This window comes from Cyprinodon tularosa, unplaced genomic scaffold (genome assembly GCF_016077235.1).
Source record: "Cyprinodon tularosa strain WSP-4 unplaced genomic scaffold, ASM1607723v1 ctg612, whole genome shotgun sequence".
NCBI classification, from domain to species: domain Eukaryota; kingdom Metazoa; phylum Chordata; class Actinopteri; order Cyprinodontiformes; family Cyprinodontidae; genus Cyprinodon; species Cyprinodon tularosa.
The window spans coordinates 292266-364354 of record NW_024039355.1 but is presented as its reverse complement, the minus strand read 5'-3'; the positions used below and the strand labels follow the sequence as shown (position 1 = coordinate 364354).

Below are 72089 nucleotides of genomic sequence, written 5' to 3'. Positions count from 1 at the left end.
GTACAGGGGTTGCATTTCTGTAACTGCTCTGCTGCTTATGTTCATAAGCTAGCTCCTTTGAGCCATTTTGAACTACTTTTAAGGTAAGACTTCATTTTTGCTCAACTTTGTTGTTATATATATATATATATTTTTTTATGTAGCTTATGCTATTTTACAAAAGTGCAATTAATTTGATGCTGCTGAGCCATTAATGCTTTTTGAAAATGAAAGATATAAAAGAAGCAAAAGTTTACTTAAGAGGGCTCCCGTCCCTTTTGTAATTTTTATGTAGCCTACGTTATTTTACAAAAGTGCAATTATTTTGATGCTGATGAGCCATTGATGCTTGATATTTTTTGTTAATGAATGTAAAAGTAGCAAAAGTTTACAAAGGAGGGTTCTCATTTTATTTGACTTTTTTGGATAATATAATTTGTTTCTTAGGTGCTTGAATAAACAGTCTTGCATTTGAAATATGTTGCCACCAGTTTTCATTCTTGCATTATCTTAATTTAATTCATTGGTTATATAATTAAATACAAATTAATTTATACTGAAATTTGATTAAAAAAAAATAAATCGTGGTTGAAATCGAAACCGCAATCTTTGCCAGAAAAATCGTAATTTCAAATTTTTCTTAAAATCGTTCAGCCCTAGTTGGAACCTTAAACTAATGATACCTCAGTTTAACACTTTAACTTTAACTTTCAAAGACAGCTCTAAACTAATGGGTTTTTAACTTTGACTTAAAAAAAAAAAAAAACTTGTTCCAGATCAGTGCAGCATAGATGCTGTTTCTCCATGTTTGTTTCTACACTATATTGCCAAAAGTATTTGCTCACCTGCCTTGACTCACATATGAGCTTAAGTGACATCCCATTCCTAATCCATAGGGTTCAATATGACGTCGGTCCACCCTTTGCAGCTAGAACAGCTTCAACTCTTCTGGGAAGGCTGTCCACAAGGTTTAGGAGTGTGTTTATGGGAATTTTTGACCATTCTTCCAGAAGCGCATTTGTGAGGTCGCACACTGATGTTGGACGAGAAGGCCTGGCTCTCAGTCTCCGCTCTAATTCATCCCAAAGGTGTTCTATCGGGTTGAGGTCAGGACTCTGTGCAGGCCAGTCAAGTTCATCCACACCAGACTCTATCATCCATGTCTTTATGGACATTGCTTTGTGCACTGGTGCACAGTCATGTTGGAAGAGGAAGGGGCCAGCTCCAAACTGTTCCCACAAAGTTGGGAGCATGGAATTGTCCAAAATGTCTTGGTATGCTGAAGCATTCAGAGTTCCTTTCACTGGAACTAAGGGGCCAAGCCCAGCTCCTGAAAAACAACCCCACACCATAATCCCCCCTCCACCAAACTTTACACTTGGCACAATGCAGTCAGACAAGTACCGTTCTCCTGGCAACCGCCAAACCCAGACCCGTCCATCAGATTGCCAGATGGAGAAGCGCGATTCGTCACTCCAGAGAACGCGTCTCCACTGCTCTAGAGTCCAGTGGCGGCGTGCTTTACACCACCGCATCCGACGCTTTGCATTGCACTTGGTGATGTATGGCTTGGATGCAGCTGCTCGACCATGGAAACCCATTCCATGAAGCTCTCTGCGCACTGTTCTTGAGCTAATCTGAAGGCCACATGAAGTTTGGAGGTCTGTAGTGATTGACTCTGCAGAAAGTTGGCGACCTCTTCGCACTATGCGCGTCAGCATCCGCTGACCCCGCTCCGTCAGTTTACGTGGCCTACCACTTCGTGGCTGAGTTGCTGTCGTTCCCAAACACTTCCATTTTCTTATAATACAGCTGACAGTTGACTGTGGAATATTTAGGAGCGAGGAAATTTCACGACTGGATTTGTTGCACAGGTGGCATCCTATCACAGTTCCACGCTGGAATTCACTGAGCTCCTGAGAGCGACCCATTCTTTCACAAATGTTTGTAAAAACAGTCTGCATGCCTAGGTGCTTGAATTTATACACCTGTGGCCATGGAAGTGATTGGAACACCTGATTCCAATAATTTGGATGGGTGAGCAAATACTTTTGGCAATATAGTGTAGTTCTGGGTGAACAGACTAGGCAGGAACTGTCATGATGGGTCTTATATTTTTTGCTCATATGCAGAAACACTCACAGAAAGAGGATCAGAGTTAAACAGTTTATTTTTCAGATACAAAAAACAAGGTGAAGGAAAACAGGTATCTCAGCTTGGGTGGTTCCAGCGACCATGAGACCTGGAGCGGCTGCACAAAGGAGAGGGTGATTTGGTGAGTTCGAGGTCAGTGGGAAAAAAGGCTGATGACTGAAACTCAAATGTTGCTAGGACTTACAGTTTGATGGACACCTCAAAGATTGACCTGCATAGTCAGCTTGTTAGGAAAGACATTTATGTAGCACTTTTAATGTTAGAAAGAGACCACAATCTCTAGGTTCAGAAAGTCGGACTCCTAATGGTTGAGCAATAATTATTTATAATAATTATAATAATCACACAACAAGAGTTATTATTTTTTTGTACAAATAGTAGAAAACACCCCAACAAAATAGAGCTTGATAAATAAAAAAAATCTTATCTGTATCAGGAGATACAGCTTAGTTCTGTGTGGTGTGTGTTTGTATGTCTGTTTATTTATTCTTGTACTACCTGGGTAGGTTTTTTGCTTGTATTGAGTGCGCTTATCTGTATCAGAGAAGTAGGTAGATGTCTGTAGTTCCTGTGGAGTGGATCCTGGACACAGTAGCTAAGTAGGCTAACTAGGCTAGAATAGCAAGCTGAGCGTGATTAGCGTTAGCACAGTAATTAGCGGTCTTTTTAGTTACCCTTTAATATAGCACAATGATACACAGCACCACAGTGGGTCAAAACATTGGATAATATCTCCGACTGGCTTTATGAAACTGTCTTAGCAAACAACATCTGCACATGAGCAAACTCCAACAAGCTAATAGGGCTCGGGGATCCACGTTTAATTGTGGGACGTGGCGGCCATATTGAGGGCTACGCAAACGTAAACATAGCTCTGATACAACGCTGTTGTTGAAAGAAGAGACGTAGAAGTAGAAAGAAAAAAGATGTTAAAATCCCAAAAAGGATCTGGAATTTACCAGGACACATTAAATAGAGAAGCCACGGACTGGTATGTTGACAAAATCAGCATTATTAATAATTTGGATCCATATGAAGTTCCAAACAATGAGTGGAGCACCGATGAGTGAGCGCCTATACTTCAAAACAGTTCCCAAGCTACAAGTCCTTGGAGTCTCATGTGCAGTTCATGAATGGATGGGTTCAGGAGCTGCAGATCATAAAGCCAGCAAACAGTGGGAACACAGTAATCCGTGCGAAGGTAAGCTGTGATCAGACGGGCTCTGGAACCTGCTAGTTTAGCAACTGCTAACCGCTACTGCTAACAACCACTCACGCATGTAATGTACTTTTAACTAGCTGCTATGTGTTTCAAAGGTGTAGTTAGTAACGTTAGCTGCCAACCCTCCGGGTTTCTCAGGTATTTAAGCCTTTTCCCGCTGCCGATTTTATTATTTTCCCGTAAGAGATCCCAACTTTGAAGGAAAGAAACAACGTAGGCCATAAAATAAAACCGTGCATCTTTAACTTACCAGAATGAAAATGCAGGGAACACACTCTCAATGACATTGGAATACTGTGGAAAGTTATGTTCGGTCGTCTTACAGCCGCGATCCAATCTAGCCGACGACTCTTTATCTCTGACGCATGGTCTCCATGGTTACGCCTCCAGGCAGGAAAGCGGTGGAAAGTTAACCCATTTTCTATGTTTTTCCCATGGCGATCATGTGTTGCGCTGTTACAGCCCACAAAACAGCAACGGTTTACCATGGTTGAAATCAAGTTAAGGTGAAATTAATCAAATTAAAACACGGCTGAGAGGGAGTACAGTACGCGGTAGTCATAGGCAGTAGTCTGAGCCGCGGTAAAAGAGGCCATCAAGATGGCGGCGACGCAAAGTGCTTACGTTATGACGACCAAGCCCTATAACCAAAGCCTAGCATCTTAACAGATTAGCATGCAGCCCTACTCAGAGTTCTGAAGGATTTTGCTACGTTCAGACCGCACGCTACTGAAGCAGCAGATGCAGCTGGTTTACTTTCAAAGTCTATAGTTGGCACACTTTAAAAAGTCCTGCAGTGTGTCTAGAGCAGCAGGAGCAGGGCATCTTGATGTATCGAAGCAGCTGAAGCTGCGCCTCATGAGCTTCTGAGCCGTATGACGCATTTAACACATCGCTAAGATCACTTCCATTAAACAGTTTTTTACCTCCTAAATTAACTTAAAATGTTGGAACCTGCCGGCAAAATATGTTCGATTAAAATATTCTGGTTTGTGCAGTTTGGATCACATACATGAAAACCGCTAAAATCTCCTTCCAGCCGCCACAAATAGTAGGGGAAAACCGCAAGGAGACAACCAGGCCTGAAGAAGCTGCTGGTGGGGATTCCAGTGACAGAGCCATGCTGGTGACTGTATGATCTGGTTGAACTGTAAAGTGCCTTGAGATGACATGTGTTGTGAATTTGGCGCTATATAAATAAACAGAATTGAAATTGAAATTGGTGTCCGGGGCTTTTGTGCTGGTCCGACAGCAAAATAACATTTGAGTCAGGATTGTAATCTTGATGAACTGAATGCACAGATTTTGAGGTAGACTTTATAACTTAGTTAGAAGTTAGAAAGTTATTGTGGAGGATTTTATAAAATACTGTCCCTCTCCAATATAAAAATGCTCGTGCAAGAGCATGCACAAGCCCATTTCTCCTCGTGCACTCCATTGGTCACTTAACTCCTCCTCCACTGCGCAGTACCTGCGCCATCTTTGTTATTAGTTGCCGCTGTCAGGTGGCTATAGCCTATGGCGACAGCGGGCCGCTGTGACAGCAAATCCCATAATGCTTTGTGAGGAAAGCTCTCAGCACAAATACACTTTGTAGACACTTTACTTTTACGACCCTCTGCCATTTTCAAAGAACTGCGGTGAGAAATGTGAGCTTCAATGACTGGCTGAAACCGTAGCTCACCACCATTAAACGCCTAATAGTGCACATGCACAGAAAAGGTTAGCTAACAGGACCAGTATGTAGGATGGCCTTACGTCAACATATTACCAGAATGATTGACAATAAGGAGGACCACTTATTTAGATGATCCCCGAATTAAAATATCGTCCTCTATACCTTTTAAAATAGATTCAAACTACTTTTTACCAACTAATCACAGCAAATATAGCAAAGCTGCTCTCTGCCATTGAACACACGAGCAGCAGAAGCATCAGATGCATCTGGAAACACTTTACTGGACATGCTATAAGGGCGTCAAAGATGCTCTTGATGTACGTCGGACTTTAATATGTACAAGCATCAAAAATGAAACAGCAGGCACTTTTTTGCTGCTCAAATGGCATTAGGTGTGAATATAGCATTATATGTAGTCTGATTAGCTCCTATCCCTTCCTCTCAAGGCTCATAAGATTATCTGTCTTAATAAAAAAAAAAACGTTTATGAACACTTTAGACCAAGATGGATTTAAATTTGTGATCTGAACCACTTCCCGAAGCCACAATATACGCTTCGCCACACACCTCGACATGCTTTTAGCTAGGTATATTAGGGTGTACACCTTGACGTACCACAACTTTAGGCTTTGTGCGGCGGCTCCAGCTTCCAAGACCAGCTTCCTTGCTGGTTTTGGAATTTTTAAGTGCCATAGCTGGAATTTAATTACTTCAAACACACAAAAAAAATGTATTTAGTACACATTGAAAGAACAATAAAAAAGTTTAGTTTGTTTAGAGTTCTAAACTGATACCTTACTTTATATTAATATAGCTGGAGATTCCAAGTAATTCCAGGTTAAAAACCAGTTATTACTAATTCAATGTTGTACATCATTAACACAAAATCATATGCAAGTCACATTTCCTACCTGATTGCTCTTGAAGAAGCTGGAGATTGCTCTCTCTGTTGTTCTCTTTTTTTCCTCTCTTTATTTTCCCCAAATTCACAAACTCCTTATCAATTATGTTGATAAGGAGCCTCGAAGCCTCGGCTCATCTCAAAACATCACCACTTGTATCATCTTATTACCGCTACCCACTGGACTGAAGGTATAGTGTCTTTCCTGTTGATTGTCATGGGACTCCCACATTAATGGGAAAGCATGCTGATTATTTACCTGGGATTTCTATCACCTAGGTACAGTAGCTGCTGGCAGGTCCCCTAAGATTCATTCTTTAAACATCAATCTTTGTTCTAAAATATTCTTTCTGTTATGATCTGTGGACATTACGATCTAAAGAGAAGCGCCATCTTCTGGTCAGACCCTGTAATTCAGTGAATCGGTGGCGTCAGAGTAAAAACATATGCACGCCCAGGATAAGGAGGAGGGTATCTCCTGTGGCTGGAAGTTGGCTGCCATTCGGCGGGCGTTTGACTGGGAGGGGCTATTTTGAATGGCTGCTACTGTAATGGAAATCATGGAGCTTTATGTAGAAAAGGGGCTAAAAACTTTGAAGAATCAACTCATGGTTGACTGGAGGCTCTATAAAAAAGAAGTTGGTAAATAAAAGTAAGACAGAAGAACAGATTCATGAATACTTTCCATGTTAGGGAAGGTAACAGTAGCGTCATAGGGGGCTCTGTCTAGGAAAGAAACATTAAAGCAGATGAGAAAGTTTGAACTTGAAAAAATATGAAAGAGGGCGTATACAATTAGCTACAGTGAATGCTAAACTATTAGCTATTACCCCATTTACACTACCCTTGAAAAACCGTGCTGAGACCGGTCCGAGCTCAGTAACGGAGATAACTTATCGTGTGTAAATGGAAAGCAAACTGAACTGAACTGAGATAACTGCAGACCAGTTCCAGAGGTGGGCTCGGCTCGGTTTTTCCCTGGCTCGGTTCTCTGATAACAAGAGCGCATGATCAGAACGCATCATCTCCGTCTGGCTGCACATCCTGATTCACACTCAATTCCAGTAGTTGGTGGTAATGCCCCTCTGGAAACAGAAGAAGAAGAACAACAACTTCTTCAACTATAAACAACAATCAAAATCTTCTTCACGCAACATTTTAAATAAAGGCATTTTAAATAATAACACCAAAGTACAGCAATAATAATCAAGCATAACTTTCTGAATGTGACGGGCGCCGCCATTTTGATTTGCCTGATTCCCTCCTTCTTCGTCTTCTTCTTCTTGTGTTTTATGGCGGTTGGCAAACAACTTTTGGTGCATTACCGCCACCAACTGCTTGATTTCCTCCTTCAATACTGGCAGTAATACAGCAGATCGTCACTAGGAGGCGAGGAGTCGAGGAACAGAGATAGCGTGATGTGTAAACGGTCGTCAGGACCGAGCTCGGCCTGGTTAACTGATCCGAGCTCGGACCGGTCTCGGCATGGATCGGTTTTTCAAGGGTAGTGTAAATGGGGTATATGTCTGGGAGAGAAAAGAGATGAGACACTAAAGATCAGGTCCAACTCTATCATCTAAAATGGAAGTTGCTGCAAAGCTAAAGTTTCAACCTGGTTGATGTTTTAACTTAACAGACCGGCCAGCAGTAGTTACTATGACAATAAAAGACAGAAAAATAAAGTTATTCTACAAATAAGATGAGCTTGAGCTTCGTGAAGCAGAAGCAACGTTCAAGAACCCAGCAAATAGACTTATTGATTGGTGTTTCCTTAGTGCATAATTTTTGTTTAATTGAGTAAGTTTATTATGAGCTACACAACAAACAATATACATTTAAATAAGATCATTATCCCCAGTGTGCATAATACATATTAATGCTTCTACTGTATTTGCACGAATATAAGACAAGGTTTTTTACACTAAAAACGATGTGAAAATGTGGGGTCGTCTTATAATTAGGGTCTAACCGATTATACAGGCTGACAGTGTTCTGGTTTGCTACACGAACCCAACAGCAGAGGAATTTTTATTTTGTAAAGCCAGTGACCTCACTGGGGCTGGGGTCATCTTTCCATCACAACAGAGAAAAAGTGACAAGGATGCTACAAAGGAGAAACACTGCCCAGAACAGAGCAAGACAGAAGACGTCTGTGGGTAAATGCCTCATGAAGATTATTGAGATGTTCATTGTAACCTAAAGTTCAGTTTGCATTCCTGTTGAAGTGTTGCCAGATTTTAATAAAATGTGCACAAATGTAAATGCACAAATCTTTCATTGCAATATTATTTCAATAAAATTCTTAGAACCAACAGAGCAAAGCACTTATTTTATTTTTAGTTTTTTGTCTTTTTTTGTTCCTAAAAATTAGACATGGCAAGAGTGGGTCGTCTTATAATCACGGTTGTCCAATATTTAGGTCAGTACGGTAATTTTTGGTCTTAATGACATGAGGCAAACAAGCTTGAATTAAAGTAGGACAAAGTTGAACTTATTTAATCCCATTCCATATTCATGTAAATTATTTATAGTTGCTATAGTACAGTTTGTTTTTTTGTTGCCTTTTTGGTTATATTTATTTTGCATACATTTTACCTACGTCCATACAAACATACATGTTCAGCTATTTCTGGGAACAGTTTGAATCCGGCCCCTTCCTCTTCCAACATGGCTGTGCACCAGAGGACAAAACAAGGTCCATAAAGACATGGATGCCAGAATTTAGTGTGAAAGATCTGACCGTCCCTCATAGGGTCCTTACCTTAATCTCATAGGGCTCCATTGGGATGAAATAGGGCAGAGACTGAGAGCCAAGCCTTCTCCTCTAACATCATTGTGTGGGGCATTTTTACCAAAGGTTATAGCTTACTGATTTATTATTTCAACCAAGAGTTATCAATAACGTAATTCTTGGTTAAATATTTAATTGACAATTTGCTAAATTACAAGGTGTTATCAACTTGCTTACATGTGCAGCTGGGCCAGCTTTTAACATACAACGTGTCTTCACTGGCAGTAAATAGCACTAACTTAGATTTTAGCTTCAAGCAGTTATTAATCAATAAGCACAGGGACAATGTTGTCTCTTTGAAAGGTATTCGATTAGGCTGTTAGAGAAAATCTGTCAGTCACAATTTAACCACAGGCAAGCACAATTAAACTGGCAGTAGTGGCAAAGATCTCTCTTACAAATAGTCTTAAGGATACAGACCCTTGCTACTCCAGCTACTTAGAAAACACCAGTCTGCTACAGAGCCACACATACCTTGTAGAATCTTAATTTTTACATCATTAACAGAGCTTGCAGGAAAGCAGAACAGCGGTTCGGAATCAGCTCCATCTCAACAGCAAAAGGACGCACCTTGGATGCAACGGTTTGGCTAGAATGGAACCAGGTGTTATTTCAGTACCAATCAACACCAGTCTCCTCATCCTTTATAACTAATGGTACCAGCATTTGCTGGACTTTAAGCCCGAGGGTTCTTATCAAAAGCAGAAAACAGCCAGTTAACCAGCAAAGTTGGCTGCAGGTCTAGGGCGTGGTGGTCCAATAAATGAGGACATATACTTTCCAAAGTCGGGTTTTAAGACTGGTTTATGCTCAGAAACCAGGTCGTCTGCATGTGTGTCGCAAAATTGTGGGTGACCGCAGACAGTGCTGCAGACAGAAGGGCTCTGATTGTTCAATTCCACATCCGTCCTGTTTGGGACCTTACTGGTTTGTTCTGTTTATATGACCGCCATTGTGGAAAATGACTTGTGAAGATGACATCATTTGATCTCACAACAATTTTGTGACCTCACAAATGCACTTCAGGAAGAATGGTAAAAAAAAAAAAATAATAAAAAAATAACATAAACACACTACTAAACCTTGTAAACTACCTTCCCAGAAGAGCTGAAGCTGCAAACTATGAACTTACATCACATTGAACCGCTGTGGATTCCATGGATTATGTTGTGCCACTTAGCTTACCAGAATATTATGAATATATAAAATAACCAGAACTGGAAGTTAGTTAATTGATATGTCATTCAAATCAAGGGTAAAGATAGTTATTTATTATCAGTTAAATGATTATAACTGTAACTTGCTTACTGTCCAGGGTTTTAGCCCCTTTAATAAAAGGATTATACTCCTGAATGTGATCCAGTTGTCTTTCACCAATTTAGTAACTTAGGCTATGGCTCTCAGCAACGTTATTAATCACCAACCAAATAAATCTGTCTTTATTCATTCGGATGCTACTGAAAGAAGAGTGAATCCAACCTGAGTGATAAATCGTTTACTGTGTAAAATGAACACAAAAGACCACAGGTTAAAATACAACGGTGCCTTTATTAGCTACAATCACCAAGTATTATATCTAATAACTAAGAAAACACTAAACTCTAATGAAAATAAGCAAAATTAAAGAAATAACAGCTGAAGAGGGGTTTAAGAGTCTATTCAAAGACTGAGGGATGTTCGAAGTTTAAGGCGTAATGCATTCGAAAGTGTCCTTTATAATAGCAGCAGATAAAATGTAAATAAACCCTGACACAAAGATGTTACCTGCAGTCAAAACAATGAAGTTTCATTCAGTTTATGGTGAAAAATGAATAATGACTCAGGAATGCATTAAGCAATGATGAGGTTGAAAGACCCGTTAGCTTAGCTGACCCCCAGGGGTTCTGTTTCCGGTCGGGTCCAACTGAAACAAAGAGAGGGTTAGCAATGTTACGTTCTTTTTAAATACAAATTCAGTTTTAGGAATAGTTTTAATGCTCTGTATTTTTTATTTTTTAAATGCACTATAGAGACAAACATTTACAGCATATATGCTCGACGCCAGCTAAATCACTGTATTATTTTCCAGCCAGCTCAATTTTTCCTTTGGAGGTCAAGTAAATATGAAGTTAACATTCTACTGTATGATAGGGTACTCTACTGTTATGATATACCACTGTACATTGTTTATTTGATCTTTTCAGAAGGTCAAATGTGGATTATCTATTAGTGCCGTAAGTTTAGGTTGAAAATATTTGTTTGCTTGAATCTTTTTTATACTTATGTTGGTTTTTGTATGTACATTCTTAATCATCCGGGTGTGGTTACTTTACAATTTAAGCCTTTTTGTAGCTTTTTTTTTTTTTTTTTTGCTCTTTTCCAAAGCAGAATTCAAGAGTTTGTACTTAACTTCATATGTTTGGCTTTATTGTCTATAATAATTCTTTGGAATTCATAATCGTTTAGTAAATATTTAAGCAGGCATTTTACTAAATACTTTTTTGAAACCTCTCTTGGAAAGTTTCTTTTTTGCAAAGTTTAAAACTCTCTTTTATTGTATGTGTAGTATTATGCTATTCTAAATGTGAATATGGAAGGAGGTTTTACTATGAGCGTCTTTTCATTGAGGATGAAGGCAGGTTTGACACATTGTGTTTGGGTTTGAAACTACCAGGTCTAGCAGGTGTGGTCATTGGTGGGAAAGCTACCTCATACAGTGAGCAGTAGCATCTGTGTGCTTCATTCAGTGTAGAGAAAAAAAAGCTTCCACTGACAGGCTTACAGCAAGGGAAAAAATCATAGCATTCCCTGGATGACAGACAAATTTGATGCAGTAGATGAGATGTTTGTTCTTTTTTCCCCCTGCATGTTAATTATAAAAAAATCCTATAGCATGATTTATTACAAGAGAGTTAGCTCAAAATTATAAAAATCCCAAATCCCTGCTTCCGCCATGCTTTACCACCCCTATGGAGCCATTTGAACTGGAAATGTGTGAGCAAATTGCAGGTTCCAAAAGGCACAATGCTTTGGCTTTTGGCAGATTTAATTTAAGGGGTGTGGTGAGTAAAAGCTATTAAACTATTTAGTCAAGTTGAATAAACAAAATCAATGGATTTCACTCAGTCAGCATTTTATTTTTTTTGCAAAAAAGAGAACGAGATGGCATAATGTAAAGCCCTGCTTTGGCTAGACAAAGTTTTTCTCTTACTAATTTACACCCTGCAGAAAGGGTGTGAAGGTGTTCACAGACCATTACTCAACACAACTACAGACATTTGGAGAAAACAGTAAAATTTTATGAATGATCCCTGAGAAAAAGCCATTATGAGAACCATGATTTTTATCCCAAACACTCCCTAATAGGATGAACAAGCTCTCTCCCTTAGACACCTTGTTGCCTTGTGGCTGTGATGCGTGAATGACTGAAACTCAGCACAAAGGGGCTCCACCACAGGGGATCGTTTGATTGATTGGCTGTTGGTCTTCTCGTCCCTTCATGTAGGTGGCCTCAAAATAGCATGAATGCATTGATTATCCATAGATGCACCTGCTTTGTACCAATGTCTGAGTCCGGCGGTGGTATCATTGTCTGATCTATATCTACATTTTACCTCTTTCCACCTTTTTAAATTCTCTTGTAAAAATGTGTTCTTTTTTCTGCTTTTCAACACCAGAGGGCGCCATCATCCAGTAGGCGGAGCTCTCCTTGTGCTCTGTGTTCCAGCATTGTGTCAATAATAAGTGTTGCTGTGAAGAGAACAATAGTCAGACTGAATGTTGAACATCAGCTAGTTTCTCCTGCTGATTTAAACCTTGTTGGACAGATGGAACATTGGCTGTGGATTATTCTAGCTGCTCTTTTCTTTGGTAAGATAGAAAGCTCAACATGTTTCCTCTTCAAACACTTGAACACATTACTGAGCTCTACATGAAGAGCTTTAATGTTCATTCTACAGAAAATCAGAGCAGATCATTTCTGCTGCCATTTGTTACCTTGTAGAAACACCTGATATGGTTCAAAGTGACAATGATCAGAGAAAATGACATCTATTCTACATGGAATAGAAGTCTTTAAAGCTGCTGATTGTTCTCCTTTAATCAATCATCTTTATTGATTCATCTCTTCCTCTGCATGTTCTGTTCTTCCTCAGAGTGTAAAGGAGACTCAGTGACGCAGACAGAAGGACATGTTGCTGCTGCTCAAGGAGAATCTGTGACTCTGGGATGTGAATACCAGACTACTTATTCATCCCCCACCTTGTTCTGGTACAAAAAGGAAGAAGATAGTTTCCCACAGTACATGCTGAAGCGTCGGTCAACTATAGAAGATAATGCTCCGGATTTTAAGGACAGATTTGATGCCGACCTCAATAGTAACAAGAAATCCTTTAATCTGACGATCCAGGATCTCCATCTGTCAGACTCTGCTGTGTACTACTGTGCTCTGCAGCCCACAGAGACAGGAAACACCAGAACTCTGTACAAGAACCTGCAGCGCAAAGACTTCACTATATTCAGCAACATCCACTAGAGGGCCTCACCGCCACTCTACTTGGCGTGTCACGATTTAGTCAACTTTTGTTGGGATAAAACTTTTACCACAGAGATGGAGGGTAATGATTTCAAAAACAGAAAGCTGATAAAAATGAGTTTAGCTTGGATTGAATCTAGAAAAATCTTAAACCAAGACCAGCACTTGTTATGATTATAGGTAAATTTTAACAGGTAAAGAATACACAGTTTAAGTTTTTCCCCCTTCCAGCCAATGTATGTGATGTATGTGATGAACGGTTTCTACTGAAACTGAAATCTCGATGTAAATCGTAGTTAACTATAAAGAAATTGATTGATTGATTGTTTTGATTTATATATTCTGAAACTGTTTCAAAACATTTGTGGGACGTTTTTAAGCCTTTAAAATATGAGGATTACTCTTAAAAAAAGAGAAATGTTTCAATATTTTTCATCTTCATTTAAAAAAATTTAAGTTTAAAAATGATCTAATACAGAAATTGATCCATCCATCTATTTTAAATCACGCTTATCCCTGCTGGGGTTGCGAGGGGTGCTGGTGCCTGTCTCCAGCTGTCAATGGGTAAGAGGCAGGATTCACCCTGGACAGGTCGCCAGTCTATCGCAGGGCTCCATAAACTGAAAAATGACGATAATTAGATTAGAAAATAAATTATTAGAAGAACAACAGCAACATGGATCATCATAGACCGAAGAATATTATTACTTAAACTTAAACTCAATATAAGAGTTTAAATGAATTTAGAACCTAAAGACTTTATTTAAGGATCCCCATTAGTCTCCATGAAAGTAGAGCCTACTCTTCCCGGGTCCATTTTCAACAAAAATCATCACAATTAGTTTATACAACAAACTTAAATTAGAAAAAACATTATTAAGAAATCAAAGCAAACAAAACAGAAGCAAAAACATACAACCTGTTGTCCAAAAAGAATTTCCATATTAACTATAGATTTCTTAAGATTTAAAAGAGACATGATTTTGTATCAATCTCATATTCTGTGACAATATATTCCACAGAGAGATGACGCGATGTATGAATGTGTTTTTTAATGCATTATTTCTTGGAAGAGGCAAAGTAAAAGATTAACAGCTTGTCTTGTATTAATCCTGTGTCTGCTCTCAGTAGGCTCTAGTTAAGAGAACAGGCTCAGGAGTTTGTGTAAAGTCCAGATTTTATGCCAAGATACCAAACAACAGCAAAACAATCTATCTTTGACTTTCAGCCACGACAGTCTCTGATGCAAGACGACAGCATCTATTCAAAATGTGCATCCCAGAGCCAGTCTCACTGCCCGATTCTGAGCTATCTGGAGTCTGCTGAGCTGTTTTTCAGCAGCGTTTGCCCAGATAATAGAGCAATAGTCCAAGTGACATAAAGCTAAAAACTCTATTACCATTTTCCTTGTTTCAATTGACATATAATTGGCATTGTCCCTAATTAATGAGATATTTCTGCTCATTATTGTCAAAATGAGTCAAAACTTCCTGCAGCTTAATGCCTCAAAAACAGAGGCCATCCAAACTGGTACTTCTCATCCACTTTGTTCCTTTCCTCTCACCTCTGTTTCATTCTGTGGTACTACCATTCCCTTGTCTCCCTCTGTTACAAGCCTTGGGGTCAAGCTTGACCCCCACCTTTCCTTTGACAATCATGTCACCTCCATCTGCAAAATGTCCTTCTTTCACCTCCGTAATATTTCCAAACTCCGCCCCTCCCTATCCCTCCCTGCTGCAGAGAAGCTCGTCCACGCCTTCGACTCCTCCAGGCTGGATTACTGCAACGCTCTCCTCATGGGGATCTCTGGCAGGAGCCTTCAGAAGCTCCAGTACGTACAGAACAGCGCTGCCAGGGTCCTGATGAGGGTGAGGAAACACCAGCACATCACTCCCATCCTTCACACTTTACACTGGCTCCTTCACGCCCGTATAGAGTACAAGATTCTTCTGCACACCCATCACTGTGTGCACGGTGCGGCCCCCACGTATCTCACTGAGCTGCTCACACCACACACCTCTTCCCGGACCCGGTCAGGCCAACAGCACCGTCTGGCCCCACCCAGGACACGGCTAAAAACAATGGGCGACAGGGCCTTCGAAGCCGCAGCTCCCCGTCTGTGGTTCGCCCTCCCAGACCACCTTAGGGCCCCACAGACGGTGGATTGTTTTAAGAAAGGACTAAAAACTTTCCTTTTTAGAAATGCCTACAATTGTTGATTTTAGATTTTTTTTAATAGGCTACATATGCCTTTTACTGTATTGATTTTAATGATTGACTTTTTACTCTGTTTTTAATGTTATGGTCTTTTAAACTTGTTTTAATTTCCCTTTTTTAAATGTAGCACTTTGAGATTTGAAGTCAAATGTAAAGTGCGTTATAAATAAAATTCATTATTATTATTATTAAAATGTTATTAATATGTGAAGACCAGGACATTGTTTGATCTAAAGTAACACCCAATAGTATAATAGCCTGCTCCACAGGTTGGCTGTTTATAGTTAGAACGAATATTGGTGCATCTCTCATGGCATGTTTAGAGGCTAACATCATACACTGTTTTTTCAACACATTCAGTTTTAACATGTTTGACAGTACCTGCTCATGCACCAATTCTAGTTTTTGTTGTAAGATATTATTAACTTCATGCTGATCTGAGGATGAGACATATACAGTTATGTCATCTGCATAGACAGTCATACAGACCTTATGCAACACATATGACATCTCATTCACATAAATACTGGAAAGCAAGGGACCAAGACAGCTGCTTTTTTTCTGTTAACTAAATAAGTCCTCATACAACATAATGCATGACCTTTGAATCCATACGAAGATTCAATTCAATTCAGTTTATTTCTATAGCTCCAATTCACAACACAAGTCATCTCAAGGCACTTTCCAGTTCAACCAGATCATCCAGTCAGATTGATTCAAAGTTTTCTATCTGAGGAAAACCAGCTGATTGCATCGACTCATTGACTCTTCAGCAATCCCTCACACTAAGCATGCTTGTAGCGACAGTGGAGAGTAAAAACTCCCTTTGAACAGGAAGAAACCTCCAGCAGAACCAGGCTCAGTGTGACAGAGAGAGAAGCAGAGATACAAAAGGCAACTGTCAACCAGCTCCACAGGCGGCCCCGTCCAGGAAACACACAGCCAGGCAGACGAGCTCCGAGCCAGCTCCCATGTCAGAGGATGAAGAGAGCACATCCAGTCATACAGTCATAGAGAAACAGGACTACACTGAAAAACAGGCCAAGCTCCAACATCTAGAAACAAAGGTGTTGATGGCAGCAGCACAGCTGATATTTCTCTCCAGGATGGCGTCAAACAGGAACAGATGAGGTGAACCTACTTTGAGAAAAACCAAAGAGAGCATCATTTTAGAAATTAACAGAGTCTGCAGAGTGGGAGAATAGAGATAGAATGAAGCAGAATGATGAAATAGGGGTCCCTACATGTATGTCCTCCAGAAGTCTAAGCCCATAGCGGTATAACTACAGAGATAGCTCAGGATAACTTCTCAAGTAAGAATGAATGATCAACAAGATTAAATGCTGCATTAAAGTCCAGAAATGCGATACCTACAAAATGTTTACTATCTATTCTGCGCAATCAGTCATCAGTAAAAGCTGTGAGAGCTGTACTGGTACAATGTTTATTTTAATAGGCCTGCTGAATGTCAGAATAAAGATGATTAATTTCAAAGTAATTCTTAATGTGTTTTTCAAAAGACTAAAAACTTGTATAATGTTTTTTTTTATGAATCTTGTTCACAAGTTAACAATATTGCTTAGAGGCTGGGTTATTAAATGTGCTGCGGTCTTTAAAAGCTTTCCATCCATATTATGAATTCCAGAAGGTTTATTACAATTGATATTTTTCAATGTCTTTAAAATGTAATTCTGCTCAACTGGTTTGAAAGAAAATGAACACTTCTTATCATACATTATTTATGATGGTATTTGATTTGTTACTACTAAGTGGGGGCATCTTATTTCGGATAGTGTTCACTTTGTCCACACAGTAAGTTTTGACGTAGTTTGCAATATCCAAAGGTTTGGTAATAAATGATCTCTCCACCTCAATAAAGGAAGGTATTTTATTCAATTTCCTTAGGCCTATAATTTCATTTATTAGCCTCCATGTCTGTTAACTGTTATTACCATATTCTTTAAGTTTCATTTAATCATATCCTTTGCTCTTTCGACTTTTCATTTTGCTTACTTTATTCTGAGTGATTTGTATTCTTGGCAATCTGCAGAATTGTTTGTTCCCCCCCCCATACTATCCCTTTGTTGTGAATAATTGTAATATTCAATGCCCAGCCAGCTGGGATGCCATATTATGTTGTAATACTTTAAGATATGTATTTCCCTCCCCGGCAGGGGTGGCAAATATGTTTATGTAATCAGATATTATTCAGACTGTCATAAAGTATATTGTTTATGAGCACATGCCCTATTGGCTGTGTGTTAGAACAATAAATGAAAGAGTGATTCGAGCTCTAATCATGGTCAAACAGTTAATTCTGCACGTACATGGAATAAATTCACCACAACTTCTGTTCAAAATATGAGTTTATTAACAAAAAAACTCTTAACTAAGACTTGTAAAACTCAACTAAACTAAACTACTATTTACAAAGAGCAAGGGGTAACATGGTTGAAAAGATGTTTAAGATCTTAAAGAATTTGGGATGTGATCAAATTAGCTTTTCACTAATTTAGAGAAATTGGAATGTTTTCAACCAAATCAATTAAACTCTATTCAATTCAATTCAGTTTATTTCTATAGCGCACAAATTTACAACACATGTCATCTCAAGGCACTTTACAGTTCAACCAGATCATCCAGTCAAATTGATACAAAGTTTTCTATCTAAGGAAAACCAGTTGATTGCATCGACTCATTGACTCTTCAGCAATCCCTCACACTAAGCATGCTTGTAGCGACAGTGGAGAGGAAAAACTCCCTTTGAACAGGAAGAAACCTCCAGCAGAACCAGGCTCAGTGTGAGCGGCCATCTGCTGAGGCGACTGGGGTTCAAGGAGACAGAAGCAGAGATACAAAAAGCAGCTGTAAAAGGCGGCCCCGTCCAGGAAACACACAGCCAGGCAGACGAGCTCCGAGCCAGCTCCCATGTCAGAGGATGAAGAGAGCACATCCAGTCATACAGTCATAGAGAAACAGGACTACACTGAAAAACAGGCCAAGCTCCAACATCTAGAAACAAAGGTGTTGATGGCAGCAGCACAGCTGATATTTCTCTCCAGGATGGCGTCAAACAGGAACAGATGAGGTGAACCTACTTTGAGAAAAACCAAAGAGAGCATCATTTTAGAAATTAACAGAGTCTGCAGAGTGGGAGAATAGAGATAGAATGAAGCAGAATGATGAAATAGGGGTCCCTACATGTATGTCCTCCAGAAGTCTAAGCCCATAGCGGTATAACTACAGAGATAGCTCAGGATAACTTCTCAAGTAAGAATGAATGATCAACAAGATTAAATGCTGCATTAAAGTCCAGAAATGCGATACCTACAAAATGTTTACTATCTATTCTGCGCAATCAGTCATCAGTAAAAGCTGTGAGAGCTGTACTGGTACAATGTTTATTTTAATAGGCCTGCTGAATGTCAGAATAAAGATGATTAATTTCAAAGTAATTCTTAATGTGTTTTTCAAAAGACTAAAAACTTGTATAATGTTTTTTTTTATGAATCTTGTTCACAAGTTAACAATATTGCTTAGAGGCTGGGTTATTAAATGTGCTGCGGTCTTTAAAAGCTTTCCATCCATATTATGAATTCCAGAAGGTTTATTACAATTGATATTTTTCAATGTCTTTAAAATGTAATTCTGCTCAACTGGTTTGAAAGAAAATGAACACTTCTTATCATACATTATTTATGATGGTATTTGATTTGTTACTACTAAGTGGGGGCATCTTATTTCGGATAGTGTTCACTTTGTCCACACAGTAAGTTTTGACGTAGTTTGCAATATCCAAAGGTTTGGTAATAAATGATCTCTCCACCTCAATAAAGGAAGGTATTTTATTCAATTTCCTTAGGCCTATAATTTCATTTATTAGCCTCCATGTCTGTTAACTGTTATTACCATATTCTTTAAGTTTCATTTAATCGTATCCTTTGCTCTTTCGACTTTTCATTTTGCTTACTTTATTCTGAGTGATTTGTATTCTTGGCAATCTGCAGAATTGTTTGTTCCCCCCCCCATACTATCCCTTTGTTGTGAATAATTGTAATATTCAATGCCCAGCCAGCTGGGATGCCATATTATGTTGTAATACTTTAAGATATGTATTTCCCTCCCCGGCAGGGGTGGCAAATATGTTTATGTAATCAGATATTATTCAGACTGTCATAAAGTATATTGTTTATGAGCACATGCCCTATTGGCTGTGTGTTAGAACAATAAATGAAAGAGTGATTCGAGCTCTAATCATGGTCAAACAGTTAATTCTGCACGTACATGGAATAAATTCACCACAACTTCTGTTCAAAATATGAGTTTATTAACAAAAAAACTCTTAACTAAGACTTGTAAAACTCAACTAAACTAAACTACTATTTACAAAGAGCAAGGGGTAACATGGTTGAAAAGATGTTTAAGATCTTAAAGAATTTGGGATGTGATCAAATTAGCTTTTCACTAATTTAGAGAAATTGGAATGTTTTCAACCAAATCAATTAAACTCTATTCAATTCAATTCAGTTTATTTCTATAGCGCACAAATTCACAACACATGTCATCTCAAGGCACTTTACAGTTCAACCAGATCATCCAGTCAAATTGATACAAAGTTTTCTATCTAAGGAAAACCAGTTGATTGCATCGACTCATTGACTCTTCAGCAATCCCTCACACTAAGCATGCTTGTAGCGACAGTGGAGAGGAAAAACTCCCTTTGAACAGGAAGAAACCTCCAGCAGAACCAGGCTCAGTGTGAGCGGCCATCTGCTGAGGCGACTGGGGTTCAAGGAGACAGAAGCAGAGATACAAAAAGCAGCTGTAAAAGGCGGCCCCGTCCAGGAAACACACAGCCAGGCAGACGAACTCTGAGCCAGCTCCCATGCCAGAGGATGAAGAGAGCACATCCACTCAGTCACAGTCAGAGAAACAGGACCACATTGGAAAACAGGCCCATCTCCAGCATCTAGAAACAAAGGTGTTGATGGCAGCAGCACAGCTGATATTTCTCTCCAGGATGGAGTCACAGCCAAACAGGAACAGACCAGATGAAGCTACTATGAGAAAAAGCAGAGAGAGCAGAACGTTAGAGATTGAACTAACAGATTCTGCAGAATAGGAGAACAGAGAGAGAATGGAGCAGAATGATGAAAAAGGGGTCCTTATGTCCTCCAGCAGTCTAAGCCTATAGCAGCAGAACTATAGAGATAGCTCAGGATAACCTGAGCCACTCTAACTAGAAGCTTTATCAAAAAGGAAAGTTTTAAGCCTAGCCTTAAAAGTAGACAGGGTGTCTGCCTCACGGACTAAAACTGGTAGTTGGTTCCACAGGAGAGGAGCCTGATAACTAAAAGATCTGCCTCCCATTCTACTTTTAGAAATTCTAGGAACCACTAGTAAACCTGTAGATTGAGAGCGAAGTGCTCTGTTAGGAACATAAGGAACAATCAGATCTCTGATATCAGATGGAGCTTGGCCATTTAAGGCTTTATATGTGAGAAGGAGGATTTTAAATTCTATTCTGGATTTAACAGGAAGCCAATGAAGAGAAGCCAGGATAGGAGAGATATGATCTCTCTTTTTCATTTTCATTAGAACTCTGGCTGCAGCATTTTGGATCAGCTGAAGGCTTTTAACTACAGTTTGTGGACTTCCTGATAGTAAAGAATTACAATAGTCCAGCCTTGAAGTAACAAATGCATGGACTAGTTTCTCAGCATCACCCCTGGACAGGATATTTCTAATTTTTGCAATGTTCCTCAGATGAAAGAAGGAAATTCTAGAAACCTCTTTGATATGGGATTTAAATGACAGGTCCTGATCAAAAATAACACCAAGATTTTTTACTTTATTATCTGAAATCAGTTTAATCCCATCCAAATGAAGTGACTGGCTAATCAGCTTCTTTTTCAGAGACTCTGGTCCAAAGACTATAACTTCTGTTTTGTCTGCATTCAGAAGGAGAAAGTTAAGAGTCATCCAGGTTTTTATGTCTTTAGACATGCCTGTAATCTATGTAAGGGGTTAGCTTCATCTGGATCACAATGCAAATCCATGACATGAATAAAACATTTTTTGGCCGAGCAATCATGTTGTGTTCACTAAAGCCAACTGGTTCTGAAATAACATATTTCTCTACAATTTGTAATATCTATATAATATGCAACTTATAATATATTGTAATATCTGTAATCTATACATATAGATGTTGTCACCCCGTGTCTGTTGGTCTTGAACTTACGTAGTTAGTAAATTCACTATTTGAGCAAGATTGCATACAGTGATTGTGTTGCTTCATGTGGCCTTCGTCGTACAGTAATCTTCACATCAGCAAGAATAAACATTTCATGATTTGAATCAGCAGCTCTCTGTACAATAATACCATACATGTATCATTGCAAATGTATGGTAAATGGCCTGTACTAATACAGCGCTTTACACTACATTCAGTCATTCACATATTCTCTAAAACAAGCCCAGCCTGATGGCAAGCTACACTGTAGCATCAGCTGCCCTGTGGGTCACAGAAGCTAGGCTGCTATATACTGAAAGCTAGAGCTGAGGCTTGAACTGTCAATCCTTCCATTTCTGGGCAAACTCCTACACCCGACGCCACCGTATGATTCAGCTTTCCGATGAAGTGTGACTACTGTGGCGGCGGAGCCTCTCCTGAACCAGAGACAACATCAGAAGTTTGTTACCTGGGTTCAGTAGAAGAAAAAACAGGATTATTCTGTAGCCACTGCTCCAAAATCGCAATTTTCAATAAAATCAAAGTCTACATTTGACTTGGGAATCAGAATCCAAGAGACTGAAGAGACAGATAAAACACAGACATGTTTCTTCTTTTGACAGGGCTCTGCTTAAAATACTAATCAAATCTATTTTCAGAGTATATATGTATCCTGACTTCTATATTTTTCAAATATAGTAGCCCCTCCCTCCTGCCATCTTCCAGCAGTGACGTCGCGGTGCGGTAAGCCTAGCACCATTCTCCCCGCTTTACAAGCTAAATCAATGGGAACTACTAGACACATCTGCAATCAACAACAATTATTGAAGTTATTAAGAGTTATTCCACCTTTCTGATTCCTGATCCTCCACGGACGGGTTGGTCGTTTGATCGCCAACTTGAAGAGGGAGGATTTGCCATCGAACTTCTGGCCAGAGAAAAAACCCGTAATATGTAGCCAACATTTGGAAGAAGAATGTTTTCAAGATGACTTGGATAATAGCGCTTTGTGACAAACACCAGATACAGCACTGGGACTTGATCAACAGCCGATACCGCACCGTGACAATGTCACTAACCAGTAGGTGGCAGTAGTGTTCTTTGACAAACATGGATGCCTCCAGTAAAGCACATTCAGATGAAAAATACTCTGAATTAAAAACACTGATCATTTATTGAATAGCATGTAAAAATTTCATATCTAAAGAACTTTCAGAAATTTAAATTCTGAATATGACCGGATTTTTCCTTTAACAGCAAATGACCCACTTCCTTAGCTGTTGAAGTTCTCCACAACCAGCTCACTTTTGCTTTTCCTCCAGCTACCATAATAATAGACAACACCCAATTATTTTTTCTCCCTAGTTGAAAAATAAAAATTCCCATTTGGATGTGGTTCTGCTCAGAAAATCATAAAGAATAAATGAAAACACCAGCATTAAAAAGTTGAAACATATGTCACACAAAGCTGCATAAAAATTGTACTTTTAGGAAAAGTTTACCTGCACTTTAATTTTTACTTGAATGTCAGAAATATTATTAGATTCATTAATGTTGAAGAAAAAAAAAAAACAAAGAAAATGAACTTCTTCTTTTCAAAAATGCACCAGTGACACAAATCTACAGCCTGCATTCGACACCAGAAACATTTGATTGTTTTTTTGTCATCAGGAGGTCAAACACACATGGAGTAAACATTATACCTAAATATTGGACTGGAAATAGGCGACTCTGCAATGACATTGTTTTTACAAGTTGCTACGTAGAATAGTACATTGTATATTTGACCTCAAACACGCTTGATTTATAAGTATTACTTCAAGTTTGAAAAATCTGATAAAGGATCATATTTAATCTGCTTAATTTTTCATAATTATGTCAGCTTGTTTTTTATTTACTCTTTAAATTCCAGAGTTTGTACCTAATTCGCTTCATCATGTTTAACTTTGTACAGAGGAGGAAGAGCAGCTGAGAGCTTCAGGGAGGAGCTGAGCTGTTACTGAACTATAGAAGAGACACAAACTTCCACATTCAACACAGTTCAAACATTAACTCTGATCATCATGGACTATTATGGACTTTCTCTGCTCATTGCTTCACTGCTAACAGGTCAGATTAAATCTTAATTACAAATCCTTTTCTAAAGATGTATTACTATGAATGACAACATAGTTTTAGATTGAAGTCAGTAACTAAGTTTTCCTCCTTTAGGTGTCAGTTCTCAAGATCTCACTCCACTGGCGGATGAAACCTTCACCAAAGAGGGCAGCTCTGTTACTCTGTCTTACAGATTCTCTAAAGAACCAAGTGGAAGTGATCAGTTTTACTGGTATCGACAATATCCAGGAAAACCTCCAGAGTTTCTGATCTATCATTTAGGATCAGGAAATAAACAAAATGAGCGAATCCCTGGACTGAACATTCAGGTGAAGGGAACTGATGTAAGCCTGCTGATCTCCTCTGCTGCAGCGACAGACTCTGCTGTTTACTACTGTGCTGTGAGGCCCACAGTGACAGGAAACACCAGAACTCTGTACAAGAACCTGCAATACTCCACAACATCCACTAGAGGGCCTCACACACTCTTCCTCCTCTATGGTTTGTTAGGATTCAGTCTGATTGTTTGTGCAGCTGAGAATAAAGCAGACACCAGAGTGTTTGCTGCAACACTGAACTCTTTATAAGAAGGTTTGGGTCATACAGGAGGGATGATGGAGGCTCAAGGTTGGAAGTGCAGCCTCTGCAGGATATCAGCACCATGGACAGAGTGCTGTTACACCAACATGATGTGTATCAATCGTGGTCAATATTTCATTAAACTAATATAAGGGATTAAGGCAGATATCTGGGCCATATTAAGCTGCAACTCAGTATCCCAAAAGCAATAAAACATTAACCCACCAGCCTAACAGCCAGGCTCACTCAAACCTGGGCACTGATTCTACTCAGTCAGCAGTTCCACTGGTCAGAAAACAATGACTACTTCTTGGGATCCATGGTGAGTGTTGGCAAAAATTAGGATACATTACCACCATATATTGTGGCTGGACCGTGAGCCAGATGATCCTACCGACTGAATTTAGATTGTAAATCACTCTGTGCTGTTTTTGATTTTAGAGATTTACATCAGATAGGAAGGGTGCTAATGAATTTAGTTGCAACTTATTGACAAAATCTATACTTAGAATTCAGTTTACTGCTATAAATTACACATGATCCCTAGTAAATGTCGCCTTTATCTAATTCAACATTAACATTAGCTTTTTTTGTTCATTGGCCACGGTGGCTAATGGTTTTACAAGGTTACTGGCCACTTAACATTTTCACTAGCCACAATTTTGTTGTTTAAAATTAAGTTTTTAATTTTAATGATGATAAAATCTGATTAAAACGTGTACACACTCAAACTACACTAGACATTTAACGCTGCAGGTCATTCATCAAGTATTCAGCTTAGTTTAAATAAATTAAATGCAGTTTGGCCCTATATTAAAACAACAGATTAAAAAAAATAAATGATCATTTTTTACATCTTGATTATAATTTAAGTAGGATTAGGGTAAGCGTTGCTCTTGTCCAGCTCATCTCCCCTGAAACAGAGGAGAACAGTTTATCTCTATGCTTGCTAGCATTGGCTGCAGGGTTGCATCAGACTCCCTGTTAGTGCTTCAATTGAAGGGAGGCGCTCGCTCCCTCACTCCACTGCATGAAAAGTGGGATTTTCGTCAATATGCGGCACTGTAGATTGTCGTGGAACTTCAGGTTAGCGGCAGTATACGGCAATTTGCAGGCTTCGACGAAAACTCCCGTAAATTGTCAGAAATTGACGTGGAATTTCTTAGGCAGTGTTCCCCCCATGCCTCCCCCCCATGGAATTCTAGGGGAGGCTTTAACATGTAAATGAACATGCTGTGAGCTATACAAATGCAAACCAGGGTTGCAGGGGGGGTTTTACCCCCCCCTGCAACCCTGGGTAAGAAAATCTCTGATACAAAGAGATCAGGTATAGCCTCTTACATTTTAGCTTGAATTGATTTATTTAATTAAAGTATAGAGACCAAAACAGATCTTTAGCTGACAGAGCAATACATTTAGAGCAGTAATTATTTTTTTTTAAATTTGCATTTAAGATAAAAAATAAAATGTTGTCTGTCAATATGCTCAATTCACAATTACTTAAGTGGAAAAGTTTCAAGAAATGATTCTGAGATGATTCACTTTATAACATGGCGCATTATCCTGTTGGAAGTAGCCATCAGAAGATTGGTACACTGTGGTCATAAGGACATAGGTCAGCATGCTAAATTGGTTTTAAGTGGCCCAAAGTGTGGCAATAAATATCCCCCAAATAGATGGTAGAAATAGATCAGGCTCAGTATAGCCTAATTATAGACTCTTACATTTTAGCTTGAATTGATTTATTTAATTAAAGTACGCTAGATTACTGTGTATGCAAATGTTATGTAAAAAAAATACACAAAATAATTTACTTCAAAAATTTGTTTTAATCAGAATCAGTTGGCTGTAATGGTTAATTTTTTTTTTTAGATTTCCACTTTTTTTTATTTTTTTTTTATTGAATATATAAGAAAACAATAACAATCTCAAATAACAAGTCAATAACAAATATTTCAATACAAGAAGAAATATCACAACTCCTGCTTTTGAAAAATAAAATTAAATGCACAGGCTGGAACAAAGTATAAAATAAAATAAAATAAATAAAAATAAATAAAATAATAATAGTAGTTAAAGTAAATTAATCAGTGGGGACTACCAACTGAAATTCTTCAATTAACTCAAACAATTTAATTGCATTTAAATTCTGCATCTTTCTCAGACATCTTTTGAAAAGGGAAAGTTCATTTTTGAGAGCAGAGATTGGGAGGGAGCATTTTGCATAGCGACATTTATGGATATAATACTTTGTTACAATTATTAGAATATTGATTAAAAATTCCAAATTTTTTTTTCTTTAATGGATAAACCGAATTGAATGTTTTGCCAGGAAATAAAATCTAAATTTATTGTTTTAGTTTTTGGGAATATATACAAACTATGCTCTAATTTCTAGATACCAATCTGTTTTTACTATAATTTAATTTGACAAACCGGGTCTTCTCTACATTCTTTTTTCTGTTTGGTGCGATTGCAATAGCGGGTCTTGATCTGGACGGACCGGAGGGGAGCAAAAAATAGCTCAGCTCCGTATTTTGACGGTGAAGGACGGAGAAGACGTACGTGGGCGGTGACGAGCGGAGGATGTGGAACAGCTCTCATTGATTTACATGACAGACAAGTAATACAGATAGTAGGATGGACATTTTATTAGAAATAAATCATACACTGTTCAGAATACGAAACATGGGGCTGATAGTTACATTTGTGTGGGTTCCAGCACATATTGGGGTGGAAGGAAACGAGAGGGCAGATAAAATGGCAAAAAGGGCAATTAAACATTCTATTAGTTTTATAGTTAAAATAAGTAAATCAGAAGGAAAGAGTATTATTAAAGAGAAACTTATGGAAATTTGGCAAAAAAGGTGGGATGAAGATAAAACAGGAAGATGGTTTTATAAAATTCAGAAGATGGTAGGAGAAAGAAGAAATGGAAGAAGAAATAGAAAGGATGAAAGAGTGATAACAAGGTTAAGATTTGGTCATACAGGACTTAATCATACACTTTTTAAAATACAAAAACATAAAACGGGCAAATGTGATTTCTGTGATAAATATGAAACCATAGAACATGTTATATTAGAATGTCATAAATATGAAAAAGAGAGAAGATATATGAGAAGAGAGTTTGAAGACATTAAGGAGAAGGTTAATTTATTAGATATACTGAGGAAAAATTTAGGGAGTAAACACATACAAATAATTATTCGATTTCTAAAGAAAACGAAATTATTCCATAGAATTTAATTATAGTAAGTGTGTTTGTGAGTGAAGGAATGATATACAAAGCTGTGCACAAATATGTTTATATTTTTAAGTGTGAATGTGTGAATGTATGTTTAGAAGAAGTTAGGGTAGAATGTATCAGGATCAATATTTAAACCATCACGAACCACACTCCATACCAGTAAGTGGCGGTAATGCTACTAACAGTTTGTTGCCAACCGCCATAAAACTCGACAAGAAGAAGAAGAAGACAGACAAGTACTCCGTACGTGAGCGGGGCGGAGCGCTGACGGAGTATGTGGAATCTGGGGGTAAAGGAGGACAAATACACGTCCGGCTGGGTGCAGCGCCGGACGCCGGACAGTGCAATGAAAATCCGGACTGTCCGCCCTAAAGCCGGACATCTGGCCACCCTATCTGCAGTCGAGCAACTTTGCGGGATATATACGAACTCGAGGAAGAGAAGACGGGTGCACAACGCCACGCTAGCGGTAAATATATGTTCGATTACTGGTAGCTATGCTAAAAGCAGCCTAGCTTAGCTAGGCAAGCTAAAGAGGGCCTAGCCTAGCTAGGTAAGCTAAAAGCAGCCTAGCCTAAAGCTTTACTAAAGTGTATTTTTTGTGATTCACAGGAAGCATTATGCCGTCTTAACAACTCGGAGACTAATTGCAGGCGCTATGAACCGGCAGGGGTAAGGTTTAAAGAATATGCTTTCATTTTGCGGTAAAAGGACATGGATACGGATGGATACCGACCATAGCTGTATTTTTTTTTTTCACAGACTACAGTCGCCTCACAATGAGGCGGTGACCTCCTATTTGCTCGGATTTGCACGATGTTGATAAAGACGACATTGTGTGTAAGTGACTTGTTTTAATGTTTTCTCCTTCCTTGTTACTGTGACTTGCGTTTGATTTTTTTAATTCATACCACTCTCATTTAATTGTTTTCCAGCTGCCTGTAAGACGTATTATGAAACGGTATGCAGGAGCTTCAGATACACGCTGCTGGCCAGCACGCTGCGTGCGGAGGCCGCCAGGCTATCTGCTCGGAGTAGGGCCAGACGAAAGAGGGTAAGACTTTATTTGGTGACTATTTTTCGGGTGCATTGATAGATGTGTTGTGTCCATATGCAGTGCGCTGATTCATGTTTTTTTTTTTCAGCTGCTGAAGGCGAGGCAGAGTGTGCTGGCAGATGAGGAAGTGGAACTCTGTAAGTCCGCCACCGTCGACCTCATGTCCGACGAAGAAGATGGCGTCGTCGGCGGTGTCTCTGGATGGATTGTACGGTCGCCGCCATTTCGTAGGCCGGATCTCACTGAACTCTGTGTTAAGCTGCAGTCCCGGTTAGAAGCGATGTCGAAGAACAGGGCCACGCACAGTAGGCGTCTGCACATCGGACCTGCCTCGGAGGGAATGCTGCCTGTTACCTCCAACCCCGAGGAAGCAAACGGACCGTTCACGGAGTTGTAATTTTTAGATAGGCATGTGTTTGGATACGCGTTGTATATAGTTGTGTGTGTTTTAATAAAGCTCTTTCTTTGCATAAACAGCTTCCTGGCAAATCTTCATTTCCTGTATAAATTCATTCATGTCCTTGATGGTAGCATAATAATTGTGTAGTAGTGTAGGATAACATAAATACACAGCATATGAATGAATAAATATATGAATGAATAAATATATGAATGAATAAATATATGAATATATATATATATATGAATGAATAAATATATATATATATATATATGAATAAATATATATATGTAAATATATATATATGCCAACCAATCACGAGCGACTTCACTTGTTTAAAAAGAAGTGGTTCCGTCCAATACTCAGTAAGAAAATTAAAGCCTGGCGTGGCCACGTGTGGTTTTGCTGCCAATCACGAGCGATTTTACTTGTTTGAGAATAGTGGTTTCAGCCAATACTGAGTAGGTTATTCAAGCCAGACCTGGCCAGCCGCGCGGGTTTGCTGCATTCATATGCTAATTAGGGCCATTAGTACAGCTGATCGCTCTCCACCTACGTCACTGTCCGTTTCCGACAATTTGTGGCACGACAAACGCGGACAAGCACGGGTTGCAAATTGTCGGAAACTGACGAAAATCAGGCAGATCTGCGGGAGTTTACGGGGGTTTACGGGGACGAAAATCTCACTTTTCATGCAGTGCTCCTCACTGATGAAGATGGTTGAACTCAGAGCAATCATTGCTTTTATATATTGTCACCAAAGTCTTAAACAACACAAATGAAAGTTACCAAATTTGTTGCTCGTAATTTTTTGGAAGAATGCCCCAAGCATTAAACTGTCTTTTTTCCTCCTCTTCCCTCTGTTCATTCTATCAAGTTAGTGTTTTTTTTTATTTCGTCCGACTAGGGAATTTACTGTTCAGCAGCATGGACAGCAGTAGCAGAGAGTCCAGGTGGAAATTAAACTGGAAATCTACCTATCTTTAGTCTGTAGATAATGATACTCATTCGGTCTTTGTTACAGTTGTCGTCGAAAAATTTAGATTTCTCTTCTATTATATATTAATTTATCCTATTTACTCTCTATAAAAGTTTTCACTCAGTCTGTTTCACCTGCAAGGCCACACCATTCTCTGCAGGATGGTGTTTGTAGACCAGACATAGCTTCTTCCCTTAACAAATCAAATTCTTTCTCAAGGTTTATTCATAACATGTTACTGTTTAACCAAAGTGTCTGTAATTTGTTTTGACTCTGACTATTTTTCCATTGTTGTAAGTAAGGGGGGACGAACGCTGCTCTAGCACAACAGGGCAGAAAGTTGTGCCATTAGGGCTGTATGATGAACTGTTCCCTCTTTGCAAAGATATGAATAAATGTGCCGACTGAGTTTAAAATGATGGCTAGATGAGAGGAGAGTTCAAAGAAACTCTCAGCTCCAGAGAGAAATGGGTTAAAATTAGAAGTAAAAAAGTAGTGTTTAAACCTGATACTAAACATATTTACACTGTATTATATTTTACACTGACACTATACTAAGTAATAATGAATTTTCATTTCAATGTCGCTATTAAAGAAAAAAAACTCTAAACTCTTACAGGAAATTAATAACTCATAGCTAAACAAAAAAAACTATTAAATTATTACAGAATGAAAGTAATTAGGGCAGTAAAATAATTTACTTTTAAAATGGAGGAATTAGCTTAAAATTAAATCACAAAAAACAAAATAAAATTGAGAGTAGTATGTTGATGAGAAAAGTATGTGGTGAGACGGAAAGGTGACTTAAAGTGGCTGAAGGATGAAGCGGGGCGACTGACGAGACAATATTCCTTTTTTGAAAAAGGCTTTTTCTATTATATGGTAAAGATGAACAACTTTATTTATTCATTTATTTTTTCGTTTGAAACATTGAAACTCTTCCTTAAACTAAGCATTGTTTTTTTTTTTTTTACTCCCTGCCCTTAAAACCTATACTCCCTGAGCAGAACCACACCTTGTGAAATTCAGACCTGGAGGAGTTGCACCCCCTCCCATCAGCCCCAGCCCCACCCCCCTCCCTATCACAGCAACCGGATGGAAATGATGAGTTAAAATATGAAGAAAACAAGACAAAAGGATTTTCATCTGCTCTAAACTCCTAATAATCTGCTCTGACCCTAATAACTCACCTGAGCTGCAACCTGCTCCCCAATGTGTGTGTGTGCAAGAACCATGAGGACAGAGACACTAGGGAATTTTTTTTTTTGTGGGGAAACAAGGAGGAGGTGCACCAAAAATAAATCTTTCCTTCTCTCCAGTGCTTAATTGATGAAACAATTGTCGTTTGAGAAGTCGCTAACCTGTTTGGACTGAGGTGGGGGGGCTCCAGGACTGAAACCGCCTGGAGGCAGCAGTCAGTAAAGGGTAAAGTGATCGACCATATATTTTATTTTATTTTCCATTTCCATAGACTTCCAACTATGCAAGAAAAGCTTGATAAGTTTCTCGTTTAGATTACTTTCTGCATCTTGCAATGAAGAAAATGCTGCTGACAGACTGACTTTCTTGACACGACTTATCTGTGGGAAAATTAGAATGATAAAGTAGGGCCTGGTTGGCTTTCACTAAAGATGATTATGTTAGAGTCAGTATAATCATTTCTGATCAAATTAGAACCAACCTTAAAAATCTAAACAAAAAATTATATTTTTAAAAGAAAGAAACTCAGCAGCAACTACCTTTTCCTATGTCGGCTTCAGGACTGGAAAACAAAAAGTTTATTATCAGGCCTGTGGTTGTTTAAAAACAGGACGGGTCTCGTTTTGTTTTTAAACAACCACAGGCTTGATAATTAATGTTTTGTTTTCATTGTGTCTACTTTGTAAGTAGACACAATGAGGTAGGCATTAGCATGAAGCATCTTACCCAAGGACCCACAGTGGCATCTCACGAAGGTGAACTTCCCCCTGAGCAAGCCAGCTAGGTTTTCTAAGTTCCTTCAAAAAAGATGTTGATAAAACCAGAATTACAAATAAAATAAAAGTATTTTCTTCCTGTTATTGTAAAAATAACATATTTAAGTAATTTTATCGTACAAAAGAACACAGTGTGGCAAAGTACAAAATGGAGGGGCAAGGTGGGATTTGATCCCAGAGAATCCCAGGTGGAATTCATACATGCATAACAGTCAGCCAGAGGGATATCCTCGTGGCCAAGTAGCCAGGACATATGTTCCCTCTGAGGGATAGACAAGAGCACATTGTCACAAAAGAAAGTCCAACATTTTTTTTAAAAGAAAAATATCTGATTAATGTTACTGTTTCATGGTGGATTTCGGCCCACAGTCAGGGTTACATAAATGATACCACCAGGATAACCTTCATGCTGTCTATGCAGGACGTCCAACCATAAACTTTGTGGAATGACAATCCTATTTTGCTCCAAAAACAGTAACTCACCTCTGATGTGGTAGAAGAAAGGACTGGTTCCAACTGACCCACTGCTAGCTCTGCATCTGCTTGTGGTTCATGTGCTATATGGCTGAATTTTGTATTAGACACAGGTAAAGCTGAACATGTTTAAGTAGCACGCCAACTCATCTGCTGTAGTTCTCAGTGTTCTCAAGAGGTTCTTGTGCACCAGGCACGATAAGCTGTTTCCTGTGTCATACACTGTTCAAAAAAAATTTAAGGAACACTTTGAAAACACATCAGATCTTGATGGTGAGAAAAACATGCTGTTTATTTATAGTGATATGGACTGAGTGATGTGTTAGGAACAACAGGATGCCACCTCACTTGATGGTAATGAACATTATCAACCTACAGAGGGCTGAATTGAAAGTCACCCCAAAAATTACAGTGAAAAAATGATGCGGCAGGCTAGTCCATTTTGCTGAAATGTCATTGCTGCAATTTAGTAATTTTTATGGCCCCCACGTGCGTGTATGCATGCCTGACAACGTCTGGGTGCAGTCAGGGTGCCGTTGTCTAGCCTGTATAAGTCTGTGCTTCCCTCCATGGATATGCCTCCCCAGACCATCACTGACCAAACCGCTCATGCTGAACAATGTTACAAGCAGCATAACATTCTCCAAGGCTTCTCCAGATCCTTTCACGTCTGTCACATGTGCTCAGGGTGAAACTGCTCTCATCTGTGAAAAGCACAGGGCACCAGTGGCGGACCTGCCAATTCCAGTGTTTTGTGGCAAATGCCAATCAAGCTCCACGGTGCCGGGCAGTGAGCACAGAGCCCATTAGAGGATGTCAGGCCCTCAGGCCACCAAAGCAGCTGAAACTGATTAACTGCTACTTACCTGACCAAATCAATATCCCAGAAGTTTAATTAACTTGATGCTAGACTCTGATTACAAAGTGTTCCTTTAATTTTTTTGAGTAGTGTATATCATATATTTTTCCACTAAACAAAAGGCAGGCCAAAACCTTAACTCTGAAACTTTTAAAGCCAAAAAAAATAATAATTTGAGCGACGGAATGCTCTGTTTCTGTCATTGACAGAAATGTGGAAGAAATGTAGATTCAGTGGGGATTTTAGGCCCAAAATCCTTTAAGGATTTGAGGATAAGTATACATCTGCATCATAAACCTGTCCCCAATTTCAGTAGGACATATTTTTACATCATTTATGAAAATAAAACTTATTTTCAACCTTTGTTGGTCCTAAATGTGGTCCTGACCAGGTTAAGTTCACCAAGTAAATTGGAGTAATCAAGTTAAACTAAATAAGGACAAAAGAGTGTCACAATTTTGTGTAGGTGAGAGTGATATTCAGGCAGACGCAGTAATGTTTGAAGAGTATACTGAAGTGGTGAATAATGGCAGATGAAGCAGATTTAAAGTTACTGTCTTGGCAGAGGAATGCTAGTTTGCAGTAGTGAACAAAGAACCAAGAGATTTAGATGCTGACAGAATCAATGGGCCGTGTGGACCGGAGAACCACCAGAACAGGCAAGAAAGCAGATGAAACTCACAGAGGAACAGGTAGCACTGGAGCATAGAGATAAAGACAACCTCAACTAGAAGAATTCAGCTGGAAGGGTACAAAGGATCCAGTATTGAAGGAAACATGCATAAGTGCAGCATACAGACACAGTGAGATGTTCTAACAGAGATGAGTAGGAAGAGGCAGGTATAAGTAGGCTGGTTAACAGGTGAGCTAAGTGGGAACAGGTGGAGATAATCTAGAGGGGGGGGCTGGAGGCAGACTGAGCTGTTATGATAACTGCTGGTGGCTGAATAGTGACAGGCGGAACAGAAAAAGTGCATAAGTCCAAATCCAAATTAAACAGAACCATAACTATGACAAAGAGACCAGATAAGTGGCTGACTACAGCATGACTTAAAGAGAGTTTTGTCCTTTAGTGTGTGCACACGCTCTTTTCTCTGCTCCCTGCTTGCTTACACTTTCTGGTCCTTTTATCTTCTTTTTATCTCTTAACCAAAACTACAGAAAGTTGGATTTAGTTATTTGAATTATTTTCTTTTATTTCTTTTTAAATATTTTTATTTATTTATTAATTTTTTTCTTCCCCGAAGTGGATATGGAGAAGAACCACCCGATTCAAAGGATGCCTACCTTCAGCACAGACGACTTTGACAAGCTTCTACAGAAAATAGCTGTCATGGAGCTGAAAATCCACCAACTTGAAGTAAACTATGATGTAAACGCCGCGTATGGTAATGAAACAACGCTGCCTGTGATTCCGAACGGGGACCACCAGCCCAGCAACTCGGCAAACAAACAGTTCCCAGAGGAAAAGGAGAATCCCTGGACCACTCTGGGTGCTAGACCAAAGGATCAACGAACCCACCTAGACACAGAAAACTGGCCGACACCACAGAGAGATATCCCAAAAAAAGTGAAACAAAAACGGGATGTTCTCACAACAAATGATAGGAGTAAACCTGCTGGAAATATTGGAATTCCGTTACAAAACAGATTTGCTCCACTTCAAGATGAGACCCAGAAGGATCACAAAGACAATCAAAGGTATGTCAACAATCTTCACTCTAAGCTACCAGAGAAAAAACAAGCCACAGGGCCAAGGACCCTGATATTATGCAGTGGATCTATACGTGGGATTAAACATTTCTGTAACAAGAAAAACACAGAGGTGTTGATTTATACCCCTTTGAACTATGGCCTGGTGTCTACTGTAACAGACATTCTTCCAGAGATCATGAAAAAACGCCCGACCTTGGAAAAACTCATCATACAAGCTGAACCTTTTGGGCAACGCAGCCGGAGAAAATCAGAAATACTGAAAGAGGTTTTAACTTTCATTCCGCTAAATTTTAGTTGTTTTTTTTAAAAATGTCAAGGTTTTCCAGGGGGCCCCCTCACGTCCCCAAATTAATTGTGGAGATAAAAATTTTTTCCCCAGGGGTTCTGATTTTTAAACAAATGGCGGGAAATGCAACATGCAAACAAACAACTGTAACTTTCAAGAAAATTTTAAAACATTTTTTGGGGAGGGGAAACCCTTTTTTTTTCAACAAGATGGTTTCTCTTTAAATAGGTCAGGGACGAAACGGCTGTATAAAACCCATTTCTATTCTTGAACCATGCACCTTTAAAGCTTTTTTTCCCCAAAACAAAGTAAAACCCATCCCTAAACAAACGATAACCCCAGTAAACCCGAACAAGCCAAGATAAAGATGGCCAAAAAAGATGACACAGAAAAGCCAACATCAAAACTACATAGGATTCATCCCAGATCTAAACAGGACAAAAAAGGACCCCCTTTTAAAATTTACCAAAAACCTCCATCCCCACAGACACCAGCCCAGACTGAAACCCAAATTTCCCCCTCCCCCCCCCCCCACAAAGCCCAATTTTTTCCTTTTCGGGAAATTTTTCCCTCATAACATGAAAAAGTTTTAAAGTTTGGGCCTACATTGACATCCCCCTCCACAAAGCCTTTCCCGAAACCCCCCAGTTTAATGTAAAAAAAAACCAGCATCTTCTAAAAGCAGCAGACCCCCAGATCCTCCTCAACAATCAGGGAAACTTCGGGAAACCTTCGGGAAAAAACTTCCCTTGATAAAACCCGGGGGCCCCTGGCAAAAAGCTTATCAGACATAACATTTTCCCCACATCAGCTTGGGGTTTTACACTGGACTTATGGAATATCTGTGATGATACGTGCAGAAATAAAAAAAACAAAAGGGGAACAAACAAACAGCCCACTTAAAATCAAAAAACTTCCAGATCACCCTGCTACAGAGACAACATCAACCACTAATTCAAATAAATTTGGCTTTTTTTAAAACCTTTAATCTCTGTCAGGAAAACCCCTTTTTAAATTTAAATTTGACTTTTTTTATTGACAAATAATTTTTGATTTTTTTTTTTTAAAACAGAAACGGGGTTCCCAGGATTTTAAATGAAGCACAAATTCTTTTGGGAAACGCCCTCCTCCAAAAACTAAAATTTTTCTTTCCCGAGAGGCAGCCCGCAAAGGGGTTGGAGGATGGCAACATTTTTTAAAATGACTCCCGAAGGGAAAAAGGTTTTTTTGGGGAAAAATTTTTTGACTCTTTTAAAACTTTTTGGCTCTGCAGGAAAAGAGCCCCGGTCCGAACTATGTTTCAAAATTTTTTTACAGGCCCCCCTAATCCCCCGTCAAATTTTTTAAAAATGTTTTTAGTGACCTCCTGTCTTGATTGCGTTGATTATGACTGTTTAATTTTTGGGGGGAGATTTTAATTTTACTTGACAACCCTAAAGACAAATTGCAAAAGAACGTGTGAACACATTAGAAACTTTGGTTTAATTCAACATTTAAAAAACCCCAACACAAAAACCCGGGACTTCACATATTGCCAAAAGTATTTGCTCACCTGCCTTGACTCACATATGAGCTTAAGTGACATCCCGTTCCTAATCCATAGGGTTCAATATGACGTCGGTCCACCCTTTGCAGCTAGAACAGCTTCAACTCTTCTGGGAAGGCTGTCCACAAGGTTTAGGAGTGTGTTTATGGGAATTTTTGACCATTCTTCCAGAAGCGCATTTGTGAGGTCCACACTGATGTTGGACGAGAAGGCCTGGCTCTCAGTCTCCGCTCTAATTCATCCCAAAGGTGTTCTATCGGGTTGAGGTCAGGACTCTGTGCAGGCCAGTCAAGTTCATCCACACCAGACTCTGTCATCCATGTCTTTATGGACCTTGCTTTGTGCACTGGTGCACAGTCATGTTGGAAGAGGAAGGGGCCAGCTCCAAACTGTTCCCACAAAGTTGGGAGCATGGAATTGTCCAAAATGTCTTGGGATGCTGAAGCATTCAGAGTTCCTTTCACTGGAACTAAGGGGCCAAGCCCAGCTCCTGAAAAACAACCCCACACCATAATCCCCCCTCCACCAAACTTTACACTTGGCACAATGCAGTCAGACAAGAACCTTTCCCCCTGGAAAAACCCCCAAAAACCCAGCCCCCGTCCATCAATTCCCAATGGAGAACCCGCGATTCTTCATTTCCAGAGAACGCGTCTCCACTGCCTAGATCCATGGCGGCGTGCTTTACCCCACCGCATCCGACGCTTTGCATTCCCACTTGGTGATGAAATGGTTTGGATGCAGCTGCTCAAAACCCAGGGAAACCCATTCCATAAAGCTCCCTGCGCACTGTTCTTGAGCTAATCTGGGGCCAAAATAAAAATTTTTGGGGGGTCTTTAGTGATTGACTCGCAGAAATTTGGGGCGCCCCTTTTCCCGCACAAATGCGCGTCAGCATCCGCTGACCCCCGTTTCCGTAAAGTTTACGTGGCCTACCACTTCGGGGCCGATTTTCCCTTGTCTTTTCCCAAACACTTCCATTTTCTTATAAAAACAGCTGACATTTTGACTGGGGAAAATATTTGGGAGCGGGGGAAATTTTCCCCCGACGGGAAATTTGTTGCACAGGGGCATCCTTAAACATTTTCCACGCTGGAATTCACTGAGTTTCCCTGAGACGCCCCATTTTTTTAAACAAATTTTGTAAAAACAGCCCGGGCATCCCTTTAGGGGGTTTTTAATTTATACACCGGGGCCCAAAGGAAGGATTGGAACACCGTTTCCCAAAAATTTTGGAGGGGTGAAAAAATACTTTTGGAAATTTATAGTGAATTTTAGACTTGATCACCCAAAAAAGGGTCTGAAAAAATTTCCCTAAAGTCACGTTACTGATGTTCCCCCAAATCCGATCATTTTTTCCGTTACCTTTGAGGGCATCATTTCCAGTGACTCATTTAGCCAAAGGGACATCATAAGAAAATGCACCTTTAAGGAAAATGCCACAGAAACTTTTATTCAAGCTTACTCTGCTACTTCAACCTTGGGGTGCAACTCAGTAGAAGAGCTAGTAGATAACTTTCAGTCTAAAGTCTCAGACATCATTAGCTGCATTGCTCCAATTAAAGTGAAAGTCTTTTCCGGTAAGAAAAAATCTCCTTGGAGAAGTGCTCCAGCAGTTAGAAGTGAAAAAAGGGAGTGTCGTAAAGCTGAACGCAGGTGGAGAAAGACGAAACTCCAGGTTCACTATGACATCTATAAAGAGAGACTTTACAGATATAGCTTACAACTGAAAAATGCAAGAGAATCTTTCTTCTCTGAAATCATTAACAAGAACATTAATAATACTCGTGCTTTATTTGCCACAGTCGACAAGCTAACAAATCCTCCTGTGTCCGTGGCTCCTGGACTCCACTCCACCCGGGCCTGCAATGAATCTGCTAATTTCTTTACTGAGAAAATCCTAAAGATCAGAGGATCAGTTTATACATCCATATCAAGTTCAGTACCAAAGTTGTCTCCAACTGGAATTGATCTTGACCAAATGTCCCAATTCAGCCAAATAAACTATAAAAGCTTAGAGGAAATCATTCAGCAGCTAAGTTCCTCCTCCTGCTGCCTTGATCTTCTACCCACAGCTTTCTTTAAGAAAGTTTTACCTGTCATAACGTCTGATTTGACTCAGATAATAAACACGTCCCTTCCGTCAGGTGTTTTCCCGCAGTCCCTAAAAACAGCAAATATCAAACCACTGCTGAAAAAGAACAGTTTAGACAAACTACTACTCCAGAACTACAGGCCCATATCAAACCTCCCCTTTATCAGTAAGATTATAGAAAAAGCAGTGTTTCAACAGTTAAACACTTTCTTAGATATGACCAGCCACTTTGACGTGTTCCAGTCAGGTTTCCGTGCTCACCACAGTACAGAGACCGCCCTTATCAAGGTGCTTAATGACATCCGTATAAATACAGACTGCGGAAGAACCACAGTGCTGGTACTATTGGACCTCAGTGCAGCATTTGATACTGTCGATCACTCCATCCTGTTAGAGCACCTGGAAAACTGGGTCGGCCTCTCTGGTACAGCTCTCAACTGGTTTAAATCCTACTTAAAGGACAGGGACTTTTTTGTGTCAGTAGGCAACTTTACATCAGAGATGACAAAAATCACATGTGGGGTTCCCCAAGGGTCCATCCTGGGTCCCCTCCTATTCAATATCTACATGCTCCCTCTGGCTCAGTTAATAAAAAACAACAACATCAGCTACCATAACTATGCAGACGACACACAGCTTTACATCACCATGTCACCAGGTGACTATGAACCAATTCAAGCACTGAGGAAATGCTTAGAAGAAATCAATGCCTGGATGTGCCATAATTTTCTTCAACTGAATAAAAACCAAACTGAAGTAATAATCTTTGGACCAATAGAGGAGAGATCTAAAGTTAGCACACAGCTTCAGTCGCTTCAGCTAGTAACCACTGATCAGGCCCGAAGTCTAGGTGTAGAGCTGGATTCAGACTTGAACCTCCAAAAGCATTTAAAGACAATTACAAGGTGGGCTCTCTATCACCTGAAGAACATTTCCAGGATTAAAGGACTAATGTCTCAGCATGATCTGGAAAAACTAATCCATGCGTTTATTTTTAGTCGAATTGATTACTGCAACGGTGTTTTCACAGGTCTGCCTAAAAAGTGGATCAGACAGCTGCAGCTGATCCAGAACGCTGCTGCCCGTGTCCTCACTAAGACTAAGAAAGTAGAGCACATCACCCCAGTTCTAAAGTCCTTCCACTGGCTCCCTGTATCTCAGAGAATAGACTTTAAAATACTTCTGTTAGTCTATAAATCTCTGAATGGCTTAGCACCTAAATACATCACAGACTTGCTATCAGTGTATCAACCCTCCAGACCACTCAGGTCTTCTGGCTCCAGCCTGCTCTGCAGACCTAGAACCAGAACTAAACATGGAGAAGCAGCATTTAGTTCCTATGCTCCACTTATCTGGAACAAACTTCCAGAAAACTGTAAAAGTGCGGAAAGCCTGAGTTCCTTTAAATCAAGACTAAAAACACATTTGTTTAGGATTGCCTTCGACTGTTCCAGTTAAACAATTCAACAAAAACATGTTTTCTTTAATCCAACTGTTTTTAATATTCTTTTTTTGTTTCTGCATTTTTAATTTTATTTTATTTGTTTTTTATTTTTTCCTACTTGCTTTGATTCAATGTTTTATCTTCCTGTATTTTAATCATGTAAAGCACTTTGCATTGTCTTTGTACTGAATTGTGCTATACAAATAAATTTGCCTTGCCTTGCCTTGCCTTGCCTTGCCTTGCCTTGCCTTAAAAACTAAGCCAGTTTTAAGTGAAACCTGTCAGGTCTGACTGTATCTGACCCACCAACAAGCTGCTGTAGTCCTGGTTATTGACATTCTATAAATGAATATCAGAGACAGAACTCCTAACTACTAAACAACAAATTAAACTCAGCAAAGCTGTTATATGCTAAATGCCACTGTTCAGCTTCACCTTTTATCTCCACCAGAGGGCGCCATCATCCAGTAGGCGGAGCTCTCCTTGTGCTCTGTGTTCCAGCATTGTGTCAATAATAAGTGTTGCTGTGAAGAGAACAATAGTCAGACTGAATGTTGAACATCAGCTAGTTTCTCCTGCTGATTTAAACCTTGTTGGACAGATGGAACATTGGCTGTGGATTATTCTAGCTGCTCTTTTCTTTGGTAAGATAGAAAGCTCAACATGTTTCCTCTTCAATCACTTGAACACATTACTGAGCTCTACATGAAGAGCTTTAATGTTCATTCTACAGAAAATCAGAGCAGATCATTTCTGCTGCCATTTGTTACCTTGTAGAAACACCTGATATGGTTCAAAGTGACAATGATCAGAGAAAATGACATCTATTCTACATGGAATAGAAGTCTTTAAAGCTGCTGATTGTTCTCCTTTAATCAATCATCTTTATTGATTCATCTCTTCCTCTGCATGTTCTGTTCTTCCTCAGAGTGTAAAGGAGACTCAGTGACGCAGACAGAAGGACATGTTGCTGCTGCTCAAGGAGAATCTGTGACTCTGGGATGTGAATACCAGACCAGCTCTTTATCACCTACCTTGTTCTGGTACAAAGTGGAAGACAATGGTTATCCAAAGTACATGCTAAAGGGATTCCCAACAGGAGGAGAAAATTCTCCACATTTCAATGACAGATTCAATGCTGTCCTCAACAGTAAAAATAAATCCTTTAATCTGACGATCCAGGATCTCCGTCTGTCAGACTCTGCTGTGTACTACTGTGCTCTGCAGCCCACAGTGACAGGAAACACCAGAACTCTGCACAAGAACCTGAAATATTCCACTATATCCACAAGAGGAAATTGTGTAACCTATGACATATACAGAAGTACATTTTTACTGTCTTAATTTGTATTTATTTTTATATGGTAGCCAAAGTTATGACCTATAAAGTCTTTAAATATTTTGTTTTGCTACATGATATTACTCAAATAATGTAGCTTCTGTCCAATATTTCTGTTTCACTTTCATTGTTAAGTGCAGTTGGAAAACCAAAGTGGTGCTATTGGAAAAAAAATAAACACCAGTCCTTTTCACTGCATGAAAAGTGAGATTTTCGTCCCCGTAAACCCCCGTAAACTCCCGCAGATCTGCCTGATTTTCGTCAGTTTCCGACAATTTGCAACCCGTGCTTGTCCGCGTTTGTCGTGCCACAAATTGTCGGAAACGGACAGTGACGTAGGTGGAGAGCGATCAGCTGTACTAATGGCCCTAATTAGCATATGAATGCAGCAAACCCGCGCGGCTGGCCAGGTCTGGCTTGAATAACCTACTCAGTATTGGCTGAAACCACTATTCTCAAACAAATGAAATCGCTCGTGATTGGCAGCAAAACCACACGTGGCCACGCCAGGCTTTAATTTTCTTACTGAGTATTGGACGGAACCACTTCTTTTTAAACAAGTGAAGTCGCTCGTGATTGGTTGGCATATATATATATTTACATATATATATTTATTCATATATATATATTTATTCATTCATATATATATATTTATTCATTCATATGCTGTGTATTTATATTATCCTACACTACTACACAATTATTATGCTACCATCAAGGACATGAATGAATTTATACAGGAAATGAACATTTGCCAGGAAGCTGTTTATGCAAAGAAAGAGCTTTATTAAAACACACACAACTATATACAACGCGTATCCAAACACATGCGTATCTAAAAATTACAACTCCGTGAACGGTCCGTTTGCTTCCTCGGGGTTGGAGGTAACTGGCAGCATTCCCTCCGAGGCAGGTCCGATGTGCAGACGCCTACTGTGCGTGGCCCTGTACTTCAGCATCGCTTCTAACCAGGACTGCAGCTTAACACAGAGTTCAGTGAGATCCGGCCTACGAAATGGCGGCGACCGTACAATCCATCCAGAGACACCGCCGACGACGCCATCTTCTTCGTCGGACCTGAGGTCGACGGTGGCGGACTTCCAGAGTTCCACTTCCTCATCTGCCAGCACACTCTGCCTCGCCTTCAGCAGCTGAAAAAAAAAACAATGAATCAGCGCACTGCATACGGACACAACACATCTATCAATGCACCTGAAAAATAGTCACCAAATAAAGTCTTACCCTCTTTCGTCTGGCCCGACTCCGAGCAGATAGCCTGGCGGCCTCCGCACGCAGCGTGCTGGCTAGCAACGTGTATCTGAAGCTCCTGCATACCGTCTCATAATACGTCTTACAGGCAGCTGGAAAACAATTAAATGAGAGTGGTATGAATAAAAAAATAAAAAAAATCAAACGCAAGTCACAGTAACAAGGAAGGAGAAAACATTAAAACAAGTCACTTACACACAATGTCGTCTTTATCAACATCGTGCAAATCCGAGCAAATAGGAGGTCACCGCCTCATTGTGAGGCGACTGTAGTCTGTGAAAAAAAAAAAAAAAGTACAGCTATGGTCGGTATCCATCCGTATCCATGTCCTTTTACCGCAGAATGAAAGCATATTCTTTAAACCTTACCCCTGCCGGTTCATAGCGCCTGCAATTAGTCTCCGAGTTGTTAAGACGGCATAATGCTTCCTGTGAATCACAAAAAATACACTTTAGTAAAGCTTTAGGCTAGGCTGCTTTTAGCTTACCTAGCTAGGCTAGGCTGTCTTTAGCTTGCCTAGCTAAGCTAGGCTGCTTTTAGCATAGCTACCAGTAATCGAACATATATTTACCGCTAGCGTGGCGTTGTGCACCCGTCTTCTCTTCCTCGAGTTCGTATATATCCCGCAAAGTTGCTCGACTGCAGATAGGGTGGCCAGATGTCCGGCTTTAGGGCGGACAGTCCGGATTTTCATTGCACTGTCCGGCGTCCGGCGCTGCACCCAGCCGGATGTGTATTTGTCCTCCTTTACCCCCAGATTCCACATACTCCGTCAGCGCTCCGCCCCGCTCACGTACGGAGTACTTGTCTGTCTTCTTCTTCTTCTTGTCGAGTTTTATGGCGGTTGGCAACAAACTGTTAGTAGCATTACCGCCACTTACTGGTATGGAGTGTGGTTCGTGATGGTTTAAATATTGATCCTGATACATTCTACCCTAACTTCTTCTAAACATACATTCACACATTCACACTTAAAAATATAAACATATTTGTGCACAGCTTTGTATATCATTCCTTCACTCACAAACACACTTACTATAATTAAATTCTATGGAATAATTTCGTTTTCTTTAGAAATCGAATAATTATTTGTATGTGTTTACTCTCTAAATTTTTCCTCAGTATATCTAATAAATTAACCTTCTCCTTAATGTCTTCAAACTCTCTTCTCATATATCTTCTCTCTTTTTCATATTTATGACATTCTAATATAACATGTTCTATGGTTTCATATTTATCACAGAAATCACATTTGCCCGTTTTATGTTTTTGTATTTTAAAAAGTGTATGATTAAGTCCTGTATGACCAAATCTTAACCTTGTTATCACTCTTTCATCCTTTCTATTTCTTCTTCCATTTCTTCTTTCTCCTACCATCTTCTGAATTTTATAAAACCATCTTCCTGTTTTATCTTCATCCCACCTTTTTTGCCAAATTTCCATAAGTTTCTCTTTAATAATACTCTTTCCTTCTGATTTACTTATTTTAACTATAAAACTAATAGAATGTTTAATTGCCCTTTTTGCCATTTTATCTGCCCTCTCGTTTCCTTCCGCCCCAATATGTGCTGGAACCCACACAAATGTAACTATCAGCCCCATGTTTCGTATTCTGAACAGTGTATGATTTATTTCTAATAAAATGTCCATCCTACTATCTGTATTACTTGTCTGTCATGTAAATCAATGAGAGCTGTTCCACATCCTCCGCTCGTCACCGCCCACGTACGTCTTCTCCGTCCTTCACCGTCAAAATACGGAGCTGAGCTATTTTTTGCTCCCCTCCGGTCCGTCCAGATCAAGACCCGCTATTGCAATCGCACCAAACAGAAAAAAGAATGGAGAGAAGACCTGGTTTGTCAAATTAAATTATAGTAAAAACAGATTGGTATCTAGAAATTAGAGCATAGTTTGTATATATTCCCAAAAACTAAAATAATAAATTTAGATTTTATTTCCTGGCAAAACATTCAATTCGGTTTATCCATTAAAGAAAAAAAAAATTGGAATTTTTAATCAATATTCTAATAATTGTAACAAAGTATTATATCCATAAATGTCGCTATGCAAAATGCTCCCTCCCAATCTCTGCTCTCAAAAATGAACTTTCCCTTTTCAAAAGATGTCTGAGAAAGATGCAGAATTTAAATGCAATTAAATTGTTTGAGTTAATTGAAGAATTTCAGTTGGTAGTCCCCACTGATTAATTTACTTTAACTACTATTATTATTTTATTTATTTTTATTTATTTTATTTTATTTTATACTTTGTTCCAGCCTGTGCATTTAATTTTCAAAAGCAGGAGTTGTGATATTTCTTCTTGTATTGAAATATTTGTTATTGACTTGTTATTTGAGATTGTTATTGTTTTCTTATATATTCAATAACAAAAAAAAAAAAAAGTGGAAATCTAAAAAAAAAATTAACCATTACAGCCAACTGATTCTGATTAAAACTAATTTTTGAAGTAAATTATTTTGTGTATTTTTTTTACATAACATTTGCATACACAGTAATCTAGCGTACTTTAATTAAATAAATCAATTCAAGCTAAAATGTAAGAGTCTATAATTAGGCTATACTGAGCCTGATCTATTTCTACCATCTATTTGGGGGATATTTATTGCCACACTTTGGGCCACTTAAAACCAATTTAGTATGCTGACCTATGTCCTTATGACCACAGTGTACCAATCTTCTGATGGCTACTTCCAACAGGATAATGCGCCATGTTATAAAGTGAATCATCTCAGAATCATTTCTTGAAACTTTTCCACTTAAGTAATTGTGAATTGAGCATATTGACAGACAACATTTTATTTTTTATCTTAAATGCAAATTAAAAAAAATAATAATTACTGCTCTAAATGTATTGCTCTGTCAGCTAAAGATCTGTTTTGGTCTCTATACTTTAATTAAATAAATCAATTCAAGCTAAAATGTAAGAGGCTATACCTGATCTCTTTGTATCAGAGATTTTCTTACCCAGGGTTGCAGGGGGGGGTAAAACCCCCCCTGCAACCCTGGTTTGCATTTGTATAGCTCACAGCATGTTCATTTACATGTTAAAGCCTCCCCTAGAATTCCATGGGGGGGAGGCATGGGGGGAACACTGCCTAAGAAATTCCACGTCAATTTCTGACAATTTACGGGAGTTTTCGTCGAAGCCTGCAAATTGCCGTATACTGCCGCTAACCTGAAGTTCCACGACAATCTACAGTGCCGTATATTGACGAAAATCCCACTTTTCATGCAGTGTTTTACTTTCCCCTGTGCTTCTGATGACTGAACTTTTCCTATGATTAAAACATTGAAGTTTTAATTTGCTGGTGTGGTCAAATGAAAGAGGCGGCTCCAGATTGGGAGCAGATGTTGACAGAGGAATCTAGAAGGGAGCTAGGGGAAAGCAGAGTGACACAAGAGGGCAACAGAGGGTAAACAAGAAATACCTAAGAAGTCAAATACAATCAAAATTAACTAACATAAAAAAAAGAAAAAAAAAACAATGAAAACTCAAAGAGAAAATGTAAACAGAACTAAAACTATGACAAGCCAGTAGTTTAGAGCTACAGCATGAACCAGCTGCAAGAACTGAGAGAAGACAATGCCAGCCCATAAATAAGCATAGATGCTTGCTAATCCGGAGGATATCGATGATGAAGGAGACTTCAAATTCAAGGGTCTCACAGCAAGACCTTCGGCTTACTGGCCCTTGGGAAGGCGCCATTAAGTCGGAGGACGTATGGAGGTTAGCATGGTCTACTTGTTTTGGATGAAATCACGGTCTTGCTTTCAGATTGAATTTCAAATTGCCTACATGTTTTAAAATTTCTTATACCGTATTTTCACGACTATAAGGCACATATAAACGTCTTTTTTTCCCTCAAAATGTGCAGTGCGCCCTATAGTGTGGTGCGCCCTATGTGTGTTGTTACTGCGGACGTTGCTGAGACCACCATGAGAACGTTAAAGGTGGAAGTGTGGGCGTGGATTCTGTATAAAACAATAAAACTGTTAATCTGTGACTCCATGGGTGCCCATCTCACAGCCGATGTGAAAAACATGGTGAATCAAATGAACGCTGTGCTCGCTGTTATTCCGGGGGTCTGACAAAGGAACTTCAACCGTTCGACATCGGTATGAACCGCCCGTTCAAAGTAAGGCTGCGAGCGGCGTGGGAGCAATGGATGACCGACAGAGACCACAGTTTCAGGATAAGTGGAAGGCAGCGCCGGGCAAGTTACGCCACAGTTTGCGGATGGATTGTAGATGCTTGGACTAACGTGTCTGCTGGCTCTGTTGTTCAAGCTTTTGCAAAAGCCGGCATCATTTCCGAGGAGCCGCCCGGCACGGACAGTGACTCTGACAGCGAAGAAGGGGAAACTGGCATGTCTGATTTAGCGCAGCTGTTTAATTCAGAAACAGAGGATGATGACTTTGACGGGTTTGATTAATACTTTGAATTAAATACATGAATAAAGAACAATCATACTCAGTTTTGCTCCCGTTCTACTTTTAAATACGCAGTAGAGGTATTTAAACGTTATACAGGACATGTATGGGTATATAAAACCCACGCCCTATAATCCGGTGAGACTGCGCCTTTTGGTTGTGAAAATACGGCACTTGTTGGTTTCCTCCCCACCAGCACGTGTTCAGACAAACTCATATTTGTAAGGCAGAATAGTGTCCTTGTCAGCAGCTCTGATCAAATATGATGCAGCATTGTTTTTCCCAACAATGCCATCCAAACCTTGTACAGCACACATGCTTCATGATCAGACAGTTTGCTCCAGAAACTTTTTTACCCTTAAAGCATTCCCATCCTCTGCAGTACATGACCGACTTTATAATGTTTATGTGCAAATTTAAAGACAATATGTTTGCTTGGGAATGTGGGGGTTGAAATTATAGCTCCAGCAATTAATCACATTTTTAATTGTTTAAAGCATGTTATTATGTACTGTATAAGCAATGGATTAGCAATACATAACATTTGTTCAAGAAAAAAATTGACATCTCCAGTATCTCATGTGTTTTCCTCCTTCAATGTGCACAATAACTAACTCTTTTCTATGTAGATCTTTTTGCAAATTGCACCAGGCTGTGCTAAACCTATAGCAGATCATGGAGGAAATGAATCAAAGGATTGACACAGTGCAGAAAGGCCCATCACTTCCACAAGAGGCTCAAGATTTTCACCTAAGAGGGAAAATTCTAACAGCATAATCAGTAAGTCTGCTCTGTGTGCCAATTACTGGCACAATCATTCAGATGCATTATCAGTGGTATTTCACACCATTACTATAGTGCACATAGCACTGTAATTGTTTATTTTTAAAGAAAATTTTACAAATAAAAGTTTATGCTTTAGAATGCAGGAACATTTCATTTAGTAACGATGTCCTCTTGGTGGTCTTTGGAAAGCCAAATGTTTTATTATCTGCTTTAATAAATCTAAATTCCATCATTTAATGGAACCATAGTATAGGAATCGACCATTCCTATACTATGTGCTTTTTTCTGCCAGAGATTCAAATATTCAATTCTGCTATTGGGGAGGACATGCAGTATGAAAGACATGAACAGTGAGAAAGTGTATGTATCTCTTGTTAAATTAATATAGCTTAAAATAACCAGGGAAACTTTAGAAAGCCTCTCTGTTTTTCTGGCACTTTCCCAAGATGTTGAGATTTGCCTGGGCTTAATTTTTTACTAATTTATTACCTGCACTTAATTTCAGAAAAGTGGGATAACTGATTCAGGCTTGAATTAATGCATACCAAGGACTTAGCTTTAGGAAAGCAGAAAAGATAATGGCATTTACAGATTACATTTTCTATCTAATTTATCTCTATCTTTCATGGCAAGTTCAGCATTTGATCGTCTGCAGGAGATTCCATTTGTGTGATTTATATATTATTTCTCTCACTGTGTTGTCATTAGGTATAGTTATGATTAGATTAGCTTAGCTTTGTATTAGGGCTACTGTACATCATTGCACAACAATGAGCCTCCTCAGTAACAGGCTAAATGTATGCACTAAAATGTATATCTTTCCAACACTAGGTTGGGAGGTGCGCTGTCTATAATCTTTCTTGTCCAGCTCTGCTCTTGCAGTTTCAATAAATCTCTTTCTCAGCAGCCCCTCCCCAACCAGTGTTTTTGCCACCCTAAGCAGGGATTAATTGTCTTTGTTCTCCAGGCTTTAGTTTGAATAAAGCAGGGAAAAAGCAAATTGTGCAATGGAACTGTTTTAATGCAAACATGTGCGGTGAAGTGAAAAGTTCTGAAGACAAAAAATTATAAAGATTTGTCATTAAATTGGACTTTCTCTTTTTATTTTGTTTTCCATATCTAGATTAAAACCAACCCCATTTTGGGAAATTCTTGCCCATTTTGCATACCCATATGGAAAAGCAAATAACTTAGGAGCTGTAAGATTGGGTGAGTAGAACCCAGACCAAGCGATATCAGCTTTGAACTTTTGGTATCCGCTTGGAGCGGAGCGCAATGGCTCCACCCGCAGGTATCTGTGTGTCTCGCTAACACAAGCCTGCGATGCGGCAAGGGTGGTCCTGTGGAGCATCCAGCTACAGCGAGGCAAGAGCAGTTCTCAGAGTGCCCACTATCAAACCATTCTCCTCCGACTGAGAGAAAAAAGAGATGCACGAGCTGGCTTCTGACAGGTCTGACCCAGAGTCAAAATGATCCCGAAAATCAGTGCCAGATGCTGCCAGAATTACTGCATTGTCATCCAAAGCAGAGAGTCCCCAACAAATGCTCTGCCCTTGGTCAGGGTCTCCAGTCAGGCTCGTACCACACTTGCCCCTAAGGGACTTTCATCCCCTCCAGCTCAGAAGCAAGATGGGCCACTTGCCTAGATATGCCCTCTGAAACTGTGGAGCTCCTCTTGGTCCTCTTCCGTGGAGGCCCCATAGCCGCTTTGAAGGCCAGCCAAACGAGCATTGCGAAGGGACAGAACAATTAGGGTAGGCAGCATCAGTCTAGGCCTCTTTCAGGCGATCTGGTCCTAAACAAGGATACAAATCATGTCCGTCCTCTAACTGGAGAGGGGCCAAACAAGCTCTGCCGCATGGTGCGTCTAACATCTCATGCTCACGGGGCTAGGTCAGGTCAAGCTGAAATAGCCACTCTTGAAACTTAAGCCAAAGGTCAGAAAATGCCATCTGGGATTCCCAAGCAGCAAAGTTGCAAGGAGAACTATCAAAGCACGGCGATGAAAGTAAAACGCAAGCCCAAAAACGGCTGCTACGTAACAAAATACCGGCAAGCCGAACACAGCTGCACAGTAAACGAAAAGGCAAACTCAAAAAACGGCTGCACTATAAACAAAAAAGCAAACTTGAAAACGGCTGCCTATCAGTAATATAGGAAAGCTCGAAAACGGCTGCCCAATAACTAAAAAAGCAAGCCCGAAAAACTGCTTTTTTAACTAGTTAAGAAGAATAAACTATGTTTTCTTAAAGGAATAGTACACCCAAAACATGATTAGCCTTCATTTTCTACTCACCCCCATGCTGAACAAAACTCTGGAGTACTTTTTTGATATCTCAAATGCATCTGGAGATCTGGGAGGCTTCTTGCTGTCTGCTGACATTCAAATAATGGAGGTCTATGGCGCCCGAGACAGAAAGGTCCAAAAAAGTCCACAAAAACGTGTCAATATTCCTCCATACTGCTCGTCCAATGTAATCCAAGTGTCCTGAGTGGGTAGCATCCATAATTTACTCGAAACGAAGTCATTTAGAACGTTTTAGAGCCTAAACAGTAGTGTATAGGATTTGCTAATAGCGCCCCCATGCGCGCTCACGATTCTACGGAAACCGCGGCAGACCAAACCGGAAGAAAGTGCGCATTCAGCGTCTGCTCTGCCGATAATGCAAGCGTAGAAGAAGAAATGTGCTGTTTACCTGTGCAAAGAAAGAAACAACGAAAGAAAAATGTCTGAGGACTTCAGTGTTGAGGAAGAGCATGAGTTCTTTGCCGAGCCTTTTCTCTATGAACCAGAATACACAGATGACGAACTTAGATACATGGATGAGGCAGCCGCAGCTCAAGCTGAGCCGCAAACACCGTTGTGCTACAGACGTAGAGCGTCAGAAACATGGTGGTGTAAATGTGGAAATTGTCAAGCAATGCCAACAGAAGAGGAGAGCATTTGCTGTGTGGACTGGGACTTGTTGATGCCACCACTGGAGGATCTAAATATCTCCACTGATGAGACCGAGAGCACTAGCCAAAGACTTTGTGTCACCCAAAACACGGATTATCCACCATTACTGACCCGTGGCGTTCTGGAGATGTTTTTCCATGTGCCCAAAATCAATTGGAAAAAGAGGCCAAGACCCGCAGGACCAAACAACACGCTCTCTGCAGAGTAAGTTTTGTGCAACAGGCCTATGCCTTGCTAATAATGTTATTATATATATCATATATATCATATATATCATATATATATATATATATATATGATATATATGATATATATATATATCATATATATCATATATATGATATATATATATATATATATATATATATATATATATATATATATATATATATATATATATATATATATATATATATATATATATATATATGATATATATATGATATATATGATATATATATATATATATCATATATATATATCATATATATATATCATATATATATATATAATATATATATCATATATATATATATTATATATATCATATATATATATATTATATATATCATATATATATATATGATATATATATATATGATATATATATATATATATCATATATATATGTTATATATATATATATGATATATATACATAATGTTAATGGTACTCACTGTGCAGTTTTTTGTATGTGATGCTAGTACTAAAGTCTGTTTACTCAGCATCTTACCCAGGTTGTGTGCTGGATGAGATACTGCTTTCTTTTTCACTTGTATTGCTAAAATAATGGCTCCATTCCCCCCCCCCCCACCCCCCCCCCCCCCCCCCCCCCAGGTCAGTACAGGTTGGTGGCCTACCGTGTGGTACTCGAGTGGATTCTGAAAGGCGAGAGACTTGGCAAGGACAGCAGAAGAGTTTTACCTGCCTGTATTGTTACAAGCATCCGTTCCAGCTACCCTTCACCAGATGGAGTGTATACTGGTTTCAAGGAGGCAGAGGCAGCTTTTGAACAGTTGTAAAGACTATAAACAAATCCTAAGAGACTCTTCCATATTAATTTGTACTACTTCATTGTATTTCATATTTTTTCCCAAATCACAAACCTATACTGCCTCATTATAGATATCATTTCAGAATTTATGTAGCCGATAACTGTAACCTTTCCTGTACTATTGTGTTGTTTTGGAAATAAACAAAATGACTTTGGATGGTAAGAAAAATGTAACTCTGTTCCTTTGATTAAATATTTATTCTAGACCTAAGTGTGAAATGCAGACAAGCCAACCACAAACACATGCCATTTTATTTCAAAATGTCATGTTATAACTATATTAAGTAAAACCCTTATCAGACTCTGTATCCCAGAATTTTGAAAAAAAAAGAAGGTTAAAATTACATGCCACCAGCTAGACTTTTTATTTGCATAATTACAAATATAAAAAGGCAAGAGTAAAAATACTGCACCACTCAGACTAACTGCTGTATCGGGAAGTATGTTTTTGTATGGCTTCCTCTTTGGCAGGCTTTGGTTTCTGAGCAATGTTTTCTGGTATGGGAGGGATAGAAACATATGACTGGTGGTCTTTGATCTTGATGTTGGGGTCCAGGCGTCTCCGCACAACTTGCACCACCAGATTTTGCCGGAATGTTTGTGTTGTTGGAACATAGATCTTTTTGGCGACCCATTCTTTTGTTTGTTTTGGGTAAACCACATTGAACCGTGCTTGTCCTAAAAAACAAAGAAGAAAATGTAAGACAGAGGAAACATTAATGAAATAACATAGCTATTATAAAGCTTTCAAAAAGTTTCGGTTTTAGGTTTCAAAAAAGGAACCAGGAAATTGTATCCAAAAAATTAGAAATCTGGTACTTGTAATTTTGTGGTGGTGAGAATTAGGACCATAAAGTATCATATTTGTTATGCAGATCTTAGTGCAGCAGCTCACTAAACAGGTGCGGTTCCCATTGAAGGTTAAATGTAATGTTTGCTGTTTTTTCAATACAGCTCATTTTGAGGACATAAATGAGTATATGACACTGAGCAAAGCGCACAAGGTTAGGTTTTTTTGTTTTGAATATACTTTCTTGTTACCTGTGTTGGTGTAGGCCTGTTCACGCTGAACATTTTCATTGTGGTCCATAACGGCAAGCTGGGTGCGAGCTTTCATTGTTGAGTAGTGGAAGTGCAGTCTCTTCTCTGTGTATTTCAGCATAGATGCATGGAATACTTCAAGCTTCCCTGAGAAAACATAATAATGACAAGTTCACTAAATATTAAAAATTTTGAATTTCTCATTATTATTGTGCTTTCCTCGTTATATTTACCAGTATGTTTGAAAAGGGCCATTTGCCTAAGGTCTTTCATGAGTCCTTTGTCCAGGGCAATAGCTGTCAGGGCTTTGAAAGCGTAAGAGTCTCTCCTTAACCACCTCTTTCGCCTCTGTTCCTCTGACGTAAGGTCAGCATGCACACATTTAATCTCCTGTCCATCTTCCTCCCAGCGGTGCACACCACAGATGTGATGAAGTAGTGCTTTCCACTTCCTTATCAAATCCTGAGGATATTAGAAAATTACAATTCAGTATCAAAGAGAGTAAAAGGATTGTGTCAAAGACTATCAGTTATTATTATCATAACTTTATGTTGCCTAAATGTGATGAATGTGATGTTACTCACATCAGGGTCACCTCCACAAGTGGAACAGGCGTACCACAAGTGATTGCAGATGGATTTTATCCATGGTTGCAGGTCTCGGTTGTCCTTTTTGTTGGATGCTGACAGCAATTTTTTCATTAGCCCTACCAAAAGCAGAACAATCGTCAATGAGTCTCAAGCAAGCATAAAATATGGCAACTGGAGTAAACGTGTGAGTAGAAGATGTTTTGTCTCTCATCCAAGAAACTTATTCCTTTATAAAATAGTCTGGTTGGGGAGTACAAGAAATGTATCCACCAGGTGTATGGTGGCAACGTCACTGAGGTGGCACTAAACGTTAGACAGGACATGTTGTTCATACAGGTGGATCAAAGATTTTGGGAAGGATCAAGGGAACCAGGTGTTAGAGACAATATTGCTTTGTTGTTTTGAAAAATAGAAAGGAGTGTGAGCTTTTTAAAACATTTAATTTACCTTCTGGGATAAATAAAGTATTTTTCATTTAATTTAATTTTAACGACAGTGGGGAGCTCAGGGCTCAGAGAGTGTAGGTGATTGGAGATGTACAGTCCCAACAGACTGCACTTCTGCACATGGGTGACGTCAACATAGTCTTGGTGGGTATGAAGTACAAGGTGGGAGCAGGTAATAGAGGAGTGTGGGATCACAATGGGGCTGTGTATAACCTAGGCAGGTGCCAGCGCTTTGGCAAGGGAGGGGTAAATTATGTAAAAGTTTATGTGGCTGTACAAGGGCTATCCAAAGTATATTGTAAAAACATTTTCCTCATTATAGTAATTCCTTTACCATTGTACATTTACAAATTACAATTTGTCAGCTTACCCTTGACAACATGCCAGATGTCAAACTCATGGTGGATTTCCGGATACTCTTCGCGCATAATTTTTCGTATGGATGGTGATCGGTCAGTGGTTACCACCTCCACTTCAAGACCTTGCTCAAGGAGATAATCAAGTCCTCTCCTGAACCCCACTGGCTCCATGGCAGCAGAGCTGGATGCCTCTGTCACCTGTACCACAAAACAAAAAATTAATGTTTAAAATCAGTTTCATACATCTTTGATGGGACAGTGCTTGTCATAATCCGATAGCAACATTGATTTTGTAATATGTTCCACATATTAGACATACATTTATTTACTTCTTTAATTTCATTCCGCACATGATGAAAATGAGAAACATTACCCCAAAAAAAAGGAAGAAAAACAATATAATAAATGCACCAAAATTGATAATAAATACAATAGATAATAATAATATAAAAAAAAAGATACAATAAAAAAAGAAAACTGAAAATAGATAAATATAGAAATTTAAAAAATAATGTAGGCTACATTTATCAAATTGAAGAACGAAAACAAGTGGGATTAAGTACAAAACCAAATTCAATCCCACCCTTTAAAAAAAAAACATATACATAGATCACAGTCTTCCGCTTCACAATTATTATTTGCCAATTAGAATGACCAAAATCCAAATAAAACTACAAAATATATGCATATGTATCTTTGTGCAGTCAATTTGTAAACACACAATTGACAATTGTTCTCATATTATGTTGTAATATGAAATATGAAATAATAATTTCCCTTACCTGCACTAACTGAAAAAGGATTATTTCCTTTGTTGTGTCCTCCATGAAGCTGTAGGTGTTGTATTTTGCGGAGAAGCCTGGGCTGTAAAGACAAAAAGATAAATAGGCTATCAAATCCAATATTACATCAATTACTCTAACGATAACTTCAGATAATCAAGAGTTAAATATTTGTCATTCATTATAAATAATATACTAACCTGTCTGATCGGCCATCTCCAGATACATGCACTCCCTTTTTCAGAGTATACTGTTTATGCAGTAGCTGTTCCATGATGGCCTTGTGCTGCTCGTTGTACACCATGTCGATGACTGGGATTAGATATGAAGACTGTATTTTGTAATATGTTGTATTGTTGGGAATTTGGAGATTCAGCAGTCCAGCCCAATCAGCAATTGTTGTGTACGTGGCACCAGTGAAGAGAGTTGACGCTGCTACAAGTAGATTATTCTCTGGCATCCCTCTAACATCTGGACAGGAACTCCACTCATCACTATGTTGATTCAGACACTCCCACAATATTTTGATACAGCTCCCAGATATCTGAACATTTTTTTGAATGATTTCTGTTCCACACTGATGGCAAGTCTTGAAAAGCTGAAACAATTTTGACTCGTCAACCAGCCATTTCCTCTCATCCCAGGTTCTCAAGTCTTCAGTTTCTTCTGAGGTTGGAGTTGAAGTTGATGTTGAGCTTGGAAGAGCAAAACTGGTGTCTTTTGGGTCTAGAGGAACACCAATTGAGGTCATGCTGACATCCAAACCTTCCTCCAAACGTTCCTCTGCCATCTGAGCTTGCATATCCTAAAATCAACAAAATAACCATTAGACTTGTTGAGAAGTTATATTTACTTGCTTTAAGCCACACATAAGCCGAAACTGTAACTACTAGATTTGCCATAGCAGCCAGTGGGTGAGTACTTACAGTTTGAGATAACCTTGTGGGGGGGAAGGCACGATAACTGCCAGATGTGGATGGACATGTGCGTTCTTTGGTTGTTTCAGGGCTTGTTAGGACCAGCTGCAGTCTTGCATGAGAGTGCTCAGGTCGATCACCAGGTTGTTTTGGTTTAACTGGAGTGAAGTGTGGCACATCATCAAAAGAAGTCTCAATGTTGGCTGTCTCAGTCACTGCAGCAGCAGGATGTTGTGAAATGCCCTAGAAACAAACACTATTATTAATAATAAAAAATAATCATGCTATGATTTCATATGAGCAAATAAAAGTTGCAGCATCTAAGAAAGACTATGTGGCAATGAATGTCATTCATTTCACTTTTTTATTTATTTATTTATGTATTTTAAATCATGGATCACATTAGTATTTCCCTGGGTGCTAAAAGTTTAGTTATTATCATCCAGATTTTTATTTTTTATTAACTCCTAAACACTAACAACTTGCAGGCCATCAATGATCACATTGATTGATCACAAAATTAATATAATGTCACACTGAGCTGTGGAGCGGGTGTTTGTCAATAGGTGGGTTGTACATACATACAGTGTAAAAAAAATCCGTCTGATAACAAAGCAACTAAAATAACATGACTTGTAAAAAATTCCATGATTGTCCAAATTTATGTGGAAGTTAACATTTTTACTCAAGTAATATTAGCGTGTTTTAACATTTTAACGTTTTTAAAAAAAGTACCGGTAAAAATACAGATCATATACAAACGTGTAAGTTACATAAATGGTTTATAAAGTACATACCTCTGTCCTTAGTTGTGACACCATCGGCACAGCTGTACTCTTTAATAAAGCTCTTCCTTTACAGGTTCGGAAATCATCCGCTGAAAAGTGTTCACTACAGACACGGAGAGAATCCACGTTAGCTGTCCTTAGATCTTTTCGTAGAGCTATTAGCCACAGGTTTAGCCTTTCAGGGTCCCGAAGAGGTAATTTGTGGAAAGTTACGGAATGGGTTATTCCACACTGCCGCTTCATCTGATTGAAGCATCCAGGATAGGAACACACTCGAACCATCTTCTTAATTTCACGACTAAAATCACTAATCAACAACTTTTTCAAACTCTGAGAGAGACTGACCTCGTGCTCACCTGGCTCAGGGCAGAAAATAAACAGGTGAAAAGCGGAACTTCTTCTTCTACGCTTGCATTATCGGCAGAGCAGACGCTGAATGCGCACTTTCTTCCGGTTTGGTCTGCCGCGGTTTCCGTAGAATCGTGAGCGCGCATGGGGGCGCTATTAGCAAATCCTATACACTACTGTTTAGGCTCTAAAACGTTCTAAATGACTTCGTTTCGAGTAAATTCTGGACGCTACCCACTCAGGACACTTGGAATACATTGGACGAGCAGTATGGAGGAATATTGACACGTTTCTTGTGGACTTTTATGGACCTTTCTGCCTCGGGCACCATAGACCTCCATTATTTGAATGTCAGCAGACAGCAAGAAGCCTCCCAGATCTCCAGATGCATTTGAGATATCAAAAAAGTACTCCAGAGTGTTGTTCAGCATGGGGGTGAGTAGAAAATGAAGGCTAATCATGTTTTGGGTGTACTATTCCTTTAAGCTTCTTCCATTAAAGTACTAACTTGTATAAACTTACAATTTGTTGCCATTTTAGCTGAAAAAGCTTTTTATGTCTAACAAACAGATTTTTCAGTGGCATGATCTCTAATTTTTTTAACCAACCCGTCTCCTAACTTTTACTTAAACATCAAAGTAGCTGCCGGTTAATATTCACTGAAAGCTGCCGTGTCTCTCCTTCAACCACGTAGCTACCCTCTAAGTAGTGAAATGCGACCGCAAGTCAGATGACTCAAAGCGACAGTTCTGATGATGTCACACCAAGAGGCGGGACATGGGAGCAGCAGGGGACAGGAAAAAAAAACACTGACTGAAAACGCTCTGAACATAGATAGCTGCACCAAACCTCTGTTACCTTTGGCTAAAGGAAATAAGCGGAAAGGGGACAAAAAGCATAAATTATTGGTGGGGACAAAGGTCACACCAGTCCTTCAGAAAGTTACACCTGTGCTGTATTCAACCAAACACCAGACGATTTTGGAATTCCCCCTGGAAATTCTTTTAGGTAAGAAAAGTAGGACATGTCTGGGAAAAAGAGGACGTCTGCTCACCCTATTCATGACTCCAGCATCTCTACCAGGCTTTCTGATCACATGAGCAACATGATCAGGTGGAGGCATGAACAATTGCCTTTAATATAAGGACTACCTGACAGAGAGGGTACAGTTTTGAAAGCTGGAGGGTCAACTGTCTAATCAAGTTGTTGACAGCACAGGTGCACCACGTTACATTCCTTTATAATCTGTACACCTCTGACTTCTAGTAAAAGACAGAATCCTGTTACCTGCTGAAATACTCTGATAACTCTATAGTCATTATGCATCAGAGATGGACAAAAAGCTGAGAATAGAGAGCTGGTGAACCTCTTTGTGTCATGGTGCTTAAATAATCATCTGATCCTAAATGTAAAAAAAAAAAAAGATGACTTTAGATTTCAGAAGAAATCAGAAACAAGATGAATCCTTTTAACAACATGGGAGAGGATGTGGAGGTGGGGTTGGCCCTATACATTTATTGGTGTTCACCTGAACATCAAACTTGGCTGAAGATAAAAGTGTGCAGATTCTAACAAGAAGGGACGGATGATTAGACCTTTTCAGATGAAAGTAAAGTCTGCCTTTAGTTTGGGAATCAGGCTCCCAGAGTCTGAATGTTAGACGGACCACAATGGATAAGTATAGGTGACAAAGGTCCTTGTTTTGACAAGACTCTCATTAAAATACACATTAAATCAGCTTTCATAGGGTATCCATCTCATTACTTCTCCTTTTTCTTTTTATTTCACCTTAAACTGGAATATAGTGTTTTATTCATTCTTGACTAACTAGTGAAGAAGTAAAAGAGGCGGGGAGATTCAGGGAGGAGCTGATCTGTTACTGGCCTACAGAAGAGAAACAAACTTCCACATTCAACACAGTTCAAACATTAACTCTGATCATCATGGAGTACTATGGACTTTATCTTCTTGTTGCTTCACTTCTAAGAGGTCAGATTTAATTCTAAATATGAAGAAATATTCTTAGGCTAAAAACTAATTTTTAGAACTTAGTAACAAATTTCTCCTCCTTTAGGTGTCTGTTCTCAAGATCTCACTCCACTGGCTGATGAAACCTTCACCATAGAGGGCAGCTCTGTTACTGTGTCTTACCGATTCTCTAAAGAACCAAGGGCAAGTGATGAGTTTTACTGGTATCGACAGTATCCAGGAAAACCTCCAGAGTTTCTGATCTTTCATTTAGGATCAGGAAATAAACAAAATGAGCGAATCCTTGGACTGAATATTCAGGTGAAGGGAACTGATATAAGCCTGCTGATCCCCTCTGCTGCAGCGACAGACTCTGCCATGTACTACTGTGCTGTGAGGCCCACAGTGACAGGAAACACCAGAACTCTGTACAAGAACCTGCAATACTCCACAGCATCCACTAGAGGGCCGCATACACTGTTCCTCTTCTATGGTTTGTTATGAGTGAGGCTGAGGCTTCATCCTCTCATGCAGTCACTCGACAGTCAAATGCCTGTGATAGAACAAAAATGAATGTGTGAAAAAAGCTTAAATGGTAATAAAACAATTAACTCTGCACACCAATGAAATAATCCACCATAGCGTTAATGTAAAATCTAAAATAATTTTACTCCAGATATAGCATATTTCAGTTTAAAACTCTTGACTAGACTATAGAAACTCAACAAACTACCGTAAGTGATATTTAAATGTTGTGCAATTTTGCTTGAAGATTATGAATATATTAAATAACTAGAACTGGAAGTTATTGTTAATTATTCGATAATTCAAATCAAGGGTGAAACTAATTCAGGATTATTATAACTGGAGTTTGCTTTTTCACAAGGGTTCTTAGTCTCAGATAAAGGTTGGATTCCTGGTTTGGTTGTTAAGATCCAGAATCTTTCACTAAACTAGAGTTATTAATCACCAACCAAATAAATCTGTCTCTGTCCATTGAGATGTTACTCAAAGGAGAGTGGATCTGACCTGAGTGATGATTTTTCTTGAGTGCATAAAATAACCACAAAAGACCAGAAGATGAAATTAAACGTTACCTTTACTAGCTAATCTGTGCAAAAACTAAACATTACTGAAAATATAGACAGGTACATAAAGCACACAAAAAGGGGAAAAGGGGGTTTTAATAATCTTTAATAACCTTAGCCTAGCTCTTCAAACAACTGAAAAGGAAGAATCAAGCAGACAGTAACACATCGCTTGGATCATTCAGTCCGGCTCAGTGAGGATTAGCATTCAGTTCAGAACTTAAAAACCATCAGCAGTTTACTCAGAAAGATACTTTCAGATAAAACACTAAATGTAAAATTATCTATTCTGCTCTTCTCTCACCCAGTATTTATTAAGGATCAGATGAAAGTGGGAAAAAGAGATTTACTTGTTGGCTCAGTGGAATGGAGGGGGCGGGGTTTGGTTGGTTTTGTTACGTTCCGGGGAAGAAGTCCGTCTCGATTCGATCAGGAACACAGTCCACTCATCCAACAGGCAGCTCTGGAAGAGACTTGAATTATTCTGATGCAAACAACACAAGGAAACTATGCAGGGCTTTGTTTTTCACTCACAGTAGCCTGACCAAGGGCATCCCATTAAGGCAGCTGATAGCTTTGTAGCAGCGGCTCAGACAGCAGCAGCACAGCTCTATACAGCAGCTGAACCAATGGGTCGCAGTTCAGTGGTTTTACAGTTCTTCAGCAGCCGAAGAACCACACTGTAAATGCAAACAATGTCCTGACTAAAGACATTTTTTTTACTGATTAACGCTAAATTCATTAAATCATCACAAACCTATCAGCTGTAGCTAAAGATAATGATCAACTTATTTTTCCTTGCTGTCCAGACTTTCCCTTTGAGGATTAAAATTATGGCTGATGACGTCCTGCTGCAGGTGCAAAAGAACCTAGAGTGCTTTAGTGCGGTTTATGCTGAGCTTGATCCAAAACAAAACAATTTTTACAGTTTATGCAGCTTCGGGGGATAGTGACATCATTGGCCATAATTATAATCCTTAATATCTCCGAAAAGAAAGCAGCACAAACCTACATTAACCATTCAGTCTGTTTGCCAAACTGTTTTACTTGGGTGGGGTGTCAGCTTCATGCAACTTAGTTAATTCAGGTTTGTTTTTTTCATGTTTAAGTATAAACATGTAAAAAACATAGTAACTGCTATCTGTTTTAACGTATGGAATCATTGAAATAATATTATTAATTTCATCTTTTAATCTTGCTTATGAAAGACATGAAACACACATGACTGTTAAAAATCATAGCTAACCTTAGCTGGTGTTTCTGGCAGTGAAGCTGAAAAAAGCTTAACCCGATCACCAAGACTGTGTTGGCCACCAGGGTACCAGATAACCATATCCAGCCAGACCAGCTATCAGTCCCTCGCCTACCTCACTGCTGCTGACCAGAAGCTTTCTCCGTAACTGGACCACAATCCTTTCTAGAAGGTATTGTCACTTTTAGTAATTTTTACTGTCATGATCGGTTTAAGGAATCTGACCCACATGCAGAGAAACCACTCAGAGAACACAGGGAAAAGCTTAACAGTTTTATTTGATGTAATGTGAACAGAGGTTGGATCTGGAACTCAGTGAACTGGTGAATTGGAACTGGAAAGTCTGAAGGGGAGATTACAGAGTTCAGTTCAGGGACCGTGGGAAATAAGACTGCGGCTAAAATTATGCAGGAGAGGGAGTCACGTTTGAGGGGATTCCTGTCAATCCTGGAATCCAGTCTGTTGGTATTATCCAGAGAAGATGGAAATCGATTGGAGAGCGGACAGGTAGACATACGTTGGACCCGGAGGAGTAATGGAGCGGACTGTCACTTGGATTTCCAATGGGGACTTGAACGGATCATGTGGAGGTTTTCCCCTGCTCAGTGTAAACTCAGTAATTCCTTCCAGGGGGAGAAGGTCCAGGTATCCAGTTACACAGGAAGGCTTCCCAAAACTGGCAAACCCTCTGGCGTCGAGGTAGTGGCAGCCCACTGCTCAAATACTCCTCCAGTAATAACCCAACGAGCCGCAGGTGTGCAGGGAGGCCGAACGAGAGCATCTTTTTATGTTTTGATAAAAAAAGTGTGACCGCAGATGTATCAATATTGTTTTCTGAAGACATTAGAAAAGATTTTTGGATACACAACACAGTGATGATCCTTCTAACACAAATTGATAATCGGCACAATAACTGTCAAAATGATGACAGTGTTTTTATCTTATTTTTTTTTTTTTGGTTCAGTCTCATTTCATTCCACACTCATGTGATTCAGTATTGTGGGTTAGTTCCTCGTTTTGAGTTACTTGCTTAATGATATGGATATTTTTTTAGTAGTAGTTCAATTCAGTTTATTTATATTGTGCCAATTCAAAACAGACCATCTCAAGGCACTTTACAGTTCAACTAGATCATACAGTCAAATTGATGGAATATCTAAGGAAAACCAGCTGATTGCATCGACTCATTGACTCTTCAGCAATCCCTCACACTAAGCATGCTTGTAGCGACAGTGGAGAGGAAAAACTCCCTTTGAACAGGAAGAAACCTCCAGCAGAACCAGGCTCAGTGTGAGCGGCCATCTGCTGAGGCCCACTGGGGTTCAAGGAGACAGAAGCAGAAAAATTACTAGTAATAACCCATTTCATATATACAGTAGCAGCCATTCAAAATGGCCCTTCCCAGTCAAATGCCAGCTGAATGGCAGCCCCCTTCCCTGCAGCTCCCAGCAAAATCCCCTCACCCCCCTGGCTCGAAGTTCTCCTGGGCTTGACTGAATTGCAGGGTCTGACCAGGAGATGCTTCTCTTTAGATCTTAATGTCCACAAATCATGACCACAAGATATTTTAGAACAGCGATTGATATTTAAAAAGAAATAGTATGGGGGCCAGCCAAGGGTCCATCAAGGAAATTGGGGAAATTTTGAATGGCTAATTCTGTAAATTAAAAATTGTAACATTCATTGTTAAATTGAGTTAATAATTGTTAGTTGTTGTTGCAAATTATTAATTATAGTAATTAACGACTGGTAGCCATTAATCACAATCAGCTGAAGTATATTTTCATTGTAAATTGATTCTGATTAGAAGGAATAAAATAATAATTATTATCAAGCATTTCAGTAGCTGCACCCCACTCCTTAAAGGAGAAGTTCGGTTTTTTACACTTTAAGCCCATTTTCTGTAGTGTCCAGGATGAAATCGAATGATCGACACCAAAAGTTTGACAATTGCTCCTGTCTCTGCTTTTTGGCTCATTTAGAATCACCCCCTGGCTGCTTTAGAATGGCTAGCATAGAGCATGTCCGATAATGTCCTTAAAACAACCTTAAACGTTCTTTTTTTAAAATATGCTACTCACCGTGTCGTCAGCGCTGTTCAATGACGTTCCAAAAAAAGTTTCGTGAAGAAAAAACGTTCCTGTATATGGCATATGGCAAGCCGTTATCGGTGTGTCTTTTAACCTTTTTACATTATCTGTTTCATCACTTCTTTACAATTTAACCCCTTGAACCCTACGGACCCACCGGCGGGTCCAGCTGCTACGTGATCTCGTAATTTTACCAAACCCCCAGTATTGATGTAAAAAACACATTTGGCACAGTTTGGTGACATTTTTGGATAAATGTGCCAAAATGGCCTCTCTGCCTAAGAAATTTCTCACTAATACCATTCTAAAATAAATATGATTCATCTGATTGAGTCAAAATTTGGTATATTTTTACACAACATTTAGATTTAAAAGTCTGTACTACTTTTTTGTGCTATAAATAATATTTTGGTAGTGTTTTGCAATGTTTATTTCAAAGAAACTTTTGGCGAGGTTCAAAAAATGCAAAATATTTTGTATTTTGTCCCTAATATTTCAGGCAGGGTCAAAGCTACAATGGTGCTGACACCAGAAAACCATTCTATGACATCTTACCTTTACAGACGTACCAAAAGTTTCTTCTTAAATCTAATAGCTGTGAGGCTATAAGTTATTTACTTTTGTGTGTTTTTGTCAGGCGGAAATTTATTTATTCCCCCCGAGGGTGTAAGAAGTTAAGTAAACTTAGAACAACTTCTCAGTGACAACATCAGTTTATTTTTTAGAGAAGCAAGTATTTACAATAAACTATTAAAAACATTTTTAACTACATTAGATTTTAAAATTAACTACTACTATTTACGGAAGATATACAATAATTATTACTTGAGAACATATATATATACACAATTGTCACTGAGCAGGAGTCCCTGGTGGTGCTGCTGGACTGGATGGGATGGGATGCCACACAGATGAGCTTGGAGTCTTCTGACTGCGAGTGGGACATCATCTGGGGGGTCACGGGCTCCCAGGCAGATGTTGTGCAGGACAGCACATGCCATTATGACCTGTAGAAAAAAGGAGACAAAAATTTTTATTTTTATTCAGTCATCTATCTTTTTTCATTATCTTTGCTACATGAATTATTAGAAATTTTATTTTACCTAATCTAGATCCACTATTTAACTTTTTTTTTTCTTTCGTTTTTAGATTTAGAATTTTTTTTTCTGTTTTCTGTTTTTGTTATATAATTGCAAATAAAATCAGGCAGTAAGGGGATAATTTAGACAAATAATGATTTATTTCTCAATCTAACACCGTTTGGGTTCTCAACACAACATTAGTAATGGTGAAAGTAGTGATTTAAGTCAGTTATTTACAGGGTTTGTACACATTTAACTATGCAATTCAAATTACTAAAGTTACAAACAAGCTTATACCAAGTCATACAAATGAATCTAAAATTTGATAAACATATTCGTCAATCTGCTGACAAACGTTTGTTTAATAGCTGGTATATTCTGATCATTAGCAGGCCCCTGTGGGGGAAAATAATAACATGTAAATGTTACCTCTCCACTGCGCTCTCCCAGCCTGAGAAAAAGTCAAAGCCGACTCTCCTCCTCCAATAATAAGTAAATAAAAAATAAAATAAAATAAAAATTTCCATATCACAGCCATCGGAGCCTTCGGAGCATCCTCCTGGGTCCTCCTAAGGCTGGGTAGGCTGGGTCCTTCGAAGAACGCAGCCTGCAAATTGAGACGCAGCTATTGTGGACCACTGAATAGCGCAATCAATTAGCTAGCAAGGCTAACACCTGTCCGCCAAAACGCTACGCAAATCTCTGACGTTTTTGATTTATGATATCACTGATGTCATTTTGACTAGTCAGAATGTCAATTTAAGATATCTTTAATGGAAAAGCTGAATAATTCAAGATATCTTTAATTCATTTAGAGATATCTTAAAAGGAATTTCGAATAGTCGAAATTACAATTCAAGATATCTTTAAATTTGTTTTGTCTAGTCATTATTTGCTTTTAAGATATCTATAATTGAGTTTTCACTAGTCAAAACTGCATATCTCCTATCCTAAAATACATTTAAGATATCTTGAAATATGGTGGCATTTGAGATATCTTTAATTAGAATTATGACTAGTCAAAACTAAAATCGAGATATCTTCAATTTCCTTTATGACTAGTCGTAATTTAATTGTAGATATCTGAAATGTGTATTTCAGATAGTCAGTAATTAATTCTAGATATCTTAAATTGACGTCTCCATACAAGTTAATGGTAAATCTGACGTAATTTCGACTAGTCAGAATGTAATTAGAGATATCCCGAATAGGAATTTTGACTAGTCAAAATATATTTAGAGATATCTTAAATTACTAAAACGTCTAGTCATAAAACAATTTGAGATATCTTGAATGTAAAGGTGGAGCAGCCGAATTTATGTTAAAACGGCTTGCCATATCCTGTAGTGTTTTATTTAGCATTTTGTAAATCCCATTGAGTTCTGTAGGAATAGTCAATATTCCGCTGCCACCGGAAACGGAAATGGGGCCTGTTTACACAGTTGTAGTCTTTTCGCTTCACTCTGTGTACTCCGACGTCGAGAATCAAGAATCCACCTTTCGTATTCCATTTTCAGAGTTTTTTAAAGTGTTTAACAGAGACGTTAGCACCTTGACGTCGGAGTACACAGAGTGAAGCGAAAAGACTACAACTGTGTAAACAGGCCCCATTTCCGTTTCCGGTGGCAGCGGAATATTGACTATTCCAACAGAACTCAATGGGATTTACAAAATGCTAAATAAAACACTACAGGAACGTTTTTTCTTCACGAAACTTTTTTTGGAACGTCATTGAACAGCGCTGACGACCCGGTGAGTAGCATATTTAAAAAAAAGAACGTTTAAGGTTGTTTTAAGGACATTATCGGACATGCTCTATGCTAGCCATTCTAAAGCAGCCAGGGGGTGATTCTAAATGAGCCAAAAAGCAGAGACAGGACCAATTGTCAAACTTTTGGTGTCGATCATTCGATTTCATCCTGGACACTACAGAAAATGGGCTTAAAGTGTAAAAAACCGAACTTCTCCTTTAAAGGGCCGGACCCATGACATTAAGAGTATAGCTGGATTTACTCAGACAAAGCAGTTCAGACTTTTTCCATTCTTTTTATTTCCCCATTTTGTGGTCAGTCTTAACAGCAGTCAGGTAAAAACCTTCAGACAGAAAGACAGTTATGCTTGTTAGTGAAAATGTACTATTGAGGACACACAAACTATAAATGAAATTAAAATACTTGAATCAATCTAATCTTCATATACACATGACAGTTTTACAAAATGTACCACAATATTGCACCTTACCCAGATATTTAACCTTAAATACCATACAGCACAACATGGATACACATTTCCCAAATTATTTACACCACTGCAGACATTTTCTAATCAAGGAGCATAAATCAAACAAACAGGACTCCACTCAAATTACACATAATTAAACAGCAGTAGCAGTAAGATCCTATAAAATTCAGATTTCTTTCCAGCTGCCTCTTCCCCTTTTTTTACATGGGCCCTCGATTCTCTGCACTCATTTTCAGCACGTGTCTGCTTTCCTAAGTGTCATTTATGCCTTCACCAATGTGAGGCAAAGCACTTCAGGTGTGCACACTAATAGCCCCGGCTTCGGCTGCAGCTAATTAGCAGGTCAGTGCAACAATTATAATTTTCTACTTTGATTAATAATTATCAAATAAGCTAACTGCACAACAAAGGCAATCAGGTAGAAAGGCTGAAACATTCAGATGAAACCCCTTCCATGTATGCCACATCAGTGAGTGGCGTTACTGATGGGGCGCTGTAACACCGCTCACTGATTAAGCATCTTCTTTACTACCATAGAAGTAAAGAAGAAGAGCAGAGTTTAAACAACAAATGGAGATGCATCTGGTTATACTGTACAGAACCAGATTGAGCCCCCTTGAGGTGAGGCTTTAAGTTTTTTTATTCTGGGAGCAGCTTTCTAATACTGTTGGTTTTATAGACACTTTGAACCGCCTGGACTCTCTCTATATTTCTTTTTGTTTTTTTTGTTTCTTTTTTGGATTAATTCTGCTAGATATGAGACAACATCTGCACATCCTCAGACATAACTTCAGCCTTTAGGCTCTTCAGTTAATTCTCTAAAACAACATTGGAGCTTAGCTGAAAATTTCTCTGATGATAGATTCAGTAGAAGCCATTCAAAATAGCCCTTCCCAGTCAAACGCCAGCTGAATGGCAGCCCACTTCCCTGCAACTCCCAACAAAATCCCCTCCATCTTCAAGCCACTGGATTGACCCCCTCTTGCATTTTTTTTTTACTCTGACTCCAGCCTTTTACTGAACTACAGGGCTGACCAGGAGAAGGCACTTCTCTTTAGATCAGCGGTCCCCAACCATTTTTGCGCCACGGACCGGTTATATGTCAGACAACATTTTTACGGACCAGCCTTTAAAATATGGGTGGTAAATATGATCATGTAAAAGGATCCGACTGGCATAAAACGAAATACAAAGAGCATAAAAATAAAACTGACCAATATGTTGAGTTAGTGAGAGCCCTGAGCTTGTTTCTCCCAAACAAGCTGGTCCCATCTAGGCGTAACCGGAGACAATGACACAAAGTGTGCTCTGTAGCTTTGCTTTGGTTGCTCTAACCGCAGGAAATAGGATGCGGGTTGGGGCTATGGATAGGATGCCTCTTGACCTGAATTAACCTGTGTCAAGAGGCACAGATGCACCTACTGATGTAATTGGGAGGGAACACAGGCCCGGTGATTGGGGGCCGCTGCTTTAGATCATAATGTCCACAAATCATGACAGAATATTTTAGCACAAAGATTGATGTTTAAAAAGCAATTGTGAGGGACCAGCCAAGGTCCGGGTGAGGGCTCATGAAGGAAAGTGGGGAAATTTTGAATGGCTACTACTGTATGTCTGATGAAACCACAATCCTTCCCATCAGTTTAGAGATGGCTTTTGTCTTATAATAAACATGGCTTTCTTCAGCCTTTATTTTGGTTGTTATGACTTGGATGACCAAGAGTGTGAACAGAAATACATCTCCAGCATTGGTAAAAAGAGAAAATATCTAATTTATTGTGTTTAATAGTGGATTTGCGCTCACAGTACCAGTATTTAAAATTACATGAATGAATATCACTAAATTAACTCTTAATGTTTTAAATAACATAAACTCAACAAAGCTTTTTAATGTTAGAGGACTGAAACCCTGTTTTACCCACTGTTAAGCTTCGCCTTGTAGCTCCACTAGAGGGCGCCATCATCCAGTAGGCGGAGCTCTCCTTGTGCTCTGTGTTCCAGCATTGTGTCAATAATAAGTGTTGCTGTGAAGAGAACAATAGTCAGACTGAATGTTGAACATCAGCTAGTTTCTCCTGCTGATTTAAACCTTGTTGGACAGATGGAACATTGGCTGTGGATTATTCTAGCTGCTCTTTTCTTTGGTAAGATAGAAAGCTCAACATGTTTCCTCTTCAAACACTTGAACACATTACTGAGCTCTACATGAAGAGCTTTAATGTTCATTCTACAGAAAATCAGAGCAGATCATTTCTGCTGCCATTTGTTACCTTGTAGAAACACCTGATATGGTTCAAAGTGACAATGATCAGAGAAAATGACATCTATTCTACATGGAATAGAAGTCTTTAAAGCTGCTGATTGTTCTCCTTTAATCAATCATCTTTATTGATTCATCTCTTCCTCTGCATGTTCTGTTCTTCCTCAGAGTGTAAAGGAGACTCAGTGACACAGACAGAAGGACATGTTGTTGCTGCTGAAGGAGAACCTTTGACTCTGGGATGTATTTATCAGACCAGTGATAAAAATCATGCCGTGTTCTGGTACAGACAAGAAGAAAATACTCATCCAAAGTACATGCTGAAACAACACTTCAAATCAACGGACAATTCTCTAGAATTCAGCAAAGAGAGATTTAGTGCAGAAGTCAAGAACTCAACATTTAACCTGACAATCAAGGCTCCTCATCCGTCTGACTCTGCTGTGTACTACTGTGCTCTGCAGCCCACAGTGACAGGAAACAGTGGAAATGTATACAAAAACCTGCAACACTCCAAAACATTCACTAGAGGGCTTCACCACATTGTTTAACCTCTTTGTTTTTAAACCAATAAGCAGACCCATCAGGAAATATCACAAAATGTGAGCTGCTGTTGCATTTTATTTTACTTTGAGATATTAGAATTGTTTTATGTTGAACAAATACAAAAACACAGAAGAAAAAAAAACTGAAACACAGAATCGGTTGATGTCAAAAGGAAATGATGACAGGTTAGACCATGTGGAAGATCCCAAACATTTTAACTGGTTTGACTCTAATGGATCTGCATCCATAAATGATAGCTTTCAAAACATCAATTAAGTTCTACAGAACTCTTTTACTGACCCATCAAATTAGAACTGGTATGACGTAGCCAGAGGTGTCAAGTAATGAAGTACAAATACTTTGTTACTGTACTTAAGTACACTTTTTAGGGATCTATACTTTGCTCCATTACTTATTTTTCCTCCTACTTCTGCCTTCTACTCATTACATTTTTAACAGAAGTATCTGTACTTTCTATTCCTTACATTTTTAAAACAATCGTCACTCGTTACTCTTTGCTTCAGTTTAATGCAGAGGTCACTGATTACTAGACCGCGGTCCATATCCAAGTCCCAACAGCTGGCTAATCTGGACCCATCCTGATTTAAAACATTTATAAATTATCCCATGTTGTCTGATGACAGTATCTAAACGTCACTTGTGCCGCTTCTCCTCTTACCTCGAAAATCCTACATCCTCCGTCCCGCTCCGCTGCGCTCCAGACCTCCTGCGCAAAGCAAAGCCAACAGCCTCCGCTGTTCCTCCCGTATTGCTGCGCCCCAACTCATCCTCCTATGCATGATATTATCATAAAATCTGTAGGAGCAAAACATACAGAAATTAACGCTTAATTTAATATGACATTTTAAATATCCCCATCAGCATCCAGCATATGTTCAGTTTCTGATGGAGGTGAGAAATCTGCTTCCTGGTCTGTAGAAGGACCAATAGTTTGCATCCAATCTTTTAAATAAATGGTGTTAGTTTTTTTTTTATATATAAGAATTATGGTCTAATTTGTTGTTATTGATCTCTGTTACTATAATTTAATATGACAAACCTAATCTTCTCACTGTTTTTTTTTCCTGTTTGGTGCGATTGCAATAGCGGATCTTGACCTGGCCGGAATGGAGCGGAGCCTGAACATCTACAGTATGTTTGGCTCAACCTGCTGCTGTGAAGCAGGATTCTCCACCATGAACAGAATCAAAAATAAATATGGATCCAGGCTCAAAATGAGCACATGGATATGTGCTTTGCAGTTCATAGAACAGCAAATATGACATTTTCAGCCCAACCAATGTTACACACCCTATTCAGAGACCTTAAAGGAATAGTACACCCAAAACATGATTAGCCTTCATTTTCTACTCACCCCCATGCTGAACAACACTCTGGAGTACTTTTTTGATATCTCAAATGCATCTGGAGATCTGGGAGGCTTCTTGCTGTCTGCTGACATTCAAATAATGGAGGTCTATGGTGCCCGAGACAGAAAGGTCCATAAAAGTCCAAAAAAACGTGTCAATATTCCTCCATACTGCTCGTCCAATGTATTCCAAGTGTCCTGAGTGGGTAGCGTCCATAATTTACTCGAAACGAAGTCATTTAGAATGTTTTTAGAGCATAAACAGTAGTGTATAGGATTTCCTGAATGCGGAAGCCGGCAGACCAAACCAGATGAAAGTGCGCATTCAGCGTCTGCTCTGCCAATAATGCCGGCGTAGAAGAAGAAATGTGCTGTTTACCTGTGCAAAGAAAGAAACAACGAAAGAAAAATGTCTGAGGACTTCAGTGTTGAGGAAGAGCATGAGTTCTTTGCCGAGCTGAATGCGCTGGTTTGGTCTGCCGGCTTCCGTAGCGTCGTGATCGCGCATGTGCGCGCTTTCAGGAAATCCTATACACTACTGTTTATGCTCTTAAAACATTCTAAATGACTTCGTTTCCAGTAAATTCTGGATGCTACCCACTCAGGACACTTGGA

The 72089-nt window shown here is 39.1% G+C and overlaps 2 protein-coding genes and 3 gene segments (V, D, J or C); 4 read left to right on the top strand and 1 right to left on the bottom strand.

Annotated features, from left to right (window-relative positions):
- The first annotated feature begins 12430 nt into the window (after positions 1-12430).
- Positions 12431-13557, top strand: LOC119798173. The segment is given in 2 exon segments: positions 12431-12574; positions 12859-13557. Coding segments are annotated over 2 exon segments (423 nt in total).
- A 27391-nt stretch (positions 13558-40948) lies between these two features.
- On the top strand, positions 40949-41792 carry LOC119798167. The segment is given in 2 exon segments: positions 40949-41092; positions 41377-41792. Coding segments are annotated over 2 exon segments (459 nt in total).
- Positions 41793-50943: 9151 nt separating this feature from the next.
- On the top strand, positions 50944-52470 carry LOC119798171. Its single transcript, XM_038307528.1, has 2 exons — positions 50944-51457; positions 52092-52470. Exons 1-2 carry the CDS (start codon positions 51021-51023, stop codon positions 52273-52275), a joined length of 621 nt encoding a protein of 206 aa, XP_038163456.1. The 5' UTR covers positions 50944-51020; the 3' UTR covers positions 52276-52470.
- Positions 52471-52613: 143 nt separating this feature from the next.
- On the bottom strand, positions 52614-57700 carry LOC119798170. Its single transcript, XM_038307527.1, has 9 exons — positions 57576-57700; positions 57240-57333; positions 56452-56685; positions 55726-56330; positions 55526-55607; positions 53933-54019; positions 53582-53810; positions 53349-53495; positions 52614-52985 (listed from the first exon to the last, which is right to left on the bottom strand). Exons 2-9 carry the CDS (start codon positions 57261-57263, stop codon positions 52729-52731), a joined length of 1665 nt encoding a protein of 554 aa, XP_038163455.1. The 5' UTR covers positions 57264-57333; positions 57576-57700; the 3' UTR covers positions 52614-52728.
- Positions 57701-59495: 1795 nt separating this feature from the next.
- Positions 59496-62034, top strand: LOC119798166. The segment is given in 3 exon segments: positions 59496-59567; positions 59653-60039; positions 61952-62034. Coding segments are annotated over 3 exon segments (516 nt in total).
- The last annotated feature ends 10055 nt before the right edge of the window (positions 62035-72089 follow it).

Excerpts from the sequence above, each read along its gene's own strand:
- LOC119798170 (XM_038307527.1), bottom strand. The coding sequence starts at position 57,263 with ATGGTGTCACAACTAAGGACAGAG. Across the intron at positions 56,686-57,239 it reads TGTCACAACTAAGGACAGAG|GGCATTTCACAACATCCTGC; the intron begins GTATGTACTTTA and ends GTTTGTTTCTAG. Across the intron at positions 53,496-53,581 it reads GGCCCTTTTCAAACATACTG|GGAAGCTTGAAGTATTCCAT; the intron begins GTAAATATAACG and ends ATGTTTTCTCAG.
- LOC119798171 (XM_038307528.1), top strand. The coding sequence starts at position 51,021 with ATGTCTGAGGACTTCAGTGTTGAGGAAGAGCATGAGTTCTTTGCCGAG. Across the intron at positions 51,458-52,091 it reads AACAACACGCTCTCTGCAGA|TCAGTACAGGTTGGTGGCCT; the intron begins GTAAGTTTTGTG and ends CCCCCCCCCAGG.